General features: G+C 33.1%; 2 protein-coding genes and 1 pseudogene across 4 annotated transcripts; all 3 read left to right on the top strand.

The window, feature by feature from the left end:
• Nucleotides 1-10491: 10491 nt before the first annotated feature.
• LOC18589246 (4-coumarate--CoA ligase 1-like) lies at nucleotides 10492-17465 on the top strand. Its single transcript, XM_018126965.2, has 5 exons — nucleotides 10492-11641; nucleotides 13320-13518; nucleotides 15990-16203; nucleotides 16317-16419; nucleotides 17001-17465. The coding sequence occupies exons 1-5, from the start codon at nucleotides 10649-10651 to the stop codon at nucleotides 17118-17120; spliced, it is 1629 nt and encodes a 542-aa protein (XP_017982454.1). The 5' UTR covers nucleotides 10492-10648; the 3' UTR covers nucleotides 17121-17465.
• Nucleotides 17466-30271: 12806 nt separating this feature from the next.
• Nucleotides 30272-31047, top strand: LOC148760738 (uncharacterized; annotated as a pseudogene).
• A 36893-nt stretch (nucleotides 31048-67940) lies between these two features.
• On the top strand, nucleotides 67941-70987 carry ZFP2 (zinc finger protein 2). 3 transcript variants are annotated; one of them, XM_018126986.2, is made up of 3 exons: nucleotides 67941-67967; nucleotides 68088-68153; nucleotides 70109-70987. In XM_018126986.2, exon 3 carries the CDS (start codon nucleotides 70358-70360, stop codon nucleotides 70853-70855), a length of 498 nt encoding a protein of 165 aa, XP_017982475.1. In that variant the 5' UTR covers nucleotides 67941-67967; nucleotides 68088-68153; nucleotides 70109-70357; the 3' UTR covers nucleotides 70856-70987. The 3 variants fall into 3 exon arrangements, with proteins under 3 accessions (XP_017982475.1, XP_088666221.1, XP_088666222.1); XM_088810096.1 differs by lacking the exon at nucleotides 67941-67967 and adding an exon at nucleotides 69907-70010 and having other exon boundaries at nucleotides 68034-68153; XM_088810095.1 differs by lacking the exon at nucleotides 67941-67967 and having other exon boundaries at nucleotides 68028-68153.
• Nucleotides 70988-72089: the final 1102 nt, after the last annotated feature.

Raw genomic sequence — 72089 nt, 5'->3', positions numbered from 1 at the left:
CTCAATCCATTTAAGTAAGTTTAGAAAGAATAGAAGAGATTCAAATAAAGTGTTGAGGGGAAATTGTAATCCTAGGCTTTTTCTGATTCAGTTATCTAGTGTAAATTAGCATTCTTGTTATTAGGTTAATTTCCTTTGTTATTCGGTAGTTTTAATTTGTTTGTTTGAATAAGATTAAATTGTTATAATTTTAGTAGTTAGAAAAATTTTGATAGCAATTCCTCGTGGGAACGAAACTTTACTCCTCATAATATTACTTATTAATGATTTGTGAACTTGCGTGATAAATTCAACGACACTAACAACCATAAAACCTTAATATCCACACCATGATCACAATAAAGTTAATCGCCACCATAAGAATTCCCCTGAAAACTAGAAAGCCAAATATCCTGAATAAGACACAACATAAAACACACTGCAATATCCAATCAATTCCTAGAAAACTAGAGGAAAAACACCATGCTTTTACTAACAGCAATGCATCAGTAAAACTCACCATAAAACACAACTCACATCTCCATTTTAGGATCATGATTGGCACAAAGGATTGTTGAAAAGTTGGTTTTTCATCTTGCACAAAAGCTGTAATAGAAGCTCTTTGATGGTGGTTCGTGCCACAATTGAGTTTGAAAAGAGAAGACGACTTGACACGTGGTGGCAATATGTGCTTCATTTAAATAGCATTTAATTGTTTATTGTCTTTACTGTTTTTAGTGTACTTTACCTTTTTACAATGTAGCTCTCTTTATGTTCTCTTTCTTCTAGCTATATTTGTCCGGTTATCTACACATGTAATACCTTGAGATGGTTGTTAAAAATCTAGCACATCTTTCCGTAAATTCTACCCAAAACCTTTGCCTGTCCAAGTGCAGCATGCTCATTGTTTATTTCCTTATTTTCTCTTACATGTTGAAACTAGAATATTTAAAGGTTGCTGCTTAGAGAAATGATAGACTGCATCTTTATTTCCATTTAGTTTTTTTTTTTCTCTTTCTTCTACCTTGGTACCTCTATTTTCTGTTTTTTTGGAAAAACTTCATAAGTTCTTCATTTTTCCTTGAATTTCAACATGGTATTAGAGCTGTACAATGGATCTTAAGGCGTTAAACTTTGCTTGAGGAAGGTTATCTTTTATATTTTCATTTTTTAATCTCTAAATCTTATTATTTTCTATGACTTCTTCTAGTTTCAATGCAACAGTTCCACTTGTCTTTAGTGGGGAAAACTATGTTATTTGGGCAGTGAAGATGAAGGCATACTTGCATGCTTTCGACCTCTAGGAGATTGTTGAAGTTGAAGGTGATGATCCTGTAATAAGACATGTAAATCCAACACTTGCACATATCAAACAGCATAATGAAAATGTTGCTAAGACGTACAAAACTTTATATTGTCTATATTTAGCTGTTTAAGATGTTTTCGCTAGGATAATACACTGTGATAGTCCAAAAGAGGCCTAAGATCTTCTTAAAGATGAATTCCATGGTAGTTAAAGAACTAGGCAAATGCAAGCTTTAAATATGCAGAGGGATCGTAGTTTAGTGGTGCAAAAAATTGAAACTTGTTTAGCAGGTTAGAAATAAAAAAATGATATCCTTAAGTGGTAAGGTGACTTTGATAAGGTCTGTATGGGTGAACCTCCCCATTTTTTATATATCCTTATTTCAAATACTTTGAAATGTTAAAAAAGAGTTATAGACGATCCGAAGGAAATTCTTATGGTGTGGGATCGAGGCAAAACATAAAATACATTATGTGGAATAGGGAAAAGTTTCAATTACAAGGAGAATTAAGGCTTAGGTATTATTGACCTTAGCTAAAAAATAGTGCCTATTAAATAAGTGGATATGGAGATATGGAAAAGAGAAAACAAGTCTTTGGAGAAAGGTAATAGTGGATGCTCCACTGCATGGTGTAATATGATTAATCCCATTTTCTCAACTAACAATTTTTCATGTAGGTTTCTTCAAGTATTAGATTGATGGCGAGTAATCATAACACCATTTTGTTTTGACAAACAAATGGGTTGAAGGAAACACTCTCCAGAAAGTATTTTCAAGGATATTTTCACCAATAGACAAAAATGAGAGACTCAAAGACTTCGAGTAATGGGAAGGCAATATGTGGAAATGGAACATTGAACTTTGTAAACGACCTTCCAAGTGGGAGGATCAATAAAAATAGCTAATGCAATTAATAGATATTCCCATTTGTTTGATGAACTTGCCAAAACATTGATTTGGAAGGGATCACCTAATGGTGAATATTCTGTGAATAAGCAACATCTTGATAAAGACAATAGTAGGGAGGTGTGGAAATAGGTGTGGGAAAATCTTACCCCTTACAAGGTAGAGGTGTATTTTTTAAAATTCTTACAGGGAAAAGTAACAGTAAAGATTAGTTAGTGAGGAGAGGGATCATTAATAGTAGTTCAATAGTATGTCCTTTTTGCAATAAGGATCATGAGACCTGAAATCATCTTTTCATCAATTGTGTGGAGGCTTGGAAATATGGACTTGGTGGTGTAAGGAGTGGGGTATCATATGGTCTTTCTCGAATGACATGGTTAGTTTTTCCCTCTCATGAAACTCAATGTCTTTGAAAAAGGGGGAGATTTAGATATGGAAAATATCCGTCTATGCCATTATATGGTCTTTATGATTGTATAGGAATGAGATGGTGTTTCTTGGCAAATGTAGAGATTTTGGTCAACTTTATAAGCTCATTGAACTTAGAGTGGCCATGTGGGCAAAGGTTAAATGACCGAAAGAGTATATGGTACTGCCCTTGACACTTTTAATTCTCCCATGATAAAGACTGCCATAAGGAAAGGAAAAAAAAATTAGAGTTGAAGAGTCATGAAAGAAACCAGCAAGAGCATAGTTGAAAGTGCAAGGATGTCTTGGAAAAGTGAACATTAAGGGTGCATTAAGAAATGATAATTGGGGAGACAAAGGTGTTTTTTTCAAGATCAATTGGTGTGGGGAACTCAAACTTGGCGAAAATCCTTGCTATTAAGGAGACTTTCCTGTTGGTCCCAAAAATAGTGCTAAAAGATGTGAATAGCACTTAAAAAATATTCTGAAGGAAATTCTTAAGCTTGAAAAACTTTTTGAATGATTTTGAAATAAAAGGTTTAAAACTTGTTAAGGTTGAAAGGCACTAAGTAAAGAGAAGGATAAAAAATGTGGACAAAACACAATATTTATAATGGTTTGGTCCACCTAACCTATATCCACTACCTTAATCTTCCCAATCAAGGATTTTCAATCGAACTTCACTAAAACCAATGGAATTAACAGCTTCCACCAAGCTTTTACAAGGTGAGCTTCTAACCGAAACTCTAAGCTTTCCTAAACTTAATCTAGCCTTTAGAGTGTCTCACACACTCTAAGTGAATAAGAAATAGAGAAAAGATGAAGTAAAATTGATCCCCTAGCTATTCTAAGATATACAAAGTTAAGCTCAAAACTTTTTTACAAAGATAGGAGTAAAACACACTTGAAAAGAGAACTCTCATCATTTATGACCATTTGAAATCGTTTAAATACTTGGAGGATAGTTTTTAACTATTAGCAAACAGTTTCTAGCCATTACTAGTTGTTATTTTGTCTTCAAGCGATTAAATTCAAATGTGCTGGCAGTGACCTTGTAATCTGTTAAAGATAACTTTAATCGATTAAGCCCTTTTTGACTTGTAGTCTACTTCCCTGTTTTAACCAATTAGTGGTGACTTTAATTAATTAAGAACTTTTTATTTTCATACTTATTCAAGTAACTACTTCCATCAGCCTTCTTCCAAATGATTAATCCTCCCTTTAATTGATTAAAGTTTCTCTCTCTTCAATCCTTAATTAATTAAAATGGGCTTCAACAGATTAAGAAATCTTGAACTTTGAATCTCTTCATTTGGCACCCTTTAACGATCATCAACACTTTGAATTTGAATTTTGGTGCTTCTTGGTACTTCAAGTTTGAGTTTTAACCAATTATCCTTTTTGGTTAACCAATTAATAAGCTCTATTTTGCATTCAGTACCTTCCTAATCAGTTAAGCTTTAAGCTAACTGAATAAGGCTTTTCTTTCTCACTTTAGTGTAGAGCCTAGTGCTAGCTTAACTAATTAAGGCTCCATGTTAATCAATTAAAACTAATCTATTCCATGGAGCTGTATCTTCTTTGTTTGTTTAATTGATTAACTGATCTGATAATTGAGCAAGCTTCTCGTCTTGCTTTCAAACAACAAATAAGTTAAAGAATTTAAGTATTCTCTTACACACAAATAATATAATTAGACACCAATGAATGAGAATATTTTGTTATAATAAAAAACACATGGAGTCAACATTCAACTTTCTCTTATTTTGATGATGATAAAACACTCCTAGATTAATAGTGCAATGTTTATGTTTTTGTTTTATATCTATGTGCAAGTGAGGGATTATTCCCCCTTAATATATGCTCCCCCTTAATATGTGCACAAAAAACAATTTCAAGATTTTCCTTTAATCCTTAAATTAGACTTTAATGAATGAGGAATCATAAGCACTCATACAACTTAGTCATACAAGCTTATAGATATAGTTCAAAAACTTCAAGAGTCAAGCTTGTAACTATGTAAGAACAAATGTATGAGAGTTAAATTATTTCAAAAACTTGTTAAGGATCATTCAAATAATATTCAAGTAACTTTAATCATTTTGTCATAATCAAAACTATAATGGTTTTAAAGTTAACAATCTCTCCCTTTTGGTACGACAAAACTATAAGCTTTATATTTGAACTGATTTTAAAATCTTCTCCTCAACATATACATAAAATTAAATTTGCTCATAAACCTTCTTCTCCCTTTTTTTTTCTTTTGTTATATAAAAAAGGTTAAGAAGTGTGAGCATTAAACACTTAAGCTCAAGAAATAATGGTTAGCAAAAATCATCAAGAATATAAACATTAAGACCATGAATATATGCAACCATAAACCCACCAAGTCATCATATATATGCATTTAATATCCTCAACTCAGTTATTAAGAAACATAGCCATTAAACACATTCAAGTATTAATTCATGAAGAGAATCATCAATAAGAATGCGACCTGTATATATATCTATAAGCGAAATGTGGACATAACATTTATTAAGTTCAAGAAAGATAAGCATAAAGATGTTTAGATCAATGTAATATAAAAGAAAAACTAATTGAAATCCTTAATTATTCTAAAGATGTACCTAGATCAAGAATAGATAAGTTCAATTCACATTTTAAAAACCCAAATCCAAACTAAGTTGGACCAAATAGGTAGTCAACTTGACTCGTGAACTGGTCTAAAGGAGAGCATGTTTTTTGGTTTGTTAGGCAAAAATACAAACTAAAATCTTTGACAAAAGTATGAAATTCTAAAATTGGGTTTGTGAACTTGAATTTCAAATTTCGGATAGTTACATTGACTGATAAAATTCATGAAAAAATGATTTTCATGATCATAATTTTAAATTCATGAATTTATTAAAATTTATATTTCGTAGTGAATTTGAAATGCTTTATCAAAAATAAGGTGTTTTTAAATTTATTGTCTTATACTTTTCTAAATACATAAGTGTATATAGTTTTTATATAACATATGCACTCATCCTTATATGTACATACATATAACAAATAAAATTTAGATTTCACTCTCTCAAATTTATATTTCCAAACATAGCATTAACTTATAAATCATTCCGAATGTCACTGATCCTTAAATGAATAAATATATAAGAAATTTGTTTTGGTGGAAATAAGGATTTTATTATAATCTGATCATCCTAGGTAAAGAAATTCCTAACATGTCGTACATCAACAAACTTTTAGATTCAATAGGGAGCAAATCGTAAAACACAAAATCATTTGTTAAATTCAAACCCATACTAGCCATAAAATCAGCTACTCTGTTCCCTTCTTAGTAAATATGAGATATTTTCACCTCCCATTGTCTCTTAATCATTCCACAAACTGCTTTAATTAAGTCCAAGTTAGCACACGGATGAGAAGGCTCAGCCAAAAGTGCCTGAACTACCATTTTATTATCCACCAGCAACCATACTCGACGAAAGCCCAGTTCCCATGTAGTTAAAGTTCGCGAAACATCCCCCATAACTCAACTCTATTAATTGTACAATTATTTAATTTAGCTACAGAGCCGCCCAACCATTGACTTTCATTATCGTGCATAACTCCTCAAGTAGAAGCCAAATTTATGTCGCATCGTTGTGCCCTATCTGAGTTTACCACTACACAGCCAGCTCTCGGTTGAAGCCAAGAGATTAACACCTTTTCTCGGCATGTTGCAAATTCACTAGCATAATCAGAAATTGAACATGCATCAACGGTTGTAGCTGCCAAGCTTTTAATTACTGATAACTTGCTAGCTGTTGAAAGTTTACACCTTTCAAAAATTGAAGTATTGCACCACTTCCAAAGTTGCCAACTTGTGATTCCAAAAAGAAAGGGCCAAGGCATGTTTTCAACTTTTTGTTGGTGCCTACATAAATTAAAATAAAGCCAATCAACCAAAGGAAGAGAATGGAAATTCTTTTGCATATTCAAATGAAGAATTTGCATCCACACCACAGTTGTGTAAGGATAATCAAGTAAAACATGTATAGTCGACTCCTTGTGTAATCCACATTGAGCATACGTTGCATTAGAAGCCAAAGTTTGCGTCTTCTCTCCATATTAATAAGTAAACGGTTATGAAAGCATTGTATCAGAAGAGTGCGAAAAGGTCATTTCCATTTCCATGCAAGGTCCCATAGTCCACTATTCGAATCAGTAGCTGTAGTAGTAGTCTGCTTGAGATACTCATATGCAGACGCCATAATACATATACCTGAAGGAAATAAGCCCCAAAATGGTTCGTCCGAGTCAAGAGACAAAGAAAGTGGAATGGCATTTGCAACACGTTGAGCTATGCTTGCAAGACAAAGGGAATTTAATTGCGTAAAGTCCCAATTCCCATTCAGTAACAAGAAAACACGAAAAAAACTGTTAACATTGGTTGGTATATCCACATTGTGATCCACCTCAATCAATGGCTGGTCTCCAAGCGAAACATCAATCTAAAATCTTGTAGAGGCCCTTCACCAATTGCCCACCTCACATTTTTTTTTAAATAAAGACCATAAACGGCTCAAGGAATTCCATAACAAGGAAATACCAGCACAATAAATATTAGCAAACTGCTTAGAATTATACTTACCGTAGAGTAATTTCATCCATAGTGCATTTAGATGAGAGAATAATTACCATAGTAATTTCATCAAAAGGGCATCATTCATTAAATGCAAACGCCTAATACCCACACCTCCTTCCTCTTTGGGCTTGCATACATCAATCCATCATATTAAATGAACCTTCCTATTGGATGAATCTCCTTCCCAAAGAAAATTTCTAAAAATTCGTTCAATTCGCCTACAACATTCAATAGGAATAGACATGGTTTGCATAGTGTAGTAAGGGATAGTGGCATGTACAGACTTAACTAAGGTAAGTCATCCTGCAAAAGACAAAGAGGCTATTTTCCATGCACTTAGTTTACCTTTTACCTTATCTTCCAAATAATGGAAAGAGATAAATCCTTTCTTGCCAGGGAGAAACGAGACACCAAGATACGTCCCCATCTCATCAGAGTAATTAAAGCCCGAACAAGACTTCAAATTATTAATGCACTCACTATACACATTCTTAGAACAAAGGAAAGAGGATTTTTGCACACTGACCCATTCTCTAGAGCATGCAGACAAATAATAAGCTTTTTCCACAAATCATCACTACAAAAAAATTGAGTTTTAATCATACTTTTTTAGGCAACATATTTTTTTGTATAGTAAAATTTTAAAAGTGTAGGTATTTAAACTTTTAGCTTCACTTTTTTCACATTTAGTAGCAATAAAAAAAAGTGTAACTTTTGCCAGTGTATGCAATTCCTATGGTTACATTTTATTCATAATGCATTTAAAAATTTATATAGTGAAGTTAAATTTACAAAATTGTTCTAAAAAAAAAAGTGTTATTAAAAATAGTTTTAATAGCACATTTTAAAAATGTGCTGTTTTAGATCAAATTTGTTGTAGTGCGTATTAAGAACCTCTTATCACCAAGATCAACGATACTATACTTCCCTTTTGGTTTCCACAAACAGCAATTTTTTCAGAGAGTAATCTGTAAGAGATAGGGTAGCTAAGAAGCCCCACTATGACCTAATTCTGCCATCGATTTACCAACTCACTTCGCTTAGGATCTGAGATCGTGAGTGATGGGTAGCCATCAATCGAACCATATTGGTCGTCCTTTGTCTCAATATCATCCGATTCATAATCCATCCCTAAATCATGTTCATCACCAAAATCATACCTAGAATATTTCTCACCATTAGAAACCATATCATCACCATCTGGACTAAGCAATGCTTCCTTAAAAGATGGATTGTCATGAACAATCAACTCGTTCTCATTCTGAACTTCGTTAAGATTTAATTATGAGTCCTTATTTTTTTTGCAAAATTGATCATCAAGAATCCCAAGATTAGGGTTTTTTTTTTTTTAAGAGAGCCCTCATTCTTTATTTTAAATACTCAGTATAGAATATTCTATTTTTATAAAATTGTAAATATTCATTATGAATATTTTAAAAATGTACGCATTAGTCCTTTACCTTTTAAAATACAAGAAAGAATGCAGGGAACTATAAACAAATGAACGAAGGAAAATGTCATTTAACGTACTGAAAAGAGTTGAGTAAAGAGGATTCTTTTCCTGTTAGTTTGATTATGTGATGAAGTTAGGGAAATTGTAATTTGCACTACAAATGCAACTTTAGAAAACTGTGGTAGGTGAGTCAACGAGACGAAACCAAGCTGCATTGGGTGAAATTCCTACGTGCCCTGTGATTTCAGGCTTCTAAGTCAAAGCGTGACCTCATTGTAGTTATTTTACTACTTAGTACATACATTTTTGTTTCCAAAATTGCCCTTCACCAACCGCCTTTCCCAATCCATTTCTTGTTCATCCAAAACCATCTTTATCACATCAATAGGTCAAAGCAGTTAAGTTAACCAAAAACCCAACTATACGCCAGCATTCGACCAATGCAAGCAAGAAACGTTTAAATAAGCAAGAGCTCATATTTATTATCAACATTCTGTTCAGATAGACACAATGTCATAATCCGTAAATAAAACATTTTGTACATAATAATTTATTAATTATAAAACATTTCGTTCCTTAAGTTAATATTTATAGAAAAAATTTTATATTTATGATAAAGTATTTTGTATTTTAATGTATTAACTCATCTTAAATTTGGTGAAAGTATTAATGTATTAAATAAAAAATTCTACAAATAACAATTTAATTAATTATAAAAAATGTTTATAAACACCCTGGATTTTTTTATTTTATTTTTGCTAATCAAAACAGCTTTATTACTATCTCAAGATATACACAAGATGGACAAGAAACAACACAGTCAAGATGCTTGAGCTGCGAGGTGCAACATGAGAAGAAAAACTATAAAATACCTTAGAGCAGATACCAGTTATATATAATATTCAGCAGGGTTCCTAATAAAATAGACAGGACCAAAATCATTTGCGAAAATAGAGCATCAACAACAAAACAGCCATATTCCAAAATCAAAATGCATGCACGAACATAAGAAATGTTCACTTCAAAATGTAACGAATCCAAGATTTTACATTAAAAATTAAAAAATAATCATATAAATAAATAAATATATATATATATATAATTTTATACATATAATAATAAATACAATTAAAAATTAAAAAATGACGACCGTTACCACTCGTCATCCCTTTAGCTCTATCAGTACCTCAAATGCAAGTCACAAACAAACATTTATCTTATCTTCACTGTCCTTCCATATGTTGCTCATGCTATTTTTTGATGTGTACATAAATTTTGAGTTTTGTTTTTTGGGCTGAGATATATATGCCTGTGTTATGGGATGCGATTTTTCTGGTGGTTGACTGTTGTACAGTGTGGTTTGTGGAGAGGCAGCAACTTCTTGTGCTGTGAGAGTGCTTTTTTGGTCATAGCACTCCCTAGTCCCTCACTGCTCATTTTTTGAGTTTCTGTATTCAGTAAAAGAAATATACATATTCTTGAATATATATATATAAAGGATCTAGCCCAAAAAATGTTATTCTGAGCATTGAACCTGTTCAGTCATATTTTGGGTCTTTTTTTTGGCTAATCCATGTTTTAGGTATCATATAAACCATTTAAAGAATATTGAGGATCATGATAAATAATAAACATTTTAGGATTTAGAATTCATTTATGTAGCATGTTACGTATTCTGTAAATTGGCCAGCATGGCATTATCCAATCAGCATAGGCATTACCAAATGTGAAATGTCTAAATCAATTCAAGACATTATTTAATCTCATAATATTTGTGACTTGACAAGTTCTAAATTGCTAATCAATTCCCTTGCAGCACCGCCATCTACCATTACCTACTTGTATATTACCTCAACCAAATCTCAAACCAACCCAGAGAGGCAAAAAAACCAAACATCGACCTTCCCTTGTTTTTGATTTCCCATACTCACCTTTCAATTCTTTCTCTATCGCTCCCAAACAATGGAGGCCAATCAAGTGCAACAGGAATTCATTTTTCGGTCCAGGCTCCCTGATATTTACATCCCAAAGCACCTCCCTTTGCACACATACTGCTTTGAAAAAATTTCCCAATTTAAAGATCGTCCTTGCTTGATTAATGGTCCTAATGGGCGGATATACAGCTATGCCGAAGTTGAGCTCACTGCTCGCAGAGTGGCCACCGGACTTAAAAATTTAGGCATCCAACAGGGAGATGTTATCATGCTTTTGCTTCAGAACTCACCGGAGTTTGTCTTTGCTTTCCTGGGTGCATCATTCCGTGGGGCAATCAGCACTACCGCTAACCCCTTTTACACCCCAGCCGAGATTGTGAAACAGGCCACGGCCTCAAAGACTAGGCTGCTCATAACTCAAGCAGTATATGCAGAGAAAGTGAAGAATTTCGCTAAAGAAAACGATATCAAGATCATAACAATTGATACACCACCGGAGGGTTGTATGCACTTCTCGGAGTTGACTCAGGCTGACGAAAGTGAAATCCCAGCCGTTAAAATCAACCCTGACGACGTTGTGGCCCTGCCATACTCTTCTGGTACAACAGGGTTACCGAAAGGGGTGATGTTGACTCATAAAAGTCTTGTAACAAGCGTGGCCCAACAAGTGGATGGAGAGAATCCCAACCTCTATTTCCATGAGAAAGATGTGATTCTCTGCGTGTTGCCACTGTTCCACATATATTCGCTCAATTCTGTGTTACTTTGCTCTTTGAGGGTGGGGGCAGCAATTCTGATTATGCAGAAGTTTGAGATTGTGACATTGATGGAACTTGTGCAGAATTACAAGGTAACCATCGCCCCCTTCGTGCCACCGATCGTTTTGGCCATCGCCAAGACTCCGGACGTTGATAAGTATGACCTTTCATCCATTCGGACGGTGATGTCTGGCGCCGCACCAATGGGAAAGGAGCTAGAGGATGCTGTCAGAGCCAGGCTTCCTAATGCAAAACTTGGACAAGTAAGTTTGGATATTACTTTGTTTGTTTGTTTGTTTATTTTTTTTATTACGTGCTTGTTTGGTTCTTTATTTTCTTAATTATATACTTATTAAGTTTTATAATATATGAAATAAACCAACTTAAATTTTTTATTTTATATGGATAATTGTTTATTTCAGATTTTTTTCTTCAAAAAAAGAGACATAAACTTCAGCAAAACTTTTTTCTTTACGAGAAACCGAAAATAGGAATTTTTAAAAAAGTTTTGCTAGTGACGAAGGGTGCCAACTACAGGCAACTGCGGTAATCGGATTTTAGATAGATCCTAGTGAGGGAGAGAGAGAAAGGGGGGGGGGGGGGGGGGGGGGGGGGTGAGTGGAAGAACAAAATGACAAATCTTTGTAGCTTACCCAAAACTATTACATGATAATTAATTTTTTATTAAAATTAAATACTTATTTAATTTAAAATAAAAATTTAAGATTGTATCTTAATGTATTTGAGGTTGAAATTTCATAATGTTGTGAGATTGGGTTTCTTATATAAGGACAAACCTAGTAATTATGATATATATATCATAACAAATTTATAACATTATTATAAGGACGCTCCTTTGCCACGTATAAGGCTTTAAAGAGGGGATTTTAAAGCTCTAACAGGGTGCCTTCAAGAAGGAGTTTTAGAGCTCTAACAAGTTCCCAAAAAAAATTTTAAATTGACTAGGCATGAGAGTAAAATTAAAAAATAAAAAATGTTTCTTAATAATTCTAGCAGAGTAGAATAGTAGACTCTGAAACAAAGAAAAAAAGAGTTGGTAACAAATTTGAAGAAAAAACAGGAGAAGAAGATGAATTTACAATAAGTACCCACAAAAGGATTAGACTTTGTTCTTTCTTTAAGGATTTTTCTAACAGAAAAAAATGAGAGCAAAAATAAATAAAGTTGGACCCAATTTCTTTCTTTCTGAACAAAAGGTAAAATTTTTGTAAAACACAGTAACAACAAAAGTTTAATCTTAGAGAAAGAGATGAAAGAAATATCCACAGCTTCTCTAATAACTCTACTTCCTCTATTTTAGAAGAGAAAGACAAAAAATGTCGAAGCAAAGAGCAGTGCAAAGAGACCGTGTGCAAACCACGGTCATATTCTAGTGCCCTTAAAAAGGGCCTTTGAAATTTTTCGTAGTGGGCAGCATGTTTCCTTATATTAGGGGACCATGAACGACTCCATTAATTTCGTGATAGCAACTTTCTTAATTTTCCTCTGACAAAAACAAAAATCTGTAAATGCATATGGTTCTTTCCAATCGAGAAAACAAGATTATAAATCCCACTATACATGTAAATTTTATCTACTACAGATTATTTGCCTCTAATAATTGATCTTGTTTGCAATGAATCTGCTATGCCTTTCTATTGCTTTTCATATTTTGCATTGTTTTTACGTTTAAATTTGAATCAAATTCTACCTGCCAAGCTCAGTTATAGTAAAAAATCAACCAGAAAGAAAGCCAAAATAATCACAAAGGAAAACGAAATAATTGCAAGAGAACATGATAACTTTGATTGTATCCATAACCGCGTAGCACAACAAATCCATGGTTTGCTATTACTTTTTGGTCTTGGTTATGACACCCAAATTTTTAAATGCCAAGAAATCAAAGATATGGGACTAACTGCAATTATTCAATGAGTGCAGGGTTATGGGATGACAGAGGCAGGGCCAGTGCTAGCAATGAACTTAGCTTTTGCAAAAGAAGCCTGTGAGACCAAATCCGGCTCCTGTGGCACGGTCGTGAGGAACGCAGAAATGAAAATTGTCAACCCTGACACTGGTGCTTCGCTTCCACGAAATCAGTCAGGGGAAATTTGCATCCGTGGTAGCCAGATCATGAAAGGTACGGTACAACCATGTGCTCTACACCATATTTCCATCTTCCCTCAGGACCATACCAAATGCTATTTAATGATCAATTTCATTATCTTTTGTTAGCTGTCAAGTTCGGTGTGAAGTGACAAATAATTAATTAATATATTCTTAAATTATTGGCTTTTGGCTACACCAAATTAAATTTCATAAAATTAATAGAAAAAAATTGTCTAGTTACAGAAACAATGGTATGATTGTATTGCATTAAATCTATTATTGCTTATGAGTGTAAATCCCATTATTTTTTAATGAAAGTTTGATCTTTTCAAAAGGAAAGAATATGTCTAGTTGGATAGTCTAATCTGTATTAATAAATAGTACTAAAATTTAATAAGTTTTTAATCCAAAAAAACTAAATTATATTGAAGAGAAGAATCAAGAATAAGTAAATAATTAGCTGGGATTAATTAAAGGGGAAAATTTATAAATGTCTATTTAATGCTATGGTTACTTAACTAAGGTAGTAGTTGGAAACTTCATGGCGTCAGTGTATGAAAAATTTTACTAATAAAAAACAATAAACAATAAAATTTCACCCGCATTATTTGCCTCTATAGTAGTTGTGATAACGAAATTGCATAAACCACTGTTTAAACGTGGACTATATGTTTGGTAGGACGTATCTTTTGCAGGCCCAAAAGTCAAAGTCTTGAGAAGGAGGAATAACAATGTTTCTTTACTCAAATTTGTGAGTTTTTCATTAAAAATAATTACATAAAAATTAAAATGATATAGTGATAGAATTCACCTACTGAATCAACAACAATACTTAATTAAAAATATTATCTATGCATAAAATATGATCAATAATTCTCTGAATAATGCAAAGTTTGTCATAACTTTTACTAGTTATGTAAATTTAATTAAAAATTAAATTATTATGTAATTGATCTATTTAAAAAGTTATATCATCTAATTAGTTTAGATTTTCGTTTCTTAAAGTTTTATTTAATAATATCTAATAGAAAACCTTGTAAACTTGACCTAAAAGAAATTTTACATAAGTTTTTCCCTTTGAGTCACATGGAAACCCTTATCTCATTTCACTAATTTCTTTCTACCAAATTTTATTTTCCATATTCATGAACCATTTCATTAAATACAAAAAAATGGTTTGATTTTATAAGCCATTAACTTACGGATGGGTTTAAAAGAATATGATTATATAATTATATTTTGTTTCCTTCCTTTTCATGACATACTATAGCATATGTCAAATATGCCTTTAATTTATTGCCCAACAAGATCAAGTGTTTCTAATTCTGTGTCGTATTTTCTGTCATTGCATCTTTCTTTGGCTAAGACTGATTTTTTTTTGAAGAGTAATGCAAATTTCATTAACTGGAGGGAATGAAATTTTCACCTCCTCCAGAACATGGCTAAGACTGATTGGCATAATTTAATCAAATGACTTTTCTATCCCTTTTTTTTGTCTTTCTTTAATCGATCATCTCATCCTCAAACGTATGCACCGTATTGTAAGGTCTTTGCCCACGATTATGAGCAGTCTACTTCTAATTGCCTTATTGGATTGATTGGGGTATGAAAATGGGATTTAGCTATCATGCATGGATATTCAGCTCGACGGTGACCACAGAACTTATTTCCACTGAATTTTTGTTATTTAAAGCCCCAGGCCAATATAATATAAAGAAAATTTCCCAGAAAGGGCTTTTGTGGAATTGCACATAGAAAATACAATGTCATTGTTCAGTATCTCTGACATCAGCTCTGGCTTTGAGAAATATTTATTGTTGATCATTTTCGATGTTTTTTATAATAAAAAGAAAATAAATTAACTTAAAATAATTACATCACATCTTGATCAAACAATACAAAACATATCTTCAAATAAATGAGTAAAACTATTAGATATATTAAGTAACAAAACGATCCCAATTATTTTGTAAAAGGACCTAATTCTTCTCAATATATTAGCATAAGGATCCAAATTTGATTTTGATGTTGATTTCTTTATAATTGTCAATTTTAAGCATTCTTATTGCTAATTTCAATTCTACTCCACACATATGGTGTGGAATTGTTTGCTTATTTTTGGACTAGTTTTTAGCTTTATATTCACATATATTTGATTGAGAGGCAAAGGAGTTAAAGATGATGATCCCTATTTTAAGTTAATAAGTTTTAAATCTAAATTCTACATTTAAGTTTTTGATTTAATTATAATTAATATATATCTCGCACTTAATGAATTGAGTTGAAGTTTCCTTTTCTCAAATTATATCTTATAAAAAAATACACATTCTAAAGTTTATCTTTCCCAAAAATAATTTGGTACCTCCAAAATCAGAAAATTTTCCATTTTAAAATTTGATCTCTTCTTACAAAATTTGCACAAAAGCAGTTCATATTCAAGTCCAGGCTATGCCCTGGATTCTCAAACATACAAAAATTAAGCAGAATTAACATTTTTTTCAGGTTATCTTAATGACCCGGAGGCCACGCAAAGAACTATAGACAAAGATGGATGGTTGCACACCGGGGACATTGGCTACATTGATGACGATGACGAGGTTTTCATTGTTGATCGATTGAAGGAATTGATCAAGTACAAAGGGTTTCAAGTGGCACCTGCCGAGCTCGAAGCAATGTTGATTGGCCATCCCAACATCTCTGATGCTGCTGTTGTACCGTAAGTGTCCCTTAACATTACGTTAAACTGGCATTAACAAATGATTTTGAGTATATTAGTGGCCTGAGTTTGATTCATATGCCTTTATGTTATTTTGTAATTATGTGTTCCAGCATGAAAGATGAGGCTGCTGGAGAGGTTCCAGTTGCATTCGTTGTGAGATCCAATGGTTCCAAGATCACTGAAGATGAAATTAAGCAATTCATCTCAAAGCAGGTAATATTAAGAATTCTTTACTATTAATTGTGTTAGATATTTGACTCAATTTCTAATTGAGAATCAGTTTAGATTTCGATGAAATTTTATTGGTTGAGCATTATTTAGTGATTAAGCTTATTTAAAGGGAAATATACTTTAATAGTCAAGAGTTTCAATTCTTGATAACCAAATAAATGAACCCTATAAATATGAAATGAATCTTAACTTCTAAAGTTACGAGAGAAATGTAATATCTATGTGAGAGATGTATTTTTTTATGAAGATTTCATAGTGTTCTAGGGATGTGAGAAAGAGTGAAAACATCTGAGTTATATTGGATAAAGTGTACTATTGTAATATAAACATTTATAGAGGATTTTTTTCTTTGGTCTGTGTATGTAAGCAATGATGTGGAACTATATGTTAAATAATATCTCTTGTATATGATTTATTTTTGTGTTGATATCGTTATTGAATAGATCTTTACTTGAAAATCTTAAGAGATTATTTAATTTGAAGACACCTTGTCCACCTAATACAATGAACAAGAACATATATCAGCCTGACTAACTAGTACCCTTGGCTTGATTGTTTTGCAGGTTGTGTTTTACAAGAGACTTGGCCAGGTTTTCTTCACGGAAGCAATCCCTAAAGCTCCCTCGGGGAAGATCTTGCGGAAAGATCTACGAGCAAGGCTTGCTGCAGATATTCCCAAGTAGCCCAAATGGAACAGATTGCGACATTCCATCAAGAAAAAGCTATCAACAGATGTAGATATGGAAGGAAAGGCCTAATAATATTATGCTGGTGATTTTCAATGCCAAGGAATTGAATTTGCTACTTTGGAGAACCAAGAATTTAGCAACAAAGAAAATTGTTAGTATCCTATTGGGGCTTTGTTTAAAATTGTTATTTTGTTCATGTATATGGTTTTGTGGACAAACTCGAAAAAGTTGTCGAACATATGTTTACAGTTTGACGGAGTAGAAACTCCCAACATTTGTCTGGTCTGTATCTCTTGAGTTATTTTTTCCCATTTCTATTATTGAATTGATTTTTCTATATCTGCTTTAGTTGAGCTTAAATTATCCTATGCTCGAATCATTGCTCTCGTCCCTGTTGCGACAATAGCCTGTTAGGGTGCCCAACAACTATATGGTTGGCAACTTTGGGCTTTCGGGGTCTACGCTCTATAAATTAAACAGCCAGGCCAGGTTCAAAAAAGGCCTGCCTAGCTAGAAAATTAAAAGATTTGAAGTCCACTTGAGAAATATTATCTTTACAAGTGCAATGATGGTGATTTTTAGTATAATATTGTTTTTTGTCCAAGATTGAATTTGGTCCCTTTATTATTTTAATGTGGTGGTTTTAATCCCGTATAGTTTTTTTTTGAATTTTAATAAATTTAATCTTTATATTTTTATTAAACTAATTTATAGATAATTGATAATACAGTAAAACTTCTATAAATCAATATTCTTATACCCATGACAATTTATTATTTAATTGATAAATTACTAATTTATTAATTTATATATTAATTAATAAAAAATAATTTATCAAGGTATTTTTTTATTTTTTTTCAAAACATTAAACTTAATATATGTATTGCATATTCTGATTATATGAATATTATCAAGTTACCAGATTACAAATTATCATTATTCGTGACGAGCAAATTATTAATAATGTCATAAGAAATGATAAAGAAGATGAAATTGAGGATGATAATTCTGTATTAAAGCTTGTCTCGAGCAAAGATGCATTCAAAAGAATAATCCAATTGCATAATTTTCTCTTATAATACGAGAATACTACACTAGAGTTTTTTAATGCATTAAGAAAAGTAAGAGATGAGATCCAATGAGACATCATTTTAAAGTAATATTGAAGTCATATTTTACAAAAGCCTTCTAATTAAATCATGCATAAATATAATTGTCATGTATAAGAAGATTATTAATTTATACATCAAGTGAAACTTATATGTTTTTTTAAAATATATTATTTTATAAATTGAACGAATTATTAATTTATTATGTTGATTCCAACTTAAGACCGGTCAAAAATATCATTTAATTAAAATTATTAATTGATCGGTTATAGACGTTTTACTGTAATATTAAATTCTATTGTTACTTTCATCCAAGTAGTTATTTTAGACATGTAAGATATAAGAATGAATCAAGAAAGATAATACTCCATCTGTCCCATAAACAATGAATTTGGTTAACTCTTTTTAGTCAAACTTGTTAAATTTGACTTTAATTATTTTAAATATGTGATTAAATTAAAACTCTAATAAATATATATTTAAAAACTATTTTATAAAAAGCTTTTCAAAATATTTTTTCAAAATTCAATTAACGAATATTTATATATAAATAGTGGTCAAATTTGAAAAAAGAAATTGATTGTAAGAAGGGAAACTCAAACATTAATTATTTAAACATATGATGAGTTGTTTTTTTTTTATAAAATATATAAGTTATTAGAAACGTATGAAATTATTATATTCACTCATCATTAGAACTAACTTTATGATGGACAGTTTTTTTTGTATAAAATAAAAATTTTGAACTACACAACAAAAGGTACTCTATTCAATTTCATAAATCTCACTGCACCGTGCTAGTTTTCGGACCGTAACCTGAGTATGAAGGTTCTAGTCTGATCGTAGGGCATCTCCTAAGGCCCTAAAACATTATTCCAGAACATCTTACAGAAGGTACTTTTGGAACTCTCAACTTCACATAAGTCTGTAATTAAACAGAAACGTGAACTTCAGCCAAGTCCGCTTTCAAACATGTAGGGGCCAATTCATATTTGTGCGTGTACGTTTTTTGGCAGATGCCTCTCTCTCTCTCTCTCTCTCATGCAATGAAAGACATAATATTAACATGATTGACCATTAGCACTTTCGTTTTGCTAATGAATGGTCTTGCTCAAAGTGATATACTGATATCTAAACATGTGAAGCCTAATAGATTCCTACAAGATTGCCTGCGTAGATTGTAGTCAGTATATACCCTTATCTTCTGGAATGTGCGGATTTAAAACAATTTTGTGCTTGGAGTACGAAATGCAAATGCAAATGCCTATATTTGCTAGCTTGACCACGCGACCATACATTTATGTATTTCACTGTGTGTACTTTTTGTACTGTTGCTTCCCACGATGAGAGATGGTGAAAAAAAAAGCAGACCAAGAGTTTACCTCTGCATCCCCCCACTTAAAGAACCTGAGTGCCGACACCTCAGCTTCCAACTTCCAACGTGTCAATTTCGAGGGTCAACTTGTGTTACCCTTGTGTCCGCCACATATCATTGCAAACCCTACTTTCCATTCTCACGCAAAGAATCCTCTCTATTCTGTCACTTCCCCTGTCCTCATCCTTTCTCTCTGCTGTCCTCTCGGCTCTTAGCTCTCTTAAAAGCTGAAAAGTGACGCTGACTCCAAGTCACTCCCTGCTTGGCCATACTTTATGCCCCTGCCTATCTTCTTTCGTTTCCTTTTTTCTCGTAAACGCCAAACATACAGCTTGCTTGGAACAAACGTTGCTTATCTTACCCTCGACTGAGAGCATTAGGCTTAAATTTGATGATAAAAACCCTGTTTATGATTGATTTGGAGTTCAATTTTTTCCGTTGGTCTTGTAACCTATCATAATTTTGGAATTAAAATAAAATTTCAATTTCTAATCGTACATTAGATTGTTCCGACTGTATAAACATATTATTTTCTCTGTTTCAAAGCCATGTTAACTTTATTGTTGTTGATATTTTTAAAATTTTTTTTATAACATCGAGAGGTATTTGAAAAGAAAAAGTATACACAGTTCGAAAATCGAAAAAGAAAAAGCAACATTCAATTTTAAAACGGAAAGGATTATTATATACTAGAGTATTTATAAGTTATTTATACTGAAGAGTGACTTAAGGACATATACATTTACATCGTGCCTTGAAAGAATCCACTTATTGCTTGATAGGGACTGACTGATGCTAGTCTTTAGTGAAACCAACGAAATATGTTGAAAAAACTGAAAAGAAATATGTGACGGAGATTACTCGGGATGTTTTATAGAAAATAAAACCAATCATAAAGGAGAAAGAAGCTCGATCATGGAACTCAATGGTGATGTTACCATGGAAATTTGAGGCATTATTTTGGAAGAACTTTCCCATTTGAGATTAAGAGAGATGGGTTTGATTAGACTGACAACGAGAGATAAAGAAAGATCGTTCAGACAGATAATGTATGTCAAACTAGTTATCTTTTTGGTTAGAGTGATAATGTCGGTGCATAATTACAAACAAGGAATGGACAAGAGAAAGGTTGGCTTTAAGTAGGATTTTATTTGCCTTACGTAGATCATTAGGAATCTCCACCACAATTCAACTATTGCTAGCTGCTGCAATTAAATTGTATTGTTAAAAGACTATTTATTTTCTCCTTCTGGGTTAATCCTTCAAAATTACCTCTTCCTCCTTTTTCAACCCCGACAAAGTCAAATGTGGCGTATATATAAAACCAATTTTTTAAAGAAAATGAATAAATGGGATTTATTTAAAGTGCTTTTCACTGAGACAAAACACATAGGAGACGTTAATGCAGACAACTTAAAACAGAAATAGAGTAACATTCATTCTGTCAGCCATCAAGAGTTTTGAAGTAACACAATATAAAGAAACCAAATTATTGTCCTTAATGTACCAAAAATAATTATTGTACTTGTATTATGGCCTAGTAATTTTGGAGCAAGGAGCTATGCAAGTCATTACATAAAGGAGTTAGAGGCATTCTTCATTACATGCTGTCAGTAATTTTGTAATTACACCTTCTTATTATGCTTCGTGAATAGTCAGTTTTCGAATTATCATGCTTCATCACGAAAAAGAGGACCAACCTTTCGATTGGATGAAGTGAAAATCTTTTATTACATATAGTCTAACTCAAATTAACTAACAGTATCTAGTATGACTCTTAACTAGATATTGTCGTCTAACTAAGCAAAAGTACTGTATTACAACTCTAACTAAATATTTGATATAATTATCTTAACACTCTCCCTCAAACTCAAGGTGATCTAGTAAATGCGAACTTGAGTTTAGAAACTAACTCTTGAAATCAACTAGGAAGATGAGTCTTGGTAAAGATATCAACAGTTTGATTTGAAGAGGTCATAGAACCAAGATGAATAGTCCCTTGTATTACATGATGACGCATAAAATGACAATCAATCTCAATATGCTTGGTGCACTCATGAAACAAATCATTGTGAGCAATTTGTATAGCACTATGGTTGTCATAGTGAAGGATAGTGGTAGAAGTTTGGGCATTGCCCATATCTTTTAACAATTGATGACGCCAAAGTATCTCTGAAGTATTATCTGCAAGAGCACAATATTCAAATTCAATGCTAGAATGGGTTGCTATAGTTTGTTTCTTGCTTCACTAAGAGATTAGAGAATCACCTAAAAAGAAACAATAACATGTAGTTTAATGTCGATATGTGGGATCACTTGTCCACTCATCATCATAATACTTAGATAAAATTAGAGAAGAGTGTGCAAATAAGTGAAGCCCATGAAATAATGTGCCTTTGATATAATGTAGAATACACAAAACTATTGAAAAATGAGATGATGAGGAGTAGCCATAAATTGGCTAACTAAATGAACAACATAAACAATATTAGGATGAGTCATTATGAGATAGACCAAACTCTTAACTAGTTGGCGATATAAAGTAGGAACACAATAAGTATCAAGAAGGCTAAGATGTGAGTTAGAAGTGAGGACAATATGAGTTATATTCATTTTTGTAGCGTTGGTAGCATGGATAGAAGAGATAGATGAAGTAGATCTTTTAGTAGACAAAGTAGATGAATTAGGAGTCATGTGATTACAACAAGAAGAGTCAAGGAGTCAAGATGAATTACTTGGAGTAACAAAGAGAGCAGTGTAAGAAGAGGAATTGGAAGAGATAATCTATTTTTATAGAGCCTCTTTGTCACTTATAGTTAGAGTAATATTTCCTTAAGATGTAGCAATAGCAATGGATTAAGATCCGGATAATGAGGAATCTCTTGTAAGTTTAACTATTTGACCTTTCGATCTAAGTAGGAGATATTCTTTAACATAATGCCCAAGCTTATGAAAATATTTGTACATAATTATGGAGAAATTAGAAAAAATATGACCTCGTTGTCTACAATACATATAAAACTAACCTCAAACTCTTTAGGTGGAAGGTTTGGAATTTATAGTAACATGAGCATTATTTATTTGTGGAGATTTAGCCAAGCGAAAACGTGTCTCCTGAAAAATAATTTCTCGAATAGCAATACACAATGTTGGAAGTGGAATTTGATGTAGCAAAGAAGCCTTGATAGCTTCATATTGTGGGCGAAGAGCCATGAAAACTTGAATAAGATGAAAATCTGCACTAATTCTAGCTTGAGTCAACTTATTTCAAATAAGGTGAATTTAGGTTAGAAAATCATTTATTGAATGTCCTGATTCTTGTTTTAGATTGTGAAAAGTAATCCACAACTGATAATAGTGAGCAACCTCAATACATTATGGCGAAAAGAAAAAAACCCTAAATCTTTTTTTATAGTATCAAAATTAGCAAACTACACATAAATGTTTGGAAAAGAGGTGTTATAAAACCAAGTTATTACCTAATGATTTTTATTATCTCAATCTTCAAGTCATTCTTTAAACTTGAAAGTAATCTTATTAGCCTTTTTTGTAGCTCGAACAATGTCTCTAGTGATAATGCGCCTGAGTTTGCATCAATTAGAAACCTTTTCTTTTCATAGCTTGATTTCTTATGCCACTAGAAGTCTTTTATCTACAAGATTTAAGACTTGTTATGGCATGCAAGCTTTTAAAGTTAATAAAATTTTTACTTTTCAAAAAAAAAAAAAAAGAAAACGTTCCAAACATTGGAATCATAAATTGTAATTACTTCCAAAATAGTTGCAATTGGTCTAAAAACTTTAGATTTCTCCATCAAACAATCAAAATTGGTGGAAACTAAAAAACTAGATTTAAGTCAAAAGGTGTGGAAACAAAATTTTAAGATAGAAAAAAATGGCTAAGACCTTAGCTCTGATACCATGGTAAATGAAGAGAAAATTTTGTATTATATAAAACTATATTATTACAGAAATAAATGGAATATATTTATACATATATAACTCTAGAATTCTTTAAATTGAAATGCCAGCTATTTAGAGAAATATAGTAAAACTTCCTTCCAACAAGGGAGTATATAATTTTTTTAGCTATCACACTCATCGTGGATTGTGAGAGATGGTGCCTCGGTTAATTTCTGGTTAGACAAATGGATAGATGGTGTGCCACTTTGTTCTAAATATCCTTGTCTTTTCTCTTTGGTGAAAGCAAAGAAAATGAAGATCCTTGATACATAGAATAATGGTGCTTGGTCTATCACATTTTAGGCGAAACTTTTACTCTTGGGAAAGGGAGTCTTATGATTCTTCAAACTGTCTTCTGTTATCTTTATGATAAGGAATGAGGATAAACTCAAATGGAACATGATCCCAAAGAACATTTTTGATGAAAACCTTCTTCTCCTTATTGAATTTTCACCCAAGTGAGTGCAAGGTTTGGTTTCAATCTATTTGGGATTGTCTATTTTGCTCAAGTTACAATGTTTTTGATGGCTTGCGATTCTCCATCCTTATCAAAATCTTTGTTTTCCTCATAAGGAGTCTACTTCAGTGTGGAGCAATTACGATGTTCCTGGTGTGGTTTAGTAGAGGAAAACTGCTCACATGTTTTCTTATTGTGTAACTTCAATTAGTTCGTGTGTGGTTTTGTTCTCCAATAATGATGGGTTATATGGTGTTCTCTCTCAATACTATAATCATCTTTCTTTCAAGCATGGTTAGATTGTTCCTTTATGGGCGTCATACCTAAGCGATGGATAATTATATGTAAGGCAACCTTTTGGTTTCTTTGGTTGGCGTGGAATGGTTCCATTTATAATAGCAAGGTATGAGATTGTAATGATATCCTATTGCTTATTAGAATGTGTTTCATGCTTTAGGTTCACACTTGTTATGGGGATGATGCAATTGATGATATTGGTTGGTGGTCAGATGCATGACACTCTTCAATTAGAAGGAACCCACTGCACCACTGACTTGAGGTTTCGTGGAAACCATTGTTAATGGTGAATATAAGTTCAATGTGGATGGCTTAACTAAGGGAAAATTAGGCTGGATAGGATGTGGAAGGGTGCTAAGAAACTCTAATGGTTTTGTGGTTAGGGTTTTCTTTAGCCTTCTTAGCATTCGTAATTCTAACTATGCAAAGTTGATGGCCATCCTTCACGCTCTGTGTTTTTATTCTTCTTCCCCTTTTTCAAGGTCTCCTTTGACCATTGAATTAGACTCAAAAATCACATTTTCATGGGTAGCTAAAGTTGATCAGAAGCCTTAAGACAAATGACATATTTTCAATGAGATTGATTTATGGCGACTTTCTCTTGGTATGATCTCCTTTGTGCATATCCTTAAGGAAAGTAACTCTTTTGTAGACTTTTTGACAAAACATGGTGTTGGCAAAAATCCTTCATTCTCTACTTGGTTGCGATGACACACTTTTTTCATTATGCATCATTGTTGTGGTGATTTTTTTATCTCTATCAGTTTTCGTGTAGCTACTGTTTGATTTTTATGTTATGCCTTTTTTTGATTCTTTATTATTCGATTTGCTCTAGTTTAAAGGTACTAAGTACCACCAGTTGTAGTCCATTAAATTTGTATGTGTGTGCTTGAACCTTTGGCCCTTGTGGTAGAACTTCTTTGTTACTTTTCATTGATTTTAATACAACCTGATTGATGAGTTGAGAATAAAAAAGGAGAATTTATACTGTACGAAAATTTTAAAATTGAAGAAGAAAAATCTATACAATTATCTCTCAATACTAGATACCATTATCTCTTAAGATATTTAAAGTTTTTTAGGTTGTGAGGAATGAAATTGTTTTTGAAGGGAAACAATGGAATTTAAAGGACTTAGTTTTGTTGGTAAAATTTTAATCCTTCTAATAAGGCAATAAAAGGGGATAACAATGTCTTTGAATCTGTTTGATGGACTGATCTAAGGATAATATCGAGACCACACACTCTTAAGAATGCTATCAATAAAAAGAACATCCAAAGGAAAAACCCTAAGTCTAATTTCTTGAAATTCAATACTGATATCATAAGAGGAAAATTGAGTCCATTGGCAATAAAAAGAGTATTAAGAGGTATTGAAGGTAAATTTTTTTGCTTAATCAAAACGATGATTTTATGAAGTATCAAATTAATCTGATACAGAAAACTTAGCAAAGCCAAGAATGATCAACAAAATGATTATAAGATCGGAACCCAAACAGGAATAACCAAAATGCTTTACAAACAACAAAAAAGTACTAATAGCCCAAGTACATCCAAATCAGACATAAGCAATAAGCAAACATTTTACATAATAATAAACCCCACCCCATTGCATCATGCAAGATCGACACTCTAAGGACACCATAATAATATAAGCAAACCTTATTCAAACAGGCATGCATCCAATAAAGTGACACTCGAGGTAGTGAATAAAATCACCCCATTCCATAAACCAATAAAGATAGAACAACTTGTTCAGCAATTAATTAGTTAAGACCAAAATACCATAATAGTTGTACATAAACCACCAAGAGAAAGAAGACATATAAAGGGAAGAAAATAAGCCAAATCTCACCACCATGCATAGAACATCTCACCTCGATCAACACCAAATTTCGCTAATGCATCTACCATTGAATTAGCTTCTGAAAAAATATGAGAAAAAAAAATATTACCAATTAAATTGCACAAAACTATCAATCTCATTAAATATCTTCCAAAAATTCCAAGGCCTTGAAGTGCTCTCATTCACCCAATATATGACAACTTTGGAATCCAATTCAATAATGAGTTTGTATGCACCAACCTATGTAATGGTTGACAATAGTTTCACTACATAAAAAATGACCATAATTTTAGCATAATTAGAATCTTAAACTCCTAATGGTTCATAAAACACCCCACGAATGTGGTCGCGAAAATCATGTAAGACATCGGTGCACCCTACTGGGCTTGATTTACCCTGCATTGAACCATCCACATTAAATTTAAACTTGATATTTCCTTGTGGTAACCATGTCACACCTAACCAAGGTTGCCCTTGTTGCATCAACACTGAAGTTTCCATGATTCAACCCACCATCCATGCTCATCAACCACCTCATGCCCTTTAATCACCTTTACCAATAGCATCTATCTCACCTTGATAAGAAATACAATCTCATCTTTATCCCATTTTTTTGCTTTAAAAATAGAATCATTCTTAGCCAACCACAAAGACTAGATTGTTGCACCACCAAAAACCATCCAACTAGTTTTTGCATAGCCTTCATAGCAGTTACTGTCCCAAGCCTAAATGAAGACCTTAATTGTACAAGGGGTTATTTACGGAAGATTCCACCATTTCAAAATTGCGAACCATACCTTACAACTATGGTAACAAGAAATAAGGATATGGTCACATGTCTCTTATTCATTACCACATCACCAACCTATTCTTGAATTTTTTGATCACTAGCTCCCATGTACGAAAACTCCTAGGATTCGCATCCAATGGAATCCCTAGATACGTAAAAGGTAGAGATCTAACTTGGTATCGAAGAGTCTCAACCATTATCTCACAAAATTCCAAGGAGGTTCATACAGTGTAAACAACTGATCTTGAAAAATTAATCTGTAATCTTGATACTAATTTTTGAAAAGTGGCCTTTGAAATTTTTTGTCAAACACCATAGTTGGGAAAAAGGTCTCAAATTATTGAATAGGACTAAAGGATTATGGTTCATTGAGTTCTCAATACATGCAAAAGGCCATGGAAATTTTGGAAGCTCTTTCATCAAATTGATTCATCCTAAGGTGCTATTGGTTGTGTCCTCTTTTGGAATATTTTTCAAGAAGTTAATGGTCATGCAAACTCTTGCAAAAATAGAAGTTGATAATGTTGATCTATTTGTGGCTAGGATTTGACGTGGATAATGTTCCCATATGGGGAGCTATCAAGCTATTAAAGCCACTATGTAGTTATTGATACTAGTTCGTGGATTGACTGTTGTTGTGAAGGGCATTTTTTGATATAGAGACTAGTATTTAACAAAGAACTGATAATGAAATCATTTTTGGATAAGGCATAATTCTCAATTCTGGTTGAGGAAATATATTCAAGTAAGACCATGTGATAGTTCAGACCTTGACTAAATCGTGTTAAAGTTTAGGTAGCTTCCTGCATAACAGACCCACATTTTCAACTCAAAAGATATGTTTGTTAGGTGGATGAAGGCCCTTATTTATAAGCCCAAGACCCATTCTATCTTTTACTGATGTGGGATTCGTGACATACTACCCATCAATTATGCAATGCCTTTCTTACATTGGCCCTTTTTATCCATAGGGAAGAGGGACACACCTTGGTCTAAACCTACCCCAACCTTGATATCTTTCATGGGGTCCCTTGTTAGTGAAAAGTTTGGTAGGCTTTGATACCACTTATCTCATACCCATATTTTTAACCCAAAAGACATGTTGTTTAGGTGGAAAAAGGTCTTTAAGTATAAGCCCAACACCCATCCCATCTCTGATTGACGTGAAATTAGTGACACTTGCTTCTTGTTGTGTTAAAATATTGAGTTGATCACAAGAATTGGGGCATTGCTAGAAATATGGCCTTGGTGTATGTTATTTACTCTCTTTTGATTTTTAAGTATGTTGTTGAGAGATGTTTGTTTATAATCAGGTGAACTATTGCCTTGTTGATGTGTCTAGTTCGATAAAGTAATAATATGATTTCTTAGTAGAAAAAAAAAGCTATCTCTTAATACTATGATTGCAAAATATAGCCATGGTAAATTTTATATTTAGGAACAAAATTTGTTCACAACAATTTTTATAATGTTATCAAATTTATCTACTTTGCAGCATAAATTTTATTCTACAATAGGTTACTACATATTACATTTAGCAAAATTGTTATAAATTGTTTTGTATGTCAAAGCTATTAGTTTGAAAGCATGAAAGGGAGTAAGAATGTAACAAAGAAAAGGGTGGAATAATTGGTACCAATTAGAGCTACCAGCAATATGTTCTTTTCCTTTATCCTTTTTAAGTGGTATTGCTCGCTGATGCCAACCAACATCCCTACTTGATTGTTGGTTAATGACATTGGCAAAGAGATGGAAGGGAAAGGAAAAAGAAATAAAAAACAACAAAGCAAAAGAAGGAAAAAGGGAGACAAGACTTATGCAAGATATGATAGGTCAAATTCATAATATAATTAGATAAAAAAGATTAAAATCGAAATCTGAACTAATAGATTGATAGACCTTATTAAATAAATATGAAAATTTTGAAATAATTTGAATACTTTATTTAAAAAGTTTTTTTGATTAAATTTATGGTAAACGTCTTATATGCTATTCAATGACTATATATTGATTAAATTTTGTGCATAGATATTATTTTGATAATTAACTTTTAGTAAATTTTGATTACATGAATTAATTGTTACCGTTTGTTAAGTTTTGTGTGGTTTTCAAATTTGTGTAATCATCCTATCCAAATTCATAATTTCTTTATGTATGGTACAATTTGAATCTTAGACATAGTTATTTAATGATATATTATTGATAATATGGTAGTTTAGTTAAATTTATCTTTGTAATTGGTTGAATCATGCTTAAGAAATTGGATTTTTTAAGGATCATGATTTTTAAAATTTTCAAAATCAAGAACATCATGATTTTATGTAATTTTTGTACAATTACATTGGGATCGTTGTTTCTTGATAACTAAAAATTGTTACTAAGACCATAACGTTATGTTAAATCTAATGGCTTGTCAATTGAAGGTGCTATGTTTCTAGGGTTCATAATGTCAAATTTTGTTTTTAATTTGGCTTTTGAAATGAATTTACTTTATGTGTTTTAATTCAAATTTACATAAGGGAACAAGGTTAAATTCATTTGGGGCTGATTATATAGTGTTAAATAGGCAAAATAAAGGACATAGAAGCTCAAATCAAGTTTCAATGGGGGAAGCTACTGTTCATGTGCTAAGATGCTGAAAAACATGAACAGTGCATGTGGATCAAGCCTCATTTCCAACAAAATGCTCCGAACTAGCTAGTATGATTCCCCTACTACTTACGGTTTGGTTTTTTCTCTCAATTGTAGTTCTAAAACTAAGTTTGTTAGATAAATGGATCGACAATAAAATTCTCTCATTTTATTTTCCTAGGATTTATGTCTTTTCATCTAATAAGTCTGGCTTCATTATTAAACATGATCAATGGATTGGTAATAATAGGTATTGGCACATTACTTTTCATGAGATACTGTCAGCATGAGCTGTAATTATTAATTTTTAGGAATATTTTAGGGGGAATATTTTCCTATTTTCTCTTTACTTTGCTTGTACTCCAAGCTAGTCTAGGGTTAGAATACTTCCTTATTTACTATTTTTTTTTACTTGCACACCAAGTAGGTTTAGGTTTAGTTGGCTATTATAATTACTTTACTTGCACACCAAGTAGGTTGAGGTTTAGTTAGCTATTATAAATAGCCCTTTATGTAATTCTTTATTTTTTGATCAAGTAGTTTAATTCTTTGATTAGATCTTGAATATTTTCTACATGGTATCAAAACAATTCTAATTCAAAAGGAATTCTCTAACGTGAATCCCGTACTCAAAAATCACCATCACATTTTTTTCTTTCTTCTATTCATCTGAAACTACATGGTAGAAACCAATTCCATTGTTTCAACTGAATCAAGAAATTCCATGGTTCTAACCATACCAGGCAACCCAACATCACCAATTATTGGCCACCAAGACAATTCTATGTTTCCTACCAGTATTACATTGGATGAGACAAATTACTCATTATGGTCTCAGCTCATAGAGATGTGTATTAGCGCTCGCAACAAAGCTGGATATCTCATTAAGGAAGCAAAAAAACTGCATCCGAAGATTCGAATCTTGAAACATGGATTACTGAAGATCACAAAGTGAAAAGCTGGCTTATTGATTCAGTAAGTCCATCACTAATGCAACGATTTATTCATCTTCCCACAGCCAAGGAGATATGAGAAACTGTATCAAAAACCTTCTATGATGGATCAGACGATATTGGTATTTTTAAGTTGAATTAGATATCTTTCTCTACCAAACAAAATGGTCAACCGCTATCAATATACTATAATGAACTTGTGGCTATTTTTTAAGAAATTGATCACAAGACTATGTTGTAAGAAGGAACAGTTGAAGGTGTAGTCCAATTACATTTTGCGATGGCTAAGCTTCAAGTCCATATTTTCTAAATGGATTTGTTTATGAATTTGATCAGTTCTGTGGAGAAATCTTATGAAAAGATCCAAAACTCGATTTGGAAAGCACGTATGCATGTCATGAGAGAATATCAACAAAGACAGACACTGGGAAGCTCTTGTTCGAATCTTGAGAGCACAGCTATGCTAGCCAACCGAACTTGGCAAGGACCCTCAAACTTGTAAATTACATGTAACCCTGGATGTTTCTTTTTATGAATTAGAGCCTTATTATTTAGGGAGACTCTCTTGACTTTTTTTTTAGGAGGAGAGCTCTAGTGAAGAGAATGTGTTACAATAAGATGGTAGAGAAAAGGAATTTATGGAGTTAGAGGAAATGACTGAACGTTTTTGGAAAAGTGTTCAACAATGTTGTGATAATGTTAATGAAATTGAGAGTGAGTAAGTTCTTCTTGCAAGGGAATTAGGTGCTTCCGTTACAGAGTCCTTAGAATTACCCATGCTTACGCCTACACCATTAACTGAAGAATCAACCTAGAATGTTCTCTTTCAGGTAATCCCAAATCCCATATCTGATGAGGTAATCTCAAATCCCATAGTTGATGAATCCTATGAAATCTCGAAACCCATATCAGATGAGTTCTATGAAACACATGTTCCTAAATATTCACAAAGATCAAATAAGGGAGTCCCAAAGAAACAATATGAACCTGATCCTAAAGCCAAGGTCAATTACCTAATTAACAACTATGTGTCCTCTTATAGATTGTCTGAATCGTATGCACTCATTATTAATAAATTATCCACTGCATCTATTGTGAGTAGTTTGCAAGATGCATTAAAAGGTTCGAAATGGATCAAGGCGATGAACGAAGAAATGGAGGCTTTGCAAAGGAATGCTACTTAGGAACTGGTTTCCTTACTCGAAGGAAATAAGACGATTGGATGTATGATGGGTATTTACAGTGAAACTTAAAGCAGATGGAAGCATTGACAGTTATAAAGCAAGGTTAGTTACAAAGGGATATACACATAGGTATGGGGTGGATTATCAAGAGACTTTTACACTAGTAGCCAAGATCAATACAATTCTTATTCTCATATCTATAGTAGCAAATTGAGATTGGCCTTTACAACAATTTGATGTTAAAAATGCTTTCCTCAGTAGAGACTTAGAGGAAGAAGTCTACATGGAGTTACCACCAAGAATTAAACACAGTTTTTTGTGTAAAAGGAAAGTTTGTAAACTGAAAAGGTCACTATATGGGCTGAAATAGTCACCTAGAGCTTGGTTTAGGAGGTTTACTTCTATAATGAAAGCATTTGGTTATAAGCAAGTAACTTAGACCATACTTTGTTTATAAAACACAAAAAGGGGAAGGTAACAGCTTTAATCGTGTATGTTGATGATATGGTCTTAAAGGGAGATTACCCATATGAAATGAAAGCATTACAAGAATATTTGGATGCTAAATTTGAAATGAAGGATCTAGAGCAACTTAAATATTTCTTAGGGATTAAGGTTGCCAGATCGAAATAGGGGCTTTCCTTTTTGCAACGGAATATATGCTAGATCTTTTAAGCGAAATGGAATGCTTGCTTGCAAACTAGTAGACATGCCCATATAGATGAATCATAAGCTTGGAATTTTTCCAGATCAAGTTCCGATAGATAAATGTTGTAATTAGTGGTTGGTTGGAAGATTAATTTATTTGTCACACACAAGACTAGATATAGCTTATGCTATAAGTGTCGTAAGTCAGTTTATGCATGCACTAAGTGAAGAACATATGAATATAGTATATCAAATCTTAAAATACTTGAAGAGTGCTCTGTGCAAAGGTTTATTGTTCTCGAAAAATGGTGTCTTTGACATTGAAGGATTTACGGATTCCAATTGGCAGGTGATCAAACAACTAGAAGATCCACATTTGGTTATTTTACTTTCGTGGCAGGTAATCTTGTCACTTGGAAAAGTAAGAAGTAGAAGATTGTGGCAAGATCAAGGGCATAAGCTAGATTTCGAGGTATGGCTCATGGTGTATGCGAATTATTATGGATTAAGAGTATTCTAAAAGATTTGGGAATTGAATATGCAAAACCTATGAATCTTTATTGTGATAATAGGGCAGCCATTGAAATTGCACAAAAATCCTGTACAACATGATCACACAAAGCATGTTGAAATTGTTCGACATTTCATCAAGGTGAACCTCGATCAAAAAATTATACAATTTTCATTTGTTCAGTCTGAAGGTCAGTTAGCTGATATTCTCACGAAAGCAGTTTCAAGGAAAGTGTTCCATGGTATAATTGACAAGTTGGGCATGGTTGATATCTATTCTCCAACTTGAGGAGGAGTGTCAGCATAAGCTGTAATTATTAATTTTTAGGAATATTTTAGAGAAAATATTCTCCTATTTTCTTTTTACTTTACTTGTACTCCAAGGAAGTTTAGGGTTAGAATACTTCTTTATTTACTATTTGTTTTACTTGCACATTGTCACGACCCAAATTTCAGACCATGATCGGTGCATAGGCCTAATGGACGTATCCCACTAAGCCCAAGCAAGCCTATCTATATGACTTGTTTATCATTCCATCAAAGTTGCTAAAGTCACATTTCATAATTTCAATTCGAAATATTGATAACGATTGCCAACTCGTTGTGGCATTACCAATCAAAATATACATATAAGGTCTAAGGCATACATCTTAGTACTTTACATCACATGTACGTATTTACAACAAAAATGACTCTTGGCTTCCAGTAGAGTGACCAAGGTGAAGGTGCGGCTACGAAATGCCAAGATACCTACCAAGGATAAGAATCTATGAGGACACCTCGACCTAGTTACCGACTACCTCTTGATCTAAAAACATGAAGTTGAAAACGGTGAGTATAAACCTAGTGAGTGAACAAAAGAAGAGAACAAGCAATCGATAAGAGAAGTTAAGAAATCATAATGCACTTATTTTCAAAAACAATGCAACTTAGTTTATTTCTTATTAAAACCCCTCATTAACCCTTAATGAATTAATCACTTGAAGATAAAAGATCCATGTACAATAAAGGATTTGAAGAGTGAAAACTTTAATAGCATTCAAGCAAGTCAAGTGAAACGACGGGTCCTCACTGTAGCGGGAAGGTATTCTCGCTAGATAAGGGTTTCTCAACTGGCTGAGGGTTTCTCTCTAAAACCCCTCCTTTCAAACTTAATTAAACAAATTTCTTAATGTTGGGAATCCATGATCAACTGTGGTGTTAATGATATGAAAAATGGGGCAGCAACCAAACAAGGTAGCATGCAGGACAGAAAGTTTCTCGCTTCAGCGAGAATTCATTCTCGCTGCAGCAAGATTTATGTGACAAAACAGAATGTTTCTCGCTGCAACGAGAAGCATCAGTAACTTTCTCTCTGCAGCGAGAACTAGGCCAGTATAACCCTCCAAACTAGAGAGTTTTTTGCTGTAGCAAGAAATAGGACACCAACAACAAGTTTTCATTCTCTCAAGAAAAGGCCATTTAGCTGCAAAGATAGAATCAACTTGAACATGCTTAGGAATTTCCAAGGTTGAACATGCAAGATTCACATGTGTTACAACCATATACCATACTCATGAACTTTTTATAACACACACACACACACACACACACACACACACACACAGATATATATATATATATATATATATATGCATACCATCCCATCATCATCAGCTCATGTGCACTCCCACACTGCATAGAGATGGGTCATCATCAGCTCATGTGCACTCCCATACAGACATAGTTGGGTCATCATTATCACATTAAAAGGAACATCCAATGCATATTATACATATCAACATATTGTGATAACACATGAATCATTTATATGGCACATTTTCACAAGATAGAAACATTCACCAAAGGCTTGTTCCCTAGGATTTTTAAGAAAAAGTTGGATAAAATCATTCAAATGTTTCACCTCGAATACATCTACATTTCTAAAGAAATTTTGAAATGCAAGTTCACTCACTGGTATTCGTTAAATCTTTACTCGACTCCAACTTCTTCTAATGGTCCAAATGCGACAGTGGGACTTCGTTGGAACTTATCATCACATTAGCATCATCACCATCAACCCAACTTGGTATTAATACTATTCCAAAGCTATTTTCTAAATTGAGTTCTACTAGTCATTCCTACTAGCTACCAACTACCATTAAATGACTATTATTTGCACTACTCTAGTCACACTAAAAATAATTAAACAATCTCAGCAATAAAACACTCACAAATCAAATTACTAGACATTATCAACAACTGAAATATCAACTCAATTTCAACACTCACCTTGCTAGATTTGTAATTGGATTCTTGCTCAAGAATTCCCAAACTATTATAGAGTCTTTCTTTCTCTCTCTAAAACACCTAGCTAGTGAGGGAAAGTATTGCTTTAAGATTTTGGAGGGTTTTTAAGGTGAAAGAGTAAAAGAGCACAAAGGGCTTGTGAAAAGGTGCACAAAAGCATGAAATTTGAGACTAACTTGAGAGAGTTATAGAAGCTTGAAAAGAACTCCTATGGAGGATGAAGAAACATGAAAGCAGAGAAAGAAGAAGAAGAATAAGCTACTGGAAATGTGAGAAGAAGCTGTTGAAAGATGATATTTATAGCTCAAGTTTATCCAACTCCACTTAAATTATGAAAATGCCCTTAACTAGTTGGCTTGTTCTCTTTCAATCCTTTATGTAGTCTTTTTACTCTTTTGACACTCGGACAAGGTCCATAATAGTTTAGAAATACTCGAGTTCACGAAACTTAAAAATTTTTACTCGAGATGAAAAATGACCATTTTACCCCTACCTTGGAAATCATCATTATTTTTATTTTTTCCATCATTTTACCTATATTTTCATCATTCATTTATGCATTAGGCCTACTTAGGCCTTAATATTGTTTAAAAAAACTTACTTTTAGGGGCTCACTAAAGAAATGATGAAATTACCCCTGGTCAGTGATATCGTGTCTACTTCTAGCTATGAGTCTCTAAAGATCAAGGTCTCACACACACCTAGTAGGTTTAGGTGTAGTTGGCTATTATAATTACTTTACTTGCACACCAAGTAGGTTTAGGTTAGTTAGCTATTACAAATAGCCCCTTATGTAATTCTTTTTTTTTTTGATCAAGTAGTTTAATTCTTTGCTTAGATCTTGAATATTTTCTGCAAATACACTTTGGTTGGGAATTCAACAAAGGGAGGATTTCTTTTTTTTTTTTTGATTAAAAATTTCTATCCTCATAAACTAGTCCTAATAAAATCATTTGGAAAGAAACCTTTAATGGTTTTTACTCTTCTCTATATCTTTTCACAAAGCTTTCTATGCCTTTTTCCTGCATCCTCAAAGCTTTTGGAAAGTTGTTTGGTCTAAGTTTGCCCCTTTTAAATTGAAAATCTTTTATTGGTGAGATTATCTACCAAGATCACTATCAAAGCCAAATTACTTAAAAGGGGCTTAGATGCTAAATTTTTCAAATGCCCTTTTTTTTCTTGAATGAGTTGGAATATGTAAGTCATTTATTCTTTACATTATGCTTCACTTGGAATATTTGGATGATGTGTTGCAAAATTTATGGTATTTCGTGGTTTGTCCCTGGTGGCGTGACCTCTTTATTTTTATATTAGCTTTATTATTCCCCTATTTCGTAGAAAGGTGGAATTGAAAAGTGCTTTTCAATGTTGCCACTTAGTCGCTTTAGCACTTTTGAAATAATATGGGGTTTAGGGGCAAGCACTTTGACCAAATGCAACTCTTGGATATTATTAAAGTTCACCTAGCTTTCTGGTGCAAGGGTAAATGGCTTTTAATGTCTATTTTAGTCATTGATTTCTTATCAAACCCCTCTACAATCTCTATTTTCTATGTGAATAAAAAATCTCACTTTTTTACTTCATGGACTTGTCCTTCTTAGGGCTCCCTAAAACTTAATGTCAATGGCTCAAGTATTAAGAAGACGGGCCTTCTAGCTATAGGGGGTGTATTACGCGATCATGCAAGCATCATCAAAAGCGTTTCTTTTAAGTCTATTGAAATTAAAGATTCTAACAATGATGAATTTATGTATATTAAGGAATATATAATTTTCTTTATATCTTATTCCTTGGGACACCTTTGATTATCTCTTTATTGAAGTGATTCCAGTAATGCAATTATTTGGGGTAGCAATCATACCATTGTTCCTTGGCTTATGAAACATATCTCTAACTTCGTTGAAAACCTTAAGTTGGCATTTAGTATTTTACCACTTCATGATTTCAATGGAATGTGATTGATGGGCATTAAATTTTTAGAAATATAACATTCTAGTGTTTGGTATATGTCATGATCCAAACTCGGGCTTCATGACTAGCGCAAGAGTATCGATGCAAGTTACCCTCTTAATCCATGCAAGCCTAAAATGAATAAAGCAAAAAAAATGCTTAGAATTACATCATGGAACTCATTGCCATGGAACAATATGTCAAACATGAATGAACATATTATATCATAAAGGATATGTATATATCATATTAAGTTTGCACACTCATGTGCTCAAATGCGGAAGCAATACATATCAAATTAACAAGCATGGCCATTTAGTGGCAAATACAAAGTGTAGCCATCTCATGGCAACTCTCAAAATACATGTCATATAATACAAAGCGTAAGCAAAATATTGTCCATAATAGTTAGACATAATTGACCAACTTAAATAGGACTAGCAGAGTATGACTCAAAAACCATGGGTTAAGGCCTACTGGATGGCATATGATTGCCTACCTAAGACTGACTGAAATGTTGGCTTTTCCCAAAGGACTGCGAGCCAATCAACTATTGATATGCAAAACAAGTGTGCCTTACATGTGTGAGTTATAAATAACTCCATGAGTAAATACGATGAGGGGGAATTAGCTCAATGGAAGAGTGTTTATCAAAGATACTTTATAAAAACAATGCTAGTAATCCATTTCAAAGAAATAACCAAGTTACCTTTCAACCATATTAAACATTCAAAAGTTTGGGAATTTAACCCCAAGCAAAATCGAGCATCCCAAGGTGCGAGTTATATGCCAAGTATGACCACGTACCAAACAAAACTTCAATACCATTGTCTTGACAGATACAAACTCATTAGAAAGAAATTTATAAAGTTTTATTGAAACCCATTCTTGAACCTTGAACTAAAACCATAATTTGTAAAGTGTTCAAGTATTCCCAAAAAAATGATTTATAAACATTGGGTTTTAAAGCTTTTGTAAAAGATGTTAGGGAAAGCAAGGTTTGGTTTCAAGAAAGTGAAATAATGTGGTTACCCTTATAAAACCTTTGAAGAAAACTGAGGACTATCAAAAATAACATAATTCATAATAAATTTCGTATGTTAAGTCTAAATGCCATAGTTGGGGCATTTACCCAACCTAAGATTAAGGTCGAGACGAATATTAAATGTAAATGTCGACATCAACAAATGCAAATCTCAAGTACTAAAGTCGAAGCAATATCAATAGAAAATCCAAATTTCAAAACAAATACCAGGTTCCAATTTCATAATGTCAAATATCATTTCAAAGAAATCGTGTAGCACTAAGTAGCATGGACAACCAAATCAAAGTGTGTCGTAGCACCAAAGGGGTTGAATACATGATAGTTGTTAACCATATAGCAAAAGTGGTAGGATTATGTCAATTACCAAACGAAACCAAATCAAAGAGGTAGGACTCTATTAACTAACTGATCAAAATAAAGCATTGTGCACAATGGCTAGTGTTTACTGTCACTAGCTACAGGTCCATAACTCAAGTAGGCTCTACTAAAACATTTTTGTATTATGTTTCCAAATGTCCAAATACTCAATCCCATATGAAAGGATGAAACCAATCACCATTCAAGAACAAAAGGTTCAATAGAATGACGTTAAGTGTACAGAGTTCATTTCCAAGCAAGGTATATTCTCTCTCATCAACAAACTAAAATTTGAAGCAAAGGCTAAATCAAATCATTTTAAATTTCTAAACTTTGTAATCATTCAACTAGTCATAGACAAATATAAATTTTTGAGGCATCAAACTTTTCAAAGGCTTGATCCCCAAGCACAAAACTATATACATAGTATCATATTTTCATAATATATCTAGATTTCATTAAACTGTCTTTAAAACATTATTCATAGCATAAAAGTTCATCAAAATACATTTTAATGTGAGGTTGTAGAATAGACATGCTTAATTATAGTAGAATAATTAAAAAAAATTGTATCCACCCATTTCTTGGAGGGTGCCTTTTTTTCCTCTTGGCACCTTTCATCGAAAGCTTAATTTTTTCAACAACTCAAATTACTCTAATATCACGTATAAATGATATTCAAATATAAATACTCTCAAAATCTCAATTAAATGATATTCAACCACCAATATCCTCAAAAATCCTAAAAATTTTAGAATACTTTGAATACCCATTTTCAACCCTATGTAATCTTCACTTATTTCCAATTATGTCCACCAAACTTTCATCTAAACTTCATACCCATTAAGTAAACAACTTATTTTACCTATGTTTTCTTTTTAGTGAGTTTCTAATGGAGCGATCTAGCCAAATCCTGAAAACTTAAAAAATTTATAGGTTTTAGAGAGAGAAAATAAAAATCATAAAAACCAAGCTTTTGGGGGTGAAAATCCTTCCCTTTGGCACTTAGAATCCAAGATTTGTCGATGAAGTTTGAAGATTTTGAAAGGTAGAAAATTTGAGAGAAAATGGGTGGAGGAATAAGGAGACAAGAGAAAAATGAGAAATTTTTGGGTTTTTGGGCTTTTAAGCACATTTTAAGCTGACTAGGCAGCCTAGGATTGACTATGGAGAGTCTATAGTTGATCTTAGACTAGTAAGTTTGGTAGTCTACCCATTTCCCTTTCATAGGATTGACTATAATAGGTCTATAGTAGATCTTGGACTAGAATGTCCATTTTTGCCTAATTTTCCTTCACAGGATTGACTATAGAGGGTCCATAGTCGATCCTGGACTAATAAGTTGGCATTTCCTTCATTTTTCTTCCTAGGATCTACTATAGATGGCATATAGTTGATTCTTGGCCAAAACCTTTGATTCCATTTGCTTTTTACTTCACAAGATTCGACCCTCTATGCACTAGGAACTTTCAAGGTTTGAATTTGTGAAAATTGTTTCCTTTAAGGCCTAATCTCATTCTAAATCTCTCTCACAACCTTCATGACTTTTATTTATGACTTTGAAGGATGAAATTGAGGTGTTTATGTCAAAAAAAGGTATTTCCTAAGCTCACCAAGTTAATTGTCTAAGTGACGAATTTACAGGTTTCACAGTATAATGGGTAAATACTTATCAAAATCTTAGGAAGATAATATTTGCAGTGTTTTTGGTTTACAAGCTCTTTACTTTTATTGTGGTGTTAATTTCTAAATCACTATTTTGCATCAAAATGCAACTTTCATCACTTGCATACAAAGAGGCGTCTATGGCTTGGGTAGAGCTTATCATCTTCCTTTCAAGTTGTTAAGCTTGAGCTCAACCTAACTTGCCCATTTAACTATTATTTTATTACTAATGTTGGATTGATGGATTTGCCTTTGAAAGGTAGTAGGTTTACTTGGAGCAATAATAAGAAAACTTTTTCTCTTAGTCGTCTTGATCGTTTTTTGGTGGCTGTTGATTTTCTTGAGTGGAAGGCGAATTTAATTCAAATGTGTTTTCCTAGTTTGATCTCTGATCATATTCTGGCGTGTTTGATAGAGGAAAAGATAAATTGAGGGCTTAAACCTTCTGATTATTTAATCATTGGCTCAATAACAATGATTTTCATAAAGTTTTTAAGGAAGCTTAGGATGTTAGTGGTTAAAGGAGTTTAGATATTTGGAAGCGATTAATGGACATTAAACATAAGATTAAAGTTTGGCAGAAAAAGAGTTATGGATTAATGAAAAATGAGATCGAAGACCTTGGAGTGGCGATTCGGGGAAAGGTTGTCGCTTTGTAAGAAGGTAGAGGCAACAGACTTGTTAGTAGGGAAATTGTTTCAATGAAGGCGAGGTTGTGGAAGTTGTACAAAGACAAAGAGAGATCTTGGCATTAAAAGTCTTATGTTAAATGGTTTCTTAAAGGCGATTGTAACATGAAATGTTTTCATGTGGTTGCTTCTAACAGAAAGAGAGTTAATTTCGTTGATCGATTGGTGGTTAATGATAAGGTTGCGGATAAGCCTGTGGAAGTCAAAAAAGAGGTTGCAAGGTATTATGAGTCTTTGTATGGCTTTAGAGGAGTGGCTAAGTTAAGAGAGTTCAATTGCAATTTTCTTAATTTAAAAGAGCAGTTTGTTGATATGATTGAAAGACCTTTTTTAGAGGAAAAAGTCTAGGGTGCTATTCACGAGTGTGATGGGAATTAAACACCCAGGCCAGATGGGTTTAATTTTAATTTGTTTAAGAAGTAGTGGATGCTTATTAAAGATGGTATTATGTAGTTCGTGGAAAACGTTTACCATACGGGGATTATGGAGGCAAGTATTAACAACTCTTATGTTACTTTGATTCCTAAAGTCTCTAATATGGAATGTTTAAGAGATTATTGTTCGATTAGTTTCGTGAGTAGTCTTTACAAAATAACTACAAAAATCCTTGCAAATTGTATCAGGAGTGCTATTGAAGAAGTGGTGGGCAAGACCCAATTTGCTTCCATTAAAAAAAAGGTAGATCCTTGATTGTGTTCTTGTCGCTGATGAAGTGGTTAATGGAATAAGGAAGAAGGGCTATGGGGGTCTTATCTTCAAGGTTGATTTTAAAAAGGCCAACAACAGCGTTGATTGGGATTTTTTAGATTTGGTGATGGGTAAAATGGGTTTCAAGGAAATATAGAGGAAATGGTTCAGATCGTGTGCGTCGTCAGTGTTTATTTCAGTTTTTGTTAATGGAATTCCAATGAGACAATTTAGGATGAAGAGGGATTTATGACAGGGGTGTCCTTTATCTCCTTTTTTATTTAATATGGTTGTGGAGGCCTTTGCTGTTTAATGAAGAAGGTTGTTGATATTGGTTTGGTGAAAGGAATTGAGGTTGGAAGGAACAGTTGCAAAGTATCTCATTTGCAATTTGAGGATGATACACTTGTTTTCTGTGAGAAGAACTTGGAAGAGTTGTTTAATATAAAAAAATTGCTTAGATGTTTCTAAATAATTCAAGACTCAAGATTAATTTTTTGAAGAATTCACTTTTTGGTGTTGAGTTGGAGGAGGATATTCTCAACTATTGGGCAGATTTCATCTATTGTAAAATAGGTTCTTTTCCTACCACATATCTGGGATTGCCACTTGGTGCTAGGTCTAATTTGCTAAGCATCTGGACACTTGTTGTGGATAGATTTAAGTCAAGATTTAATGGTTAGAAATCTAAGCTTTTGTCCATTAGTAGGCTTTCCTTGAGTAAATCTATGTTCTCCAATTTATCAATGTATTTTATCTCTTAGTTCTTGTTGCTAGCATTTATAAAGAATGAGCTTGATAGCATTCAAAGGAGTTTTTTATAGGGCTTATATAAAGGGAAAAGGAAGTTGCACTCGGTTAATTGGGAGACTATTTGTAGTCTAATTTCTTGTGGTGGCTTGAGAATTACTGATCTAGGAGTGAAAAATAGAGCACTCCTCAATAAGCAGATTTGGAGATTTGGCAATGAGTTTGGTAATTTGTGGCGGAGTGTGATTATTGAAAAGAATAAATATAATCCTTCTGAGTTGATTCCAAAAGTGTCAAACAACAGGAGTGATACTTTTGTGTGGAGCAACATCTTTTCTCCCCTTTCCCCCTCTAATGGTTGTCATAATGTGGTTAAGGTAGGTTTGGGTATTTTGCATGATGATGGTAGAAATTTGCTTTACTGGCATGATAATTGTCTTAATGACAAACCTCTTAAGATTTTTTTTTGTGGATTTTTGTTAAAATATGGTAATTGGGTGAATAAGGAGCGGATTTGTGACGTTAAACTTAGAAGGAGACTTTTCAATTGGGAGGAACGTCAATGGGAAGTTTTTTACCAAAGAATCAGGGATATCTCTCTAGATCCTAATGCAAGACACAAAATTATTTGGAAAGGATTATCTAGTGGTTTATATAAAGTTAAAGATTTTTGTAATGTTGTTTGTTTTGGTGACTATAGTAACAGTTCAAATTGGAAATCGGTTTGGTGTGGGCTTACTCCATTTAAGGTGAAAGTCTTTTATTGGCTTCTTTTGTGAGGCAAATTACAGATTAAAGTTGAACTCATGAGAAGGGGCATTTTAGCATGTAATTTTATTACTTGTTTATTTTGTAGGAATGATATGGAATCTATAAATCATCTTTTCTTTAATTATGGTGAAAGCTGAAAAATTTGGAATACCTAGTGTAGCGAATATGGTATAAAGTGATCAGCTTCTAAAAATGCTTGGGACTTTTTTAATTCATGGAATGGGTTAATGTATAATAATGATTGTTTACTTTTGTGGAGAATGGCTTTCTATGCCATTGTGTGGTTTTTATGGCTTTTCCGAAATGATATGGTTTTTAATGGGAAGTTATGGGATTGTTCTCAATGTTTTGATTTAATTAAGATTAGAGTTGCTTGGTGGGCTAAATGTAAGTGGGTGAATATTTCTAAGTCTATTTTGGATATTTATAAAAATCTGAGTTTAGTGATTAAACCAAATATTTCAAAAATGGCTAGAAGTGATGTTCAATGATTTCCTCCTAAACTCGATCAACTCAAATTTAATATGGATAGGGCTTCTAAGGGTTGCCTAGTGTTGGCTCCATTAGTTTTTTATGATAATAAAACATTCCCATTCATCTGTGTCTAATATTTCTACTTAAGTGTGCAGGACAAAAATTATATGCAAATAAATAATTAATCATTCAAATGCACATATCAAAGAGCATAAGAATAAGGAAGTCACAATTGATCAACAAGACAGAAGCCCCTTAGTCGATTAATGTAGAGTTAGTCAGCTAAGATTTAAATCAAAAGTTGGTGGGCTGAAGAGTATTGAAAGACAAAACCAACTTAGTCGACCAAGAAATAAGTTAGTCGACTAAGTGCACACTGCCAGAAACTGGAATCAGAAGACAGAGACGACTTAGTCGACTAAGATATCGGTTAGTCGACTAAGAGCATTCTGCTAGAAATTTTGAATTATGCACTAGAAGACAGATTAACTGCCAAAACTGCAACAAAACTGTTTCCAATGGTCAAAAACTGTTTAACACATTTTAGAGCTGATTTTTCAAGTATAAAAGAGGGTTCTAATGGCTAGAAATGTATTGAAGGCTTCCAAGAACACAAAAAAGGCTAAAAAACCTACAAATACTTATTGCTCATTTACTGCACTCAACTCCTATCCTTGTAATTGTGATATGCACTTCACTTTGTACCACTTAGATGAAGTCAATGATCATAGGTACACATTTATTTCACTTCTTCTTATATACTTAGAGTGTGCGAGACACTCTAAGGGATTTATTCAACCTTAGATTGCTTGATTGAGTGTATAGGTTCTAACTTAGCCTTGAAAAGTTAGTTGTTGGGTTTTGGTTGATCACGTGAAAAACCATTGTTGTAGGTTGTGGTTGAGCCTTTGAAAAACCACTATGGGTTTTGGTTAAGCTCGTGAAAAATCGTTGTGAAAGGTTGTGGTTGAGCCTTTGAAAAACCACTTTGGGTTTTAGTTGATCCCGATAAACACTATTGTGAAAGGTTTTAGCTAAGCTTGGTAAAAGCCATTGTAAAGCTTGGTGAAAGCTTGTAAATTTCATTGGTTCATAGTGGATTAGTTTGGAAAATCCTTGGTTGGATAATCAAGGTAGTGGATGTAGGTCTTGGACCTAACCACTCTAAATTCCTACGCATTATCTACTCTGTTTTGATTTTCATTGCTTTTCAAATTAGTTCCTCATCTTGTCAAGAGCCAAAAAGTGCTATTCACCCCCCTCTAGCACATTTATTTGGGACCAACAAGTGGTATCAGAGCCTAACCCCTGTTATTAAGGTCTAACACCCTTGAGAAGATCCAAATGGCTCTACAAAAATTAGTAGTTGTTGAGGGACAATCAACAAACAGACCACCTCTGTTTGATAGCTCTAATTATCCTTATTGGAGTACTACGATGTCAATATACATTAGGGCAATAGATTATGAGAGATGGGATGTCATTACCGATGGTCCTTTCATTCCTATGATCATTAATTCGGTCAACGGCAAGAAAACTCCCAAAGATAGAAATAAATAGACAGAAGCTGAAATGAGGAGAGCACAAATCAACTCTAAGGCCATCCACACTCTCATTTGTGCACTTGATTATAGAGAATATGATAAAGTGTCCATGTGCAAAAGTGCTAAGGAAATTTGGCACAAATTAGAAGAGTTATATGGAGAAACAAAGATGCAAAAGGAAGAAAAGCCAAAGAAAAACAGAAAATCGAAGAAGTCAATGGTGGTTGCAACATGGTCAGACAGTGATACTTCAAGCTCAAATGTTGAAGAAGAAAAAGCTGAAGAACGAGTAAATTTATATCTAATGGCTAGAGAAGATGAATATGAGGTATCTTCATCTCCTTGTGATATTTCAATTGATGAGCTTCAAGAAGAATATGAATGTCTCTATGATGAGTTTGAAAAACTTGCATCAAAATATAAAACTTTGAAAAGAAAAACTGCATCTCTTGAGATTGATTTGCGAAAGATAAGACATGATTTCAACTCTATTTTTGAGCAAAGAAATTTTTTGCAAATTGAACTGGAATATTCAAAAAAAGATTTTGAAGTTATGAAATTGGAGCTGGACAATAGAACTGAAGCTTTGCAAAAGGCAATAGATGAAAATGTTACTTTTAAGAATTTAAGTAAAGAATCATAAAAAAGAGCACAAATTTTAGAAGAAACGTAAGTGACTTTTCCCCTAGATGCTATGTTTGTGATAAACTTGGTCATTTAACTTAGAGCTGCTATAAAAGAAGAAACACAAAGAAAACAAAAATGATTTGTAGCCCATTGCTACATTGCTACAAACCTTCAATGACCCATCAAAGTATGGGTACCTATTAAGAAAAATTGAAAACTTGTTTTGTAGGTTGAGCTACACTTAAAAGATACATGTTTAAAAGCTCAACTAAAGAAGAAGCAGCCTTGGTATATGGACAGTGGCTGCTTAAGGCACATGACAGGAAATGAAATGCTATTTGCACAGCTAGACAAGAAAAAGAGAGGAACCGTATCCTTTGGTGATGATTCAAAAGATAAAATACATGGTATAGCAATGGTTGGTAAGAACTCCAAAACTCAAATCAGTCATGTATTATTGGTTAAAGGCTTGAAACATAATTTATTGAGCATTAGTCAATTGTGTGATAAAAGATTTAAAGTATGCTTTGATTCAAATAAGTGTGAAGTGATAGATATAAGCATTAATAAAGTCTTATTTATAGGAAGAAGATTAAAGAATATGTATGTTGTATTTCTTGAAGATCTTGAAATGAATTGTGAAATGTGTTTAGTAGCAAATGCTGAAAATAATAGCTGGCTATGGCATAGGAGACTAGGACATGTGAGCATGCATACTATGTCAAAATTAATTAAGAAAAATGTAGTTGTTGGACTGCCGGATATAAAATTTGAAAATGATAAAATATGTGATGCTTGCTAACTAGGAAAACAAGTTAGAACATCCTTTAAGACTAAGAAGATTGTGTCAACAACTAGATCTCCTGAATTGTTTCACATTGATCTATTTGGTCCAATAAGTATAACTAGTCTAGGAGGAAAATCTTATGACTTTGTAATAGTTGATGACTACTCTAGGTACACTTGGGTTTATTTTCTTGCTCATAAGAATGATGCTCTACCAGCATTTATAAGTCATTGTAGGAAAGTCGAGAATGAAAAAGGACTAGCCATAGTTAGTATTAGGAGTGATCATGGAGGAGAGTTTGAGAGTGATGAATTTGAGAAATTTTGCAATGAAAATGGGTTGGATCATAATTTTTCTACACCTAGAACACCCTAGCAAAATAGAGTTGTAGAAAGGAAAAACCGAACCTTAAAAGAAATGGCTAGAACTATACTATGTGAGAATAACCTATCAAAATATTTTTAGGCTGAGGCAGTGGACACAGCAGCGTATATACTTAATAGAGTCTCAATTAGAGCCATGATATCAAAGACTCCATATGAACTTTACAAAGGTAGGAAACCAAATATTTCACACCTTAGGAGTTTTGGTTATAAATATTTTGTGTTAAACAATGGAAAACAGTCCTTAGGTAAGTTTGATGCAAAGAGTGATGAGGCAATATTTTTAGGATATGTATTAAACTCAAAGGCTTATAGAGTTTTCAACAAAAGAACTTTAACTATTGAAGAATCAATCCATGTAGTTTTTGATGAGTCCAATGCCTTACAAAAGGAAATTCATGATGATGATGATGATGATGTAGAGATCCTAGAAAAGCAAATGGAAGAAATAAGCTTAGAGAACAATAAGAATAATGAAGAAAGCTCACCTAGAAGAGAAATTGAAACTCCACCTCTAGAAAATTTGCAAAGAACAGGAATTTAGCATAGTGATCTTCCAAGGAGTTGGAGATATGCAAAAGACCATCCACAAGAACAAATCATAGGTGACATTTCTCAAGGAGTTAAGACTAGGAGAGCAACAAGAGAGACTTGTGAGTTTTCAGCTGTCATATCTCAAATTAAGCCTAAGACATTTGAGGAAGCAGAAAAAGAGGAAAGCTGGATATTGGCCATGCAAGAGGAACTTGATCAATTCAAAAGAAACCATGTGTGGTCATTAGTCTCTAGGCTTTTAAATCGCCCTATTGTTGGAACAAAATGGGTGTTTAGAAATAAGGTAGATGAGTAAGGAAATGTAGTTAGAAATAAAGTTAGGTTAGTAGCCCAAGGATACAACTAAGAGGAAGGAATTGACTATGATGAAAGCTTTGCACCGGTTGCTAGGATTGAAGCCATAAGGTTGTTGCTTGCTTTTGCATGCTTTATGAATTTTAAATTGTACCAAATGGATGTAAAGAGTGCATTTTTAAATGGATTCATTCAAGAGGAAGTGTATGTTGAACAACCACCAGGATTTGAAGACTTTGAAAAATCAGATCATGTTTTCAAACTTCATAAAGCCTTGTATGGATTGAAACAAGCTTCTAGAGCTTGGTATGAGAGGCTTTCAAAATTTCTAGTTGAAAAAGGATATGTTAGAGGTAGCATTGATACTACATTGTTTATTAAAAGATATTTAAAGGATTTAATTTTTGTTCAAATTTATGTGGATGACATTGTATTTGGTGCAACTAATGAGGCTTTATGCAAGAACTTTGTTGAAAAGATGCAGGGTGAATTTGAGATGAGCATGATGAGAGAGTTGAAGTATTTTCTTGGGCTTCAAATCAAACAAAGTGAGAAAGGAATCTTCATTAACCAAGAAAGATACACTCAAGACATGCTTAAAAGGTTTGATATGCTAAAGCTGAAATCAATTTGTACACTAATGAGTCCATCCACCAGACTTGATTTAGATGAAAAAGGAAAAGATGTTGATCAAAAGCTCTATAGAGGTATGATCGGATCACTTCTTCATTTAACAGCTAGCAAGCTTGATATACAATTCAATGTGTGTTATGTTGTGAGACCTCAACCCCTATAGGCTCATAACTACGCATAGACGCAATAACACAGGCCATGGGTAGTTTCGTCATTTTCTCTAAAAAGCTCCCAGAAGAAGGTTTTATGATATTTTTAAGGTCTAAATAGGCAAAAGACCAAATAAATAATGTGTAATGATGAAAACACGAAGAAAACTAGAAGTTTCGATAATTTTCACAACAGGGGTAAAATGGTCATTTTGTAAGTTAGGCGGGTTTGACACTGTTAAGATACGATTTATTCATGTTTTAACCATGTCTACACAATTATTACATGAAATACAGTTACACTAATCCCAAGCCTGTTTAAAATCGTGTTGTGTTCATGTCATGCCGTCAGCTCGTGTACAAAATTACCAAGTCTAGGGGTAATGTGAGAGTGATTTTTTTAAATTGGTTGGCTTAGAAGACACTAATTTTGCTAAGCTATTGGCCATCAAGGAAGCTTTTACTATTTTTGCTGCATCAAAGTGAGGTCAAACCCATTCCTTATGGTAGAAAATGTCACGACCCAAATTCTGGGCCATGACTGGCGCATGGGCCCAATGGACGTAAGCAACTAAGCCCAAGCAAGCCTATTAGTCTGACATGTTTATCATTCCATCATAAACTGCTAAGTCACATTTCATAACTTAGAATCAAAATAATACTACACTTTGCCAACTCATACTGGCATACCAAACAAGTGTATATACATTGTCTACAACATGTATCTTAACGATTTACATTAGGTTCGTCTATACACAACAAAATAATACTCGACTTCCAATGGAGGGACTTAGACGAATGTACAGCTACTGAATGCCGAGACACCTACCAAAAGATGGATACCAATCTACAAGGACACCTCGTCCTAGTTATCGGCTACCTCGTGATCTAAAAACATGAAGTTGAAAACGGTGAGTATAAACCCAATGAGTGAACAAGGAAGGGAACAAGCAACAACAAGGGAGAATTTAGAATCATGATGCACTTGTTTTAAAACAATGCAATTTAGTTCCATTCATATTAAAAACCCCTCATCAAGCCCTTAAATGATTAATCATTTGAAAATCATGAACCCATACATAAAGAACCATTTGAAGAGTGAAAGCTTCAATGATACTCAATCAAGTCAAATACGACAACGAATGTTCACTGCAGTGACGTTGGGATTAAGTTATCAGGTGAACGAGGGTTTCTCACTAAACCTCCTCATTTTAAACTTGACTCAATTATTCCTTAATGTTGGAAGTCCATGCTCCGATATGGTAGCAAAGAAGTGAAAAATAGGGCAGCAATTGGACAAGATAAAAGACAAAAACAGAAGGTTTTTTGCTGAATCTCGCTGCAGCGAAATTGTGATCCAGAAACATAATGTTTCTCGTTGCAGCGAGATTGAATCTCACTGCAGCAAAATTGTAACCCAGAAACAGAAAGTTTTTCGCTGCAGCGAGAAGCTACCGTGTCATTCTCGCTGCAGCGAAAATGCATCCTTCCTGCAGTGAGTTTTCAGCCAGCCTACCCCTCAAAAACCTGAGAGTTTCTTGCTGCAGCGAGAATGATTTTCGCTGTAGCAAGAAAAGGGCACCAATGCAAAATTTGCCGGTCTTCCAAAGGAAAAACCACCCTGCTGAAATGTCCAAACCAACATGAAACACATAACAATTTCCCAAGGTTTAACATGTCAAGTTTCAGATGCATTACAACCATAAACCATTATCCATTAATTTCCTATAACACACATATTTACATATGTATATATGTATACGTATATACCCATCATCATCATCACTAGCTCATGTGCACTCCTTACTCGCACATGGCTAGGTCATCACTAGGTTATGCGCACTCCCTACTCGCACATAACCGGGTCATCCTCGGCTTATGCGCACTCCCTACTCCCACCTCCCACATAGCCGAGTCAATATAATTACACAACACTATATTCAAACATATATGTATATCAACATAATGCAGCCGCATAGAAATCCATAATAACCACATATCATAACATAAACCATTTCTCAAGAGTTTGTTACCAAGACATTCATTTTTGAGAAAAGTTGTATAAATTCATTTAAACACTTTGTACAAAACAGTCACATTCTCAAAATAGTTTTGATAGGCAGTCCACACATCATTCTTTTTGTTGAGCCTTTAGTTGACTCTAATTCCCCTAATGATCCAATTGGAAGGATGGGACTTCATTATAACCTAGGATCACATTAGCATAAGTAATAGGTCAATTCACACACTATGAACCCTAAAAGCTATCTCTTAGCTAGCTTTCAATTGCCACATTAAATGGCTATCTATGTTCACTATCTTAATCACTAAAAAGTAATGAACATACTTAACAATAAAACAGCTCATACTCCCAATTACCAGCCATTATTCACAGCTAAAAACCAAGCTTAATTCATCACTTACCCTAAGGCTCCTTTGTAGTCGAATTCTCTTCTAATTGCTTCCAAATCAATGGGGTAATTCTCTCTTTCTCTCTCTAAAATGCCCAACTAGTGAGAGAAAGTATGGAAATAAACTTTACCAAGGGTTTTGAAGTGAGGGAGTGAAAGAATACTAGGGTTCTAGTCAAAAGGGCTCAAAAGTATGAAACTAGAGTTAGAGAGAGAAAATTTTGCAAGCTACATATCAAGGTTCCATGGAGGTTGTAAAGAAACGTGAGAGAGAAGAAGAAGAAGAAGAAGACAAGCTACTAGAAAATGGGGGAAGAAGCTGCTGGAAGAAAGTATTTATAGGCTAAACTTATCCATTCCCTTAAAATTACCAAATTACCCCTCCATAATTTAGCTTATTCTCCTCCAATCTTTTATACAATCTTTTTGCTCTTTTGACACTGGGATAAGGTCCATAATGGTCTAGACATGCTCGAATTCATGAAAACTTAAAATTTTAACCCGAGATGAAAAATGACCATTTTGCCCTTACCGTGATAATCATCAAAATTTTGGTTTCCTTTCCATTTTAACCCTAATTTCACCATCCATTTATGCCTTAGGCCTACTTAGGCCAAAATATTGTTTAAAACTTACTTTTATGGGCTTACTAAGAATATGACAAAATTACCCCTAATCAAGGATATCGCGTATACTTCCCTTTACGAGTCTACAAAGGTCAAGGTCTCACAGAAAGTGTCACAACTCAAACTTGGGGCATTTTCAATGCAAGAGTATCGATGGAAATTACACTCTTAACTCATGCAAACATAATATAATAAGTGAACCACATAATCAAAGATGCCTCATGGGACTCATCATCATGGAATCATATGAAATAAGTATAAACATGATTATATTATATATTAGAAAATATATAAACTAGTCAGCATGTTCATGTGCTCATAATGCAAAGGGAACATATATAACAAATCCTGTATATAGGCCGTCCTGTGGCGAATACAATCCATAAGCCAACTCATGGCTAATATCCATAATATCATTTAGTACATGATATAAATGGGTCATAATCCATAATTGTCACGACCCAAATTCTGGGCCATGACCGGCGCAAGGGTCCAATGGATGTAATCCACTAAACCCAAGCAAGCCTATTATTTATCTTACTTATAATTCCATCTAATATCACTAAGTCATATTTCATAACTTTGAATCAATATAGTGATATACATTGCCAACTCGTACTGGCATTACTCCTTAAAAATTTACATACAATGTCTACAACATGTATTCTAATAATTTACATTAAGTTCGTCTACACAAAACAAAATAACACTCGACTTCTAGCGGAGTGACTCGAATGAATATACAGCTACCGAATGCCAAAACACCTACCAAAAGATGGACACAGTTCTACAAGGACACCTCGTCCTAGTTACTGACTGCCTCGTGATCTGAAAACATGAATTTGAAAATGGTGAGTATAAACCCAGTGAGTGAATAAGCAACAACAACAAGGGAGAATTTAAAATCATGATGCACTTGTTTCAAAACAATGCAATTTAGTTCAATTCATATTAAAAACCCCTCATTTTAAACTTAACTCATTTTGTCCTAAATGTTGGAAGTCCATGCTCAGATATGGTAGCAAAAAAGTGAAAAATAGGGCAGCAATTAGACAAGATAGGAGACAAAACAGAAAGTTTTTCGCTACAGCGAGAATGAATTTCGCTGCAGCGAAATTGTTACCCAGAAACAGAGAGTTTTTCGCTGCAACGAGAACCAGTTCTGGTGAATGGTCCTCAAACCCGAGAGTTTCTCGCTGCAGCGAGCATGACTTTCACTGCAGCAAAAACAGAGCAACAAGAGAAACATTTTCCCTCACTCAACAAAAGCCATCCTACTAAACTAACAAAATCAACATAAAACTCATGAAAATTCTCAAAATACAATGTGTCAAATTTCACTTATATGTCAACCATATATCACATTCATGAGCTTTCATTTCATAAATCTAGATATGCATAATTACATAGACAAACATCAATATCATCATAATCACTCCCGACTCATGTACCTCCCCCCACATCGTGCACATAGCCGGTACCATCATGTGCATCCCCCCACATCGTGCATAATCAGTGCCATCGTGTACATCCCCCCACATCATGCACACGGGCACTATCATCATCTATCTCTCACACCACCATCATTAACTGCATGTGCATTCCCCACATCATCCACACACACGGTTACAGTCATTATACACAATATCATTCATCATGCACAACACACATATATATATCATCATAATACAATAGTGAATGAATCCATAGCAAAAACATGTCTGATTACCACTTAATCGCGATATCAATTAAATTTGATCGATCACCTGATTAATTGGCGATTGTGTCCAAATCACCTCCAAATTAATCCACTTCTCCTCTAATACCTTAATTTACCACATACCATTTAAATAAAGCCAAATTCAGCGTTAGAACCGTCACAGTTCCTTATAGAAAAATTCGGTCATTTGGTGCACTAGCACTGAATTTTTTTTCTACATAACCGTTTCACCTTAATTCATCATTTTTCAAGCCATTTTCCTTGAAATAAAAACAATCCCCCATTGATATTCAGCCCTCATGGTTCGACCAACAAGGAACCTTAGAGAAATTGAATATTTCTTTTGTGTTTTTGTTCATAACCATGCTTAACTATCCCTAAACACTAACATAGTCTAAAATCAAATTATTCCAACAACAATTTCTCTTCCGTACCCATTTTTCAGAATTGAATTCATTATGATAACTCAATATTCAACCATGGAAATCAAGAATAAAAGCATGGGTAAGCTAGGTACCAAGGAGAATTAAAGAAATTCTAGCTTACCTAGCTTGTTTCCTTGATTTCTTCACTTTTTCTTTGAATTTCCACCTACGTTTTCTTGTTTTTCCCTTTGTTCTTCCTTTCTTCTTGTTGCTGGTTGCCTAGGCCGAATATGGTGAGAGAATTGGGGATTTAATGGGCTGATTTCTATAGAAAATAATAAAATAATCAAGCATGCCACGTGTCACATGCTTATTGGCCCATTTTTTTTTTAACTTTTTTGACTTTTTCTTCTTAATTTTCCGCCACAAATATTCTGGTATTTATCCAATCCTACCACAATTAAAATCCCTTGGTTTTGACAAGTGCTGGGGTGAAAAATTTACAGATTTACCCTCGGGGTGAAAAAATTACGATTTTGTCCCTATACTCCTGAATGTATCGGAATCACATTATTTCTACTTTTCAACCTCAAATAACACTAATATTGATCAATATTAACCAAATGGGGCAAAAAAATTATTTTATAAAAATTTCCGTTTAGTCCTCTAGTGGTAAAATTACCATTTTGCCCTTGTGCTCTAAAAATATCGAGAATCACAATTTTTCACTGCTAAACATCATTTTATACTCCAATAATTATAATTATATTTCATATGATTATTCTTGGTCAAATGTAATCAAATCTTGGCTAAAAATCTCCATTTTATCATCAAATTATAAAATGACCGTTTTGTCCCTAATCGGTCAATTTTTCTGATGGACTCCCAACTGGACCTTGAACTCTAAATCACTATTCTAAGCCATTTTGTGGGTTTTAAAATTTTCAAATTCCTCTTAGAATTTCTATTTGAACTAGTTCAAGGCTCGATTTAACTTAGTTGTACCACTTGGTACAATATCGTCTTTTAATCGAGTTTAACAAGGTCTCACAATAATAGTTAAATATAAAAGACTAAGCCTGATAACTCTATGATATAGAGTTATTTGAGCTTAATTTTGATAGTAATTTAGCTTAGTTCTTGTTGCAATACATAGAAACTAATAGGTTTTATTTAAATTATTTTTAATTAGTTAATTTAGTTGAGTCAATCTAATCTTAGTTAATTTTATGCTTAATTTGGTGTTAATGTGATTAAGATAGGTTGTTATTGATTTATTTGTGCTTTTGTAGATGTTTAATGAAGGAAGAATTTTAATGGAAGAAGTAGAAGCAATTTCAAGGTGTAGACTTCTATTGCACATATCTCGGTATTTCAATCATAACTCTCTGTACAAACCTTCAAATGAGATGATTCTTGGACCATTTGAAAGCTAAGAGAAGAAGCTACAACTTTCATGTTAGTACTTCACCTATATTGGCTTGGAAGGTTGTCAAAATTCTTGTCAAGTTTGAAGTACTATAGTAGTCCTAGAGCAATTAAGATTTCTATTAATTAATTGGTCGAGGCAACGACTTTGGTGGAGGTAGGTCGTGGCTCACATAATCTGATAAGGAAATCTTATTTGGAATTGAACTCTTTCTTCACCCAACTTGGTCTAACTTCAAAGCCCTATAAAAATAACTTTTCAGAGGGCTTTTAAAAAAAACAATGAAACACTAGATGGACGGCTGAGAATCAAGTCTCAAAGTCATTGAAGTTAAGAAGAAATTGAAGGATTCAAGAAGATTTGGAGATCAAGATTACAGTTCTTGGGTTCCATCATTTTTTGTTATTCTTTATTTTCGTAGTTTGATTTTAATTTTTAAACTTAATTTGATGATGATGTGTGACTTGATGAGGAACTAAATTATTTATCTATAAGTATTATTGAACTTTGTACATAGTCTAATTTATTTATCTCTCTTTTGCTTATGTTTGATGGATTTAAGTTGTTTATTCTATTTTGTTCTTAATGCTTCTAGTTGATTGGCCACCAAGTAGACTGAATTGGAAACTTAGGTTAAATCTTGATGAAGGAGATTTAGGTAGACCTTCAATAGAATAACGTATGATCGAATGCACTTAATTGATTTGGTGGTTTGATTTGCATAAAGAGTAGACATACACCTATAAGCCATATGTAACCAAGATTAGAGCACGAACTTAATAAATCTTTCTTCAACTTAATATACATAGATATATAGTAGATTAATTGGGAGAGATATTTTTATAAGAAACTCGATAAAGATTTGTAAATAAATTAAGACTATAGGTTAACAACTTAATCCATTAAACTAAGTTAAGAGAGAGAGGGAATATTCAGATGAAGTATTGAGAAATATCATAATCTTAAGTTTTCTAGTCACTCGAATCTAATAAAGTAATTTTACTGATAGATTTTAGATTAGTTTTAGTTATTAGTTTTAATTTTTCTTTTTAATAATTAGGTTGTTTGGATAAGATTAGAGTGTTATAATTTTAATAGTTAGCAATTAAAAATTAATTCAATTCTCCATGAGAATGAATTCTACTTTCTACTATATTACTTTTTAATGATACATGCACTTGTATGAGAATTCAACAATAGGACCATGACACCATACACAGTGGAGTACGGCTTAAAGTAAAAAGGTTGGCACTCACTAGATGCCATGACGAATCACCTACCAAAATTGATTGTAGAAGTAGCTCCCTCTAAAGGACAATGAGCCAAGCAATCCATTGATCTAAAATAATGAGTCCATTTTACATGTGTGAGTTAAAAAATAACTCCATGAGCAGATACCGGAAGCGGGAACAAGCTAGTGGGGAAAAGTATTTAACAAAATACACTTTCAGAAATATGCAATTAATCATTTATCAAATGTTTTGTAATACTTACCTTTACAGACAACCATAAATCAACACAAGTCTTTCTAGGTGTAATCATAAATCGAATCCCGTTTTTCCTAAGCATCAACATATGACATTCTAACTTATCAAGCGTGTAAAATATACATAGGGTTTCCAAGTCCATTATCTTTCAAACATATCAAGGACCAAATAATCCCATACTTTCCAAGTCCATTGTCTTTTAAATGAATCATGGAACGTATGTCATATAACCTCCAAAGTCGGTATCTTTCAAATGATACAAGGATAGAAAATGTTTTTAGAAAGCATAGTTTGTAAAATGGTTCATAAGCCATTTAAAGAATATTTATAAGTTTGGAGACCAATTCAAGAAGTCTAGATAAAATCGAGCTAAATATCAATTTAGGAGCATTTGAAACAAAAATAGAGGTTGCCAAAGATTCTGTTTTAAAACAAACTCATTTTGGTCTTTAGAAAACCTTTTGAAAACATTTAAATTTCAAAGTAAGCCTGATCTATTGATACATTGACTCCATGTATAGAAAGATTGTCCCATTTATTGATAGATTATCTTGATCTATCGATATTTATATGAAGCAGAATGCATTTTCAGTGGTTTTGTGTTGTATCTTTGAGAAACCCTAATTTTACATATTATGGAAATTTGGTTAAAACTAGAATTTTGATGAATTATACTTTGGTGATGATTGTATTCGAGAAATCATTATCATTTGATGCAAAATCCTTCCCCATTATTGTGTTATAGTCATGGATGAATGATGGCTGAAGGGATGGTTGATAAAGGAAGCCAAATGAAAGAGTTTTTTCCATATTTGAACTTGAAGGATTGATCCCTAATGGTTAAAACTCGACCCTAGTGACATAAGGCTAAAAAAAATCAAGGGTCTAGTCAAGGGTCGAGCATTGAAGGCCAAAACTTGACTTTGGGCCAAAAAATGAAGCCATAGTCGACTATGGAGATTGAGTAGTCGACTATAGTAGAAAAATGAAGCCACAGTTGACTATAGTGGCTTTTTGGCAAGTCAGTACATAAAGTGTTCAAAACAAGCCCTAGCTTTCATTTACATTTTCTCAACCTCCAACTTCTCCCTTACAACCACCAAACACTCCTTCAACTTTTCAAAACCCCATTGGACAATGATTCAATCTTTCAAACTCAAATCCCAAGTAAGATTTGGCATTCTTGTGTTTTAATCACAATGTTTCAACCTAACTCAAAGGTTTTGGAAATTTCAACTCATTGAATCCAAATTTGAACTAAGATTTTCGGGAGTTTTTGTTCTTCAACAAGGTTGTGTAGGTAAGAATGATTAAGGTCTCATTATACATGATTTGGGTCTAAAGTATTATGGGTTATTGGCTTGAAATAAAAAAATGGGTTTACTTGGTTAGTTTCAAATAAATGGGTTTATTGGAAAAATAAGAATCTATGCTAGAAATTGTTGTGATAGTTTGTGTTGAGCTCGAATATTGTACAACGAGTGAGGTTTGATGAAGCAAGGCTTAGAAGCACGCTTTTGTCAAGGTGAGTGAATACACCCTTTAAGTATTTGAATATGGTGAAGCTAAGCATGGTTTATTAAGTTATTTGACTTGCATTATTTGAATACCATGTTTACAATATTAAAATAATGATTTTATCAAATGTTTTCAATGAAGTTTTAGAATTGCATTATGTATGTAAATATCACTACTATATATTAGTTTTCAATAAAGGGGGATGAGCTTTTTCAAATGTTTTACTTTAAAAACTTCAATCCCGTTATGGATAGAAGATGAGAAATGTATGTGGACTTATGGATGACAAAGGGATGTAAATTCCCATGTTTATACTTGATGATGAGCATGATGAATGAGTATTATTGGAAGAATACAAGAAATGAATGCTTAGGTAGAGGTAGATGTTCTCATCCTTAAGCTTATGATATGCCTTATGTGACACAAATTTGAAACGTGCGAGAAATGTTCTTCGAGATAAGATGTGATGTAATACCACATACCCTATGAGAAAACCTTGCTTATGAGAATGGGTCATAAAGAAATATATGCATGGTATGTTGATGATACACGTATGATATGTGCTATTCTTTATCATGATGATAAGCCAAATGAAGGGGTAAGAATACCATATGAATATCCCTAGATATGGGGGTAAGAATATCACATAAATATGGCCTAGTTGTGGGGGTAAGAATACCACATGAATATAGCTTATAAGTGGGGGTAAGAATACCACACGTGTTAAGAGCAATCTCACCCATCATGATGAAAAATTCCACCATGTTGTGATGATGCTCCACGTGAGTAATGTCGATGTGCCACTTATAATCGCAGATGTGGAGAGCCCAAATGTGGGCCAAGTTCTTGTTGGCATATTTGCATTCATGATTAGTACATATTACTCTTGTATTATGATGTTTCTTGTGATTGTATCTTATGCTTGAAATTTTGGATTGAGTTGTAGATTAAACACTGAGCTATGAGATAGTCAAGAGAGGTTATTCATTAGAATAAGTCCCAATGCATTGGTTGAGGTTATTAATATAAAGAAAGAATGGCCACATAAGTTTTATGGATTGAAAATGATGATTTAGAAAAATGTTTACTTGAGTTATATGATTGGAAGATGATCACAAAGTGTTATGATTGAATCATATTTGAAAAATTTGAGTACATGATTAACTCACATGCCTTATGAAAGGCTTGGAGGAAATTACCCATGGCTTAGGTTTATGCGGATAAGTATTGTTTTCCTCAAGGAAGGTTTGATACGACAAGTAAGTTACAGCTTCCTTGTTTTTCCTAAAAGGTTTTCATAAATGTTCAACTTGTTTAATGGATTATGTGTTTATGAAATGTCGATTTCACTATGAAAATGAGACTCATTTATGATGACTCTAATTTATAAGAAATTTTAAAAGGAAGTATGTTTATCTCAAGATCATGTTTACATTAGTGATGAAATTTTGTGCAAAAAATCTCCCCCTTAGCTTGCCTTTCCCATATTCACTCACAAAGTCTTTGTGACTCACATGTTATTTTCTCCATATATTTTTATTGCAAAATTGTGATAGCTAATCAGCCACCCGAGTCATGGAGATGTGATTTGTTCTTTTTTCTTGGTAGGTAGTATAGTAGCCTTCTTGAAGCCTAGAGAGTTGGGTCATGTACCAATTGACGAGTTGGTCTTTATTTATTAATTATGTTATTACATTGCTGGGTATTGTTATGATGATGTAGCCATGTTATGGCATTATACTCGGTACTGATGTTATATATGCATACTATATGAATAGAACATGATGGCTTGATAGCCTATATGAGCACCACAAGTGTGCATATGAATGTTATATTTATGGGTACATGGATCCACATTGGATTATGAAGTATATGATTATGGAAATGTTCATGAGCACATTGATTGTGAAATCCATAATGGTGCAATTTATGCATGTGCTTGGATGATGATTGATATATGATGACTAATGGTTATTTATAATGACATTAAGCTTGCTTGGGTCTAACGAGCTATATATGTCTAGGTCTTTGTGCTAGTGATGATCCCTAAGAAAATAGGATGTGACAATCTATCGATACAATGGTGAATTTGCTACATAATGCAACTGTTCAACCTTGAACTCACCACTAGGACTTCAACCAAGTCTATTATCAAATAATCAATATTCAAACATCTATAAACATTATCCATTATACAAGTTCATCATATTAGACATCAAGTCAAGCAATTCATCGAGCATAACCCAATGACAACAAAATCACCTAGTGTTGTCACACTAGATGGTACGGTTCACATAGACATTGACCAAAAGAAAAGGTAGGACTTAGTCAACTACCTATACCCAGCAAGTCTCGAGAAAATACCTCAATTGGCTCGAGTTGTAAATCCTTGTGAGTTTTGGGATATAACCTCAATTGACTCACCGAAACTCATTATGTACAATGGCTAGCACCTATTGCCACTAGCTACATGTCTTTTTCTTGATAGGTTATAACCACCACATTACAACAATCCAATGTTCATAATATACATACAATCAAAAGGTGAAACGCATCACCAAAATATCATAGAGGTTGAGACATAACCACAACCAAAGTCAATCAACCATATCAAAAATCTCTCAATAAATGACCATAAGTACCATGGCCTCACTAAGGAGAAATAAATTCTCACATTAACGTTTGAAATCATCAATCATACATCAATAATAGACAAATGAGATGTTTGAGATGACAAAACTTTGAAAGGCTTGTTCCCCATGCTCAAAACTTGTACATAACATACTATATATACTTAGTTGATCAAAATACCTACCAAGTCCCTATACTCATGCTTATTGTTCAAGTAGTCCCTATACTCAAAATTGAAGTAATTGAATCCCTTAATTTTAGAAATTGCTTCAATTTAGTCTTTTCCCCTACGACATCTAATTTACTATTAAAAGGAATGATGTCAGTATTGACAAGGTGCTGACGTAGCATAGTTTGATGATGTGGCACCAACATGATGACATGGCATGGCAGGTGGCTCCAACGTGATGGTGTGGCATTACCAATGTGGCACTAACATGATGCCCTGGCAATGATAACATGGCACTGAGATGTTGACATGTTGACGCCACGTGACAAATTAAAAAAATTTTCAAAAAAAAATGTGCCATGTCATAGGGACTAAATTGAACAAAAATATATAGTGTAGGGACTAAATTGAACAAAATTGAGATGTTGAGAGATTAAATTGAAAAAAATATTTAAAAAATAAAAATATTTAAGTAGATGATAAATATACTTATTAATAAGCCAAATATTTAAGTGTAAAAGATTTATGGTGTAAAAAATTATATATAAATATTTTCTTACTTAATTATTTGATTTTAGAATATGCACATTAATTTATCTTCTTTGCAAAAATTAAGTTTGAATTCTCCTTCTATAAAAAAATTTGAAAAAAAAATTCATACCTCAAGCCAAATTTAGATGAATGACTTGCATTATGTTGGAATAAAGTAATATAAAAAGACTAAATAAATTATTTTTTCTTTCATTTATAATAATATAAAACTTTGAAATTTATTTGACTTAGTTTTTAATTTGAGTTGAACTCAGATTAGCAAAATAGGTTGATTTAGTTACAACTTTCACAATTTACAAATACCCATTCTTTTTGAATTATTCAATCCTTACCAAATTTACCTTTTATTTAAATTTACTCAAAATTTCTTATAAAACGATTTTATTTAAGTTCAAATACCATAATCAAATTCTACTAAATTTAAATTTAAATTATTTTTGGGATCTATAAAAAATTTGTAAATACAAAATGAAATGGTACAAATATTTGCAATTATATTTAACTCTAATAGCCATAAATGCAGTCTTTAATGCAACTTATTTTATGCTAGAGGGGGGTGGATAGCATTTAAAATTTTTTGGTTAGCCCTTTAAAGCTTGTAGAGCTCTTAATCAGCTAGATGAAGGAAGGTTTGAAACTTATTAGAATTAAAAGACACCAAGTAAGGAAGGGTAGAGAGAAGTGGACAATACAAGAGTATTTATAATGGTTTGGTCCCCTTGACCTACATCCACTACCTTAATCTCCCAATCAAAGTTTTCCAACCTAACTTCACTATACCAGTAGAATTAACAGCTTCCACCAAGCTTGTACAAGATGAGCTTTTAACCCAAGCTTTATTCCCTTACAATGATATTTTAAAATGCTTCCCATGCTCTAAGTACCCCAGAAAAGAAGAAAAAGAAGTACAACTAGAAGTCTTTACAAATCTGAAAAGATTACAAGCAAGCTCAAACACTTTTTTTGGAATAAGAGTGAATAACAAGTGTTTTTGGTGAAATATAGTTGGCTTTTTTGCTCAAAATGGCTCTTTTCTCATTCAATCTAATTTCTTTGAGCGTTGGAGCTTCCTTTTATACTTGGGGAGACAAATTTTTCTGTTGAGGACAATTTTTAATTGTAAGGACAATTTGATGTCATTCTAGTTGTTATTTTGTCCTCTACTATTTAAATTCAAATGGGCAAACAAAATTTGGCTAACTGGTTACAAACAGCTCTAATCGATTATAGCTTTTCTACCTTACACTGTCTTGTTAATGTGTACTCTGCGTTAACCTATTACAGGATACTCTAACTGATTAAAGGACCTTTGTCTTCAAGCTTCTTTACCTCAGCAGACTTCCTTTAATTGGTTAACTCTCCCCTTAACTAATTGGAGCTTCGCTTCTTTTAGCCTTAACCGATTGACACAAGCTCTAATCAATTATAATATTTTTGAATTTGAATTGCTTCATTTTGGCTCTTTTCAATGGTCAGACTTATTTCAAATTTGAATTTTGATGCTTGGAGGTTTTTCAAGTCTTGTGCTTTAACATATTAACCCCATGCCTTAATCGATAAGCAAACCTTTATTTCCTTTGTCTAGTGCCATTTTAATCAATTAAGTCAAAGGCTAATTGATTAAGATTTTTTTGTTTTGTTTCAACTTGTCACCCTGTCATGTCATAACTAATTAAAGCTTTTTGTTAATCAGTTACAAAAGCTCTGTCTTAACGAACCCTTTCCATTTTTGTCACTTTAACTAATTAACCTATCTATTATATGATCTTGCCTTTAAACACTAATTTTATTAAGGGGATTAACTTTATCCTGCACACTTAAATAGTGAAGTTAGACATTAATGAATGAGGAATGTTTTGCTATCATCAAAAATATATGGAGTCAACATTTATTGCTTTTGAAGGTGCTCATTCGAAGGAGATCGAATAAGAAAAGGAAAGCTACTCTCGGATTCATGGTAGAACATTGGGTGTTGTGGCGTTCGAAGAATGGGCTTTACGATGCCATGAAAAGAGTAGTGCACTGCCTCAAAATAGAGACTTGGGCACCATGACATAAAAGGATGGAGGTCGTGATACTAGAGGAAGAACTCATAAACAAAAAGTAGAACCTTAGGCACCGAGGCACTAGCGAAATGGCGTCATGACACTACATGTTAAGCCTCCTAGGCATAAATTTTGGGAGTTGATTTTGAGTAGGATTCTGAGCTCTATTTAAAGGCCCTTTCGGAGTGCTTGAAAGCAACAATTAAGATAGATTTTCTCTGAAGAAAAAGAGCCCTTAAGTAAGCAAGAAAGCAAGGAAAAACTCTTGAAGATTGAAGATCAAAGACTTGAGAAATCTTCGTTTTCTTTTCTTCTTTAGTTTTTCTTATACTTTCTTTGTTTTGTTTTGATGGTTAAACTTTTTAGAATGATGTTTTTAGTTGTTATGAGAAACTAAATTTCTTATCTAGAAGTGCAATTGAATCCAACATGTAGTTTGAATTTTAATGCTTTTTCTTGCTTAAGATTGATAATATTTGAGTTGTGTATTTTAGTCTTGTGATTAATGCGTCTGATTGCCTGATCACCAATTAGATAGATAAGGTAACCTAAACGGAACTGGAAGAAAGAGTTTAGTGTAAGTCTAGGATGAGATAGCATATGTTCAATTTAAATTGCATGTCATATGTGGCCATAATTAGAGTCTATGCTTAATGAGTCTGTCTTAATTGCAATTTACATAGGAATATAGTATTTTAGTTTAGAGAGATATTTTTATAAGAGCATCAAAAGAGACTTATAAATTCATTAGAACTCTAGGTTAACAACTCAGCTATCTAGTAAGTAAAGAGAGAGTATAAGAGATTCAAATGAAATGTTGAGGGGATATTGTGGTTCTAGGATTTTGTTTGATTGAGTTTATCTAGTTAATTTGCTATTCTTGTTATTAGTTTTAGTTTTTAGTAATTTAATTTTGGTTATTTGAATAAGATTAATTGTGTTAATTTTAGTACTTAGCTAAAGTTTTTGGGGGCAATTCCTTGTGAGAATGATACTCTACTTTTCATTATATCATTTGTTAACAATACGTTCACTTTGTGGTTAATTTGACAACAAGTGTTTTGCATTGAATTTAGAGTAGCTTTCTTTCTCTGATTTGAACTCCTTCGAATGAGCACCTTCAAAAGCAATAAAAGCACAATACTATTCTAATTAAAAAAGACCTAATCAACCTAAAATTAACTAAAAACAAACTACTTAAATGCTTAAAATAAACTTCTAAAACGAGACTAATTCATATTGAAACTCAAAGACTTAGTCGCTTTTAATGCTTAAAAAGTGACAAAATAACTTTATAATGTAAAGTTATCATCTAATACTTGCGATCTGAGTCTTGATAATTTAAGTTCCTTGCTTGTTGATGGCTCGATACTTCAAAAGCCTTTCTTGATACTTTTATCTTCCATTCACAATTCTGACTAAGCCTTGTCTCGATACTAGATTCCCCTAGTCTCGATACATTTCACTTTGCTTTCTGGAATTTGCCTCATGAGATGTCATTTTGATACTTTTGCAAATTAACTGATCTTGATAGTAATTTACTTGGCCATTTTGAATTTTGAATCTTGAAGTTCTGATGTTGATATTGATATAATTTGCCTCGATACTCAGGTACTTTCTTTTATTGTTCAATTTCTGAAGGTGTTGTCTTGATACTAAAGATCTTCCTTCTAGATACTATTGGACTTCTTCTCTGAAATCTGAAGTTTGAAAGCAAGGTATTGAAATTCTGAAGGTGTGTCTCGATACAAAATCCTTGCTTTCTAGAATTTTGCATTCTTGAGAAGTTGTCTCGATACTTGATACTCTTGTTCTTGATACTTCAACATTTGTTCTCTGAAAATATAACTCTTCATGAGTGGAATGTCGATATCATCTAGAGTAGTCGTGATACACCTTCTTCCTTTGGTTGTTTCCTGAGGCATACATAAACAAACTAATCTCGATACCCTTTTTCGAGGTCTCAATACTTTAAGTTAGCTTTAGCTTCTTAATAAATATTGGACTTAAGTACCTCGCCTATTTGTCAATCAAAGTCATGGGGTTTTATTTGAAGTCTAAATGCACTAGGCATTCAATATTTTGATCATTAGCTTTTATTATATTAAAACAAAGAATCAATTATAAAGCTAACATATACTTAAAGTTTTGATACCTTTATGGTATGTTTAATGAGATATAAAGGTCTCAAATCTTCCTTTTGTAAATTCAGGGACTCTTGTCTTGTTTTCAATGATAACTTTTTGTCATAAAAAAGTGTTTAGTTTTTTGTTACTCCTTTGTTTTAGATATTACAGCTAGGCTTCTTCTTTCGTAACCCTATATTGGGTTTTATGTATCTATTTTCGATTAATAAAATCTATTTTACCGTTCAAAAAAAATGATTAGCCACTTTAAGTTTGTTGTCACAATTGAAAAATTTGTTGCCAATTATTACATATTTAAAACTAATTTAAAATAAAAAATTAAAAAAATTGACAATAATGGTGCTAAAAGACACAATGAGCTTGATTTTTTTTTTCTAATGTACAATAATTGAATAAGTTTAACTCATTATTTTCTCCCTTGCAATTTTATAGGGAAACCTTTCTTAACTAAAACTCTAACAGCATGTTTGATTAAGACGAATGTGTAGTCCATTACCCTCTTATTACATTGTTTGGTTCATGAAATGGTTATTCTGAGGAATGGTCACTCCGAGAAAAACCAAAATAGTTATTACTAAGCCATCCCCAGTAATAACTATTCCATATGGGTCATAATAGGTCAAATAATTTTTAACATTTTGTGAAATTACTGTCCTATATATAATAAAACCTTTAATTTCCTATTTTCTTTATCTCTCTTCCTCAACCACCTCGCTCCTTCTCTCTCTAACCTCTTCCATAGTTGTCATTGTCTTCCATCGACCAATACCGTCATTTTTTCTCTTGCTTTCACCCTTATTTCGTCCTTTGCCATAAGAAGCACCAAAATTGGTACTCTAACAACCATATTTGGTTATAGGAAGTGCTAGATTGACGCTCCATTGAATCAACCACATCTTTGGTGATCGAGCAACACTAGAGAGCAAGAAAGAAAGAAGAAAAAGAGAAAAATGCAAAAATAAAAATATAGAAAAAATAAAATGAGATTTAAATAAAAATATATATTAAAGTTTAATTTATAAATTATTAATATTTTAAATTAATTGTAAAAATTAGTATTTTAAAATAAATAATCATATTAAAGTTTTAATTATAAATTATTAATTTTTTAATAATTTATAAAAAAATTAAATTTTCAAATTAAAAATCAAATTAATGTTTTAAATAAAATTTTAAAAATGATATTTTAAAATAAAAGTCATAAATTATAATAGAAGATAGTGTTGCCTTTTTATTCTTTAGTCCTTTGTTATTCCAAAGATGTTCTTGTCAACTATACATTGGAATAAGTCAGAATGACAACTATTTTATGAATCAAACTATAAAATAGTTGTTTTGTCTTACTATATTTTCACATAATATATATTCCATTTCCTCTCTATTTCATTTTGTAAACCAAATGTGTCTTAAGTACGATCTCAAAATGCTAAGAAATGTTATAGAAGAGGCAAATACAGTGACTTAAATATATACAAACACAAAATATTTATCATTGAAGTTTACAATATTTACAAACGCAGTACTGCTATTATTTTTATCTCCTCCTTTGGATTCCAAACCATGTAGCACGACTGATTACCTTTTACTTAAGGATATAACGAATATTAAATATAAATTTTTTTACTTAGAATTAAGATGGAAGTGAAATAGAGTAGCAATGAGTAATTACATTTTGCATGAGCCATGCATGCTAAAGACAGAAAAGATTATATATGGAGGGATTTAATATAAAAATCTTAAAAGATTTGGAAATTGCAGTCGTGCCCGAAGTAGGGTATATATTCTTTGCAGCCAAACACAATGATATGTATGATAGTGGATCCAAAACTGAAACAGAAAACACCCAAAAAGTGCACAAAGTGCGGGAAAAAGTGGGTTTCAAACGTGACCCTACTCTTGAAACTCATGGTAGCTTAGCACCAAACAAACCTATGGCAGCCAAACAGCACTAAAATCTATAAAGTATCATGAAAAAGAAATTTACAAAAGCTTAGCTTCAACATGAGACACACACAGCCACTTGAAGAGATGAGGTTTACGATGATATCCTTTTGGCACATAAAAGATTTCACTACAACCATATAATATGAAAATATATATAGAACTAACATCCAATAGAAAAAACCTAGCAAAAGTGAGAGAGAGATGATAAATTTTACACGTACGAGCAAAGAACCGAACAATTCATTGCATCAAAGCATTCTGATCTCACACGCGGTAAGTGTATGTATCATTACTTTAAAAATTGAACATTTAGTTCCAATAATAATAATGAAAAAAGGGTAGTCATTGTCCACTTGTAGGCGGGAAAGAGAACCATGATTCTTCCTAGTGAGTTCCTCCCATAATCTTTTATTGTTTATTAAACCCGACAAAACACAAACATGTCCACTACCATTTTTATCTCAGTTTCTTCTTAGGATCATTTCTCATTTATCTATTTTTCTGTAGGCAAAACCAGGGGCTCCCTCCTATATCTCTCATCGCTGCTCTCACCTAATCCTCGCATTTTCCCATGTGAGTCTCTCTGTCTCTCTCTCTATTTTGCTTGAATGGAGCAAATGCTTTTTTTTTTGTTCGCTTTCTTTATATTAATTAATAAATGGATATTGATAATTGCAGTTCCTCTCTCGTCTTGCTTATCTCATGCTGCCAAATTACCGGTCATCCTTTAATTATTGGGTGGATTTAATAGTGTAAATGCGAGTCTATGCAATAATATTATATTAATAAAATAAGTACGGTCCAATTAACTTACTCGGAGAAAGAACAAGGAAAAGTCATTAATACATGAAATATTTAGGTATCAAGGGGGGATGAAGCTGATGATTCCATGTCTTTTGGGTTGTTAAAGTACAAGGAACATAAGGAATTGGCTGCTGATTAATTTGAGATAATAATAATAATAATAATATGTTTTTACAAGGGAATTAATGTTCCTAGAGCTTGGGAATCTTTAGGACTAGGTGACTAACGATATTGCTGAGAATAGTATGTAGTTTCTTGGTTTGTGTTATGTCTGTTATTAATAGGCAAAGCTCAGCGCAATCATAGCCGACCTGCAAGATTATGATCCCGCAATCATGGTCTGATAAATAATATGTTAATAAATTCTAAACATTGTTTTTCAGCAGCTCATTTTAAAAGCTAACCTGTTTGAGAGAACATAGTGGATTTGATTTGTCTGCTTTTCTACAGTTTTAAATCCCATACCCCATGTGATTGTCTCAGTTTAACTTGTGTCAATAAAAAAAAATAAGAAAGATTGAAAGAGAGAGACAGAGAGAAATTCATAATTCAAATAAGATGTGATGTAAGGTAAATGACTAGTAATCCAAACCGTGGTGGCATACATGCAGAAAAACAGTGGGTCCCAAACAAAGGCATAATGGACGATTAAAAACCATCTGCCCCCTCTATGCAATTCCCCAAAATCTTTTCGGTATTAGTTGCCTTTCTGGCTCTGACTCTAAATGATAGGTGCCGATCAGGCTATGATCATGAAAAAGTACTATGAAGCTAAGATCGATGAACACCTATGTGTGTTTCTTTTAATGTGTTAGTTACATTTGTCTAGAGACGCCTCTATCACTCTCCAAAGAGACTCAAACTATTTGTCGTATCAATAAAAATTAATTTCCCACAGTTGGGTCTCTCTCTGGTTATTAAAGTCATGTCTTGCAAATTAAACTTATCATCTGTTTCATGTCATGAAATTTGTGCACATATAGGGATCTGAACTTTGAACTTGGACAATTAAGAATGAAAAGAAGAATGAGCTAACAAGGGCTGAAGAAGTTGATTGGATTTAAATGTCCTCGATCTGACCATTAAGGCATGATTTTAGGAACATTAACTGATCAAAGAGTTGTACCGAGTAGCACCAGTGGGTTCACTGTAATGGGACTATGTATAATCTTGTACGGTTGTTCAGCGCACCGTAAGATAATCTTTGCGGCAAATGTCAAACTGGTCTGTTATCATGTTGCATGTTTAGTCTAGTCAAGGCAGTTTATCTTGTTCATAATTTAATACCTATCTTGGCAAGTTGATTAGTGCATCATCTAAACCTGATTACCAATTAGAGGAGAGAGGGTAGGATCGAAACAAGTGCGATTGGACCAATGACTAGATGGCTAAATTATACAGATTCACAAGTTATTCAATATAAAGAAAACTTTAAAACATAGATGATTATATTAAAAAAAAGTTAACTGCTTGAAATTATTTTTTTTTCCAACTTCTTATTTGTTTATTCGGGAGCATCCAGGGAAATACCCTACAAGTTTTTTCCTTGGACCGACAAAGGATTAGAATGCTACCATTAATGGAGGCGACAACCCTTCGATTCCCCACTGATCTTTGCACATAACTGTCTCTCTTTCTCTCTCTCTCTCTCTCTCTCTCTCTCTCTCTTTCTCTCTCTCCATAGGTCTTCTCTTTTTTACTCTTCTTACTATTTGTGGTTGCAGGAACAGTGAACCTTTGCACCTCATATAATGCTAGACATGCCCACTCAAACTGCTTCATATCTCTTCCCCTACCTTCCTTTTTATCTTCCATAGACTGCTTTTGATTTGCCTATAAACTTTTAATTTCTCTCGCTTCTCTCTCTCCTACCTGCCTTTGAATCATCATTATCATTTTTTCGATCGCATTAAACTCATCACCTTTCCTTTATTATAGCTTGAGTACTTCCAGTTTCCCTCAGCTCTCACATAATGGATTATCAGCCTAATACTTCTCTTCGTCTAAGCCTACCCAGCAGTCAACTCAACCTAGAACTTGTCCTTGAGCCATCATCTTCTTCCTCATCGCCCCATAGTCTAGCCGAACCTCGAATTTTCTCTTGTAACTATTGCCAAAGGAAGTTCTATAGTTCACAAGCACTTGGAGGCCATCAAAATGCCCACAAACTAGAACGAACACTTGCCAAGAAAAGCAGAGAGCTAAACTCAGCTGTCCGGACTCATGGGGGATCGAATTCCCAGTCAGGATCCAGCAGCGTCAGTGGTTCGGACCATGCTCAACGTATGCTGTCACCAATCGCCCCGTTTGAACAACATGGTCGAGCTGGTAGGTTTGCTGGAGAAATTAGCTATGGAAGGAGAGACATCCACTATGGTTCTAGAGAAGGGATTGCTTCTTGGTCCAAGGGATACAGGCCTGAAAATGTTCAGGAGGAGTTTAGCCAGCTTGACTTATCTTTAAGGCTTTGAAGATTGAAATTGTACTCCTTTTTGGAATTGTATTTTCGTTATATTTTTTGCGATACGCTTATATGTTTGAAATGCAAAATATTCTTAATAGAAACAAGAAAGAGTGAACATGGGGAAATTTTATTAGAATACATATATGTGTGTACTGAAGTACATCACTGATAATCTTAATTTTCAAGGGTGTAGAATGAGAAAAATTATGATCCAATTACGTGCTGCCATGTAGATTTCATGATGTCATAATCATATTGGTTGGATTATTTCAAAGACACATAGTTTAACCAATTCACGTATGTGTCATATATTTATCTCTTGAAATAATTTGAAAATAATATTTAAATTGGACCAATTAAAATTTAATTATTGATCATCCAATTTAGAGATAATATTCATATTTTTGACCAATCAAAATTTAATTATTGGTCATTCAATTCATCTCTAATAATTATTATAATTTAGAGATAAAAAATCAAATTTAATTATTTAATTTATCTCTAAATAAATCAAAATAATTTAGAGATAGTATCTAACTTCGGCCAATCAAAATTCAAAGATTCAAAGTCTGGCCAATCAAAAGACTCTTAATGAGTCATCATGATTTATCTCAAATTAAATTAAAATAATTTAGAGATAATTTAAAGAGATTACATTCTTATCAAAGTCTCCCATCTAGCATTATAAATAGGGGGCTTCTTAAAGCCATGTGAATCATTTAGAGGCATTCAAAGATTCAGAGGCATTTGAAGATTGAGAGCATTTCAGAGATCAAGAAGAGTAGAGGATTTTTGAAGTGAAGATCAAGCAACAGTGAAGTTTGTGATCAAGATCAAGTGGCAGCGAAATTGGTGATCAAGATATCAAGCGGCAGCGAAGTTCGTGATCAAGATATCAAGCGACAGCGAAGCTCGTGATAACGGCAATGAAGTTTGTGATTAAGATATCAAGCGACAACGAAGTTCATGATCAAGAGATCAAGAGTTCGTGCTCAAGATTAAGTCAAGAAGATCCTTGAAGTGAATATATCAAGTATAGTTCGTGATCAAGATTAAGTCGGCGAGACTCTTGAAGTGAAGATATCAAATTTAGTTCGTGATTAAAACTAAGCCTGTATTCGTGACTCTTGTAGGCGAAGTGAAGAAATTAATTAGAGGAATTTTCAAAGATTATAACTCACATCAAAATATTTTATATTTGTCTCATAATTTTCAAGTCAAGAAAATTTTGAGGAGAAATT

Source organism: Theobroma cacao, chromosome 9 (genome assembly GCF_053813885.1).
Source record: "Theobroma cacao isolate CCN51 chromosome 9, ASM5381388v1, whole genome shotgun sequence".
NCBI lineage: Eukaryota > Viridiplantae > Streptophyta > Magnoliopsida > Malvales > Malvaceae > Theobroma > Theobroma cacao.
Note: the sequence above shows the minus strand (reverse complement) of the source record. Positions and strands in the feature narration are given on the sequence as shown.

Coding starts and splice junctions, on each gene's coding strand:
- ZFP2 (XM_018126986.2), top strand. CDS start 70,358: ATGGATTATCAGCCTAATACTTCTCTTCGTCTAAGCCTACCCAGCAGT.
- LOC18589246 (XM_018126965.2), top strand. CDS start 10,649: ATGGAGGCCAATCAAGTGCAACAGGAATTCATTTTTCGGTCCAGGCTC. Junction 11,642..13,319: donor CTAATGCAAAACTTGGACAA/GTAAGTTTGGAT, acceptor CAATGAGTGCAG/GGTTATGGGATGACAGAGGC. Junction 16,204..16,316: donor TCTGATGCTGCTGTTGTACC/GTAAGTGTCCCT, acceptor TATGTGTTCCAG/CATGAAAGATGAGGCTGCTG.